The sequence below is a fragment of the Scomber scombrus genome, chromosome 18 (genome assembly GCF_963691925.1).
Source record: "Scomber scombrus chromosome 18, fScoSco1.1, whole genome shotgun sequence".
Classification (NCBI taxonomy): Eukaryota; Metazoa; Chordata; class Actinopteri; order Scombriformes; family Scombridae; genus Scomber; species Scomber scombrus.
Genome location: NC_084987.1, coordinates 26,876,839 through 26,936,746, shown reverse-complemented (window position 1 = coordinate 26,936,746; position 59,908 = coordinate 26,876,839). Strand labels below are relative to the sequence as shown.

The 59,908-nt window shown below is 38.8% G+C and overlaps 5 protein-coding genes across 9 annotated transcripts in view; 3 read left to right on the top strand and 2 right to left on the bottom strand.

The window, feature by feature from the left end:
- Positions 1-549: 549 nt before the first annotated feature.
- rogdi (rogdi atypical leucine zipper) lies at positions 550-12,789 on the top strand. Its single transcript, XM_062438912.1, has 11 exons — positions 550-675; positions 4,079-4,150; positions 5,837-5,919; positions 6,103-6,157; positions 6,243-6,323; positions 7,053-7,148; positions 7,255-7,353; positions 8,427-8,540; positions 8,640-8,689; positions 9,489-9,615; positions 11,263-12,789. The coding sequence occupies exons 1-11, from the start codon at positions 601-603 to the stop codon at positions 11,302-11,304; spliced, it is 894 nt and encodes a 297-aa protein (XP_062294896.1). The 5' UTR covers positions 550-600; the 3' UTR covers positions 11,305-12,789.
- A 1,375-nt stretch (positions 12,790-14,164) lies between these two features.
- Positions 14,165-18,366, bottom strand: smim22 (small integral membrane protein 22). Of its 2 annotated transcripts, none has more exons than XM_062437987.1 (4): positions 18,261-18,366; positions 16,576-16,713; positions 15,736-15,806; positions 14,165-14,545 (listed from the first exon to the last, which is right to left on the bottom strand). In XM_062437987.1, the coding sequence occupies exons 2-4, from the start codon at positions 16,703-16,705 to the stop codon at positions 14,498-14,500; spliced, it is 249 nt and encodes an 82-aa protein (XP_062293971.1). In that variant the 5' UTR covers positions 16,706-16,713; positions 18,261-18,366; the 3' UTR covers positions 14,165-14,497. The 2 variants fall into 2 exon arrangements, with proteins under 2 accessions (XP_062293971.1, XP_062293973.1); XM_062437989.1 differs by lacking the exon at positions 18,261-18,366 and adding an exon at positions 17,132-17,206.
- A 1,520-nt stretch (positions 18,367-19,886) lies between these two features.
- Positions 19,887-34,382, top strand: cog1 (component of oligomeric golgi complex 1). 4 transcript variants are annotated; one of them, XM_062439463.1, is made up of 16 exons: positions 19,887-20,222; positions 20,839-21,092; positions 21,206-21,387; positions 21,563-21,739; positions 22,510-22,669; positions 23,795-24,005; positions 24,172-24,535; positions 25,682-26,136; positions 26,643-26,789; positions 26,879-27,040; positions 27,487-27,611; positions 28,184-28,292; positions 28,434-28,543; positions 32,524-32,605; positions 32,745-32,768; positions 34,165-34,218. In XM_062439463.1, exons 1-15 carry the CDS (start codon positions 19,917-19,919, stop codon positions 32,751-32,753), a joined length of 2,853 nt encoding a protein of 950 aa, XP_062295447.1. In that variant the 5' UTR covers positions 19,887-19,916; the 3' UTR covers positions 32,754-32,768; positions 34,165-34,218. The 4 variants fall into 4 exon arrangements, with proteins under 4 accessions (XP_062295447.1, XP_062295446.1, XP_062295445.1 ...); XM_062439462.1 differs by lacking the exon at positions 32,745-32,768 and having other exon boundaries at positions 20,845-21,092; positions 34,165-34,382; XM_062439461.1 differs by lacking the exon at positions 32,745-32,768 and having other exon boundaries at positions 34,168-34,382.
- Positions 34,383-36,561: 2,179 nt separating this feature from the next.
- On the bottom strand, positions 36,562-53,406 carry rgs9a (regulator of G protein signaling 9a). The gene is made up of 17 exons (XM_062437986.1): positions 53,338-53,406; positions 50,325-50,421; positions 47,730-47,780; positions 47,523-47,629; positions 46,742-46,793; positions 45,951-46,009; positions 44,901-44,977; positions 43,463-43,544; positions 43,296-43,358; positions 40,246-40,275; positions 40,087-40,148; positions 39,770-39,883; positions 38,901-39,016; positions 38,538-38,625; positions 38,179-38,317; positions 37,558-37,640; positions 36,562-36,718 (listed from the first exon to the last, which is right to left on the bottom strand). Exons 1-17 carry the CDS (start codon positions 53,404-53,406, stop codon positions 36,562-36,564), a joined length of 1,446 nt encoding a protein of 481 aa, XP_062293970.1.
- A 2,563-nt stretch (positions 53,407-55,969) lies between these two features.
- gna13b (guanine nucleotide binding protein (G protein), alpha 13b) overlaps positions 55,970-59,908 on the top strand; it is an 18,769-nt gene continuing 14,830 nt past the window's right edge. Inside the window, exon 1 of the mRNA XM_062438267.1 lies at positions 55,970-56,252. Within this exon, the coding sequence (XP_062294251.1) occupies positions 55,970-56,252 (283 nt within the window). The remainder of the gene's footprint in view (positions 56,253-59,908) is intronic.

Here is a 59,908-nt window from a genome sequence, read left to right as displayed (position 1 = left end):
AGAACCAGGGGTAGAACCAGGGGTAGAGCTAGGGGTAGAACCAGGGGTAGAACCAGGGGTACAGCTAGGGGTAGAACCAGGGGTAGAAGTAGGGGTAGAGCTAGGAGTAGTGAAGGAGTCTGTGCTCTTGTCATCTCCTAACCCCGCCCCCTGGTCAAAGCTGAGAAATGATTGACTGTGCACGAGCTGCGCAGCACGTATGATTTAGTGACGCTGTGCGCAGGGCTAGTGGGCGGGGTCACTAATAGTGAACGTGTGACCAGTTTAATGCTGCGTTCAGGTGATTCTCGTAAAGACCAGAACACATACTGTCATTACGGTAGTTTGGTTGTAATTAAAAAAAAAACATATTGAACAATTAGCAAACGATACATTGTTCTGTTGTTGTGTATTATAAGATAACAGACCTGCGTTATGTCACAGCTTTAAACTCAATGATTATTTTTTTTATAGTGGGTTGGTTCATTCACCTGAGAGCTTCCGTTATTTACCACAGTCCCTGAAGGCATGGGATCCTCCGCTAAGCTACTGGGTAGTTAGACACCTCCATCACAGAGAGAGGACGGAGCTTTAACGGCTTTGCTTCAGTTTCTGCACACAATGCTGAACCCGCAGAGATCTCTGTCCGAGTTGCCCAAGATGTCTTCAGCTAGCCAGGTGGAGAGAGCCGTGCTGGTGAGCTGCTGCTGCTGATGCTCTGCTCTGCTCTGCTGTGTGTCTGCTGCTAACTTCATAACCCTCAGCTTTATATAACATGTTGACATGTAGAGAGTAGAGATTGATGTGTTGACATGTTTACACACGGGAGCAGAGAGGACGTCACTCATGTTGTGGATGTTTGTGACGCTCGTGCTGCTGCAGCGGGGCTCGCGCTGCTACAGGCTGTGTTATCATGTTGTCAATGGGCCCTGTGTGTGTGTGTGTGTGTGTGTGTGTGTGTGTGTGTGTGTGTGTGTGTGTGTGTGTGTGTGTGTGTGTGTGTGTGTGTGTGTGTGTGTGTGTGTGTGTGTGTGTGTGTGTGAGCTCATTTCGACCGGTAGTAGAGAACGTCGTGGTTAAGGTTAAAGATTAGGTTTATGCTTTAAGTGTCCATAATGAAAGGACGTCAATGCAATGTCATAACAATGATAGGTGTGTGTTTGTGTTAATCAGGGGGGACGGGTTGTCCAATGTCCAATTATAGACAATAGTCATGGAAGAAGCTGAATTGTGGGTGTTAGGTTAAGTCTATGTTAAGTCCCCATAAGTGACCATGGTCTGATTCAGACAGGTAGGGGTCTGAATGCTTGACCCCTACTCTGGTGGCTCTGTTAATCTGCGTGGCGGGTCATGTTTTTGGCATGGTTTGGGTCCAATTGTCCCCTTACAAGAGAGAGACACTGCAGATCAATACACAGTTTGAGTGATCACCTTTATCCTGTGATGACACATTACTATCCTGAGCCCATCCATAGGACACCAGGGGTTACTGAATGGTTTGATGACATTCACAGTCACCACATCTCAACCCAAATCAACATCACCGGGAGGTTAAGACAGTACTCTCCTCCATCATCATCAAAACATCACATGAGGGAATACATTTAGTGTTTCCCTGTTGAGCTGTGGTGGAAGTATAGTAACAAAAAGACTTTGGTACTAAAAACACTGTAACGTTGAAACATAGAAGATGAAGATTTGACTCATTTGGACGCTGAAGCTTCATATTAGCTTCACATCAACTTTTAAATACATGTTTACACAGAAGAAGGACTGTGGATTTAGTCCTCCATCACTTCCATTGTAAGAGCATTATGAAGAGATCTTCTAATGGTCAGTATGAACAGGAGGAATCATTACAGTAAGAAAAACAGGTTTACATGTACATTTGGGCTCCTGACTGTTTTTTTAACCTCCTGAGACCCAAGTTTGTGTTTGGTATGCATCTTTAATTTCTCCTAGATATTTGGGATCAGTAAGACCTAATAAATACAAGAACTAAGGATTATCTTTGAACAGGAAGTCGTTTTTGAAATGATGTCCTTATTTGGGGAGAATGTGTTTATTTTACTGTAACAAAAGTATTTATTTCCTTACATTTACACCTTCCCTAATAAAGTCCCAACGTCGTCAAGTCATAGCTTGTTACTGTTGCTAAAATGAGTCTAATGTGTACAGCATATCAAACTACACACATTATTAAACATAAATAAACAAGTTTCAACCATAACATTTGATACAGTTTTGTATCTGATCCACTTTTGTCTGGGGATCAGCTGTTGATTGACTTGGCCAAGATGCCTGCCGTCTGGTTTTTCGTACTGAATTGCCGAATTGCTTTTGCTAAAACCAGGTGGCACAAAAATGTGTGTATGAACCAGATCAACAGGTCAAAGTTTAGCAGAATAAAGTATAAGATCCAGCAAACCCAGAATGTAATGTCACACTTGGAAAAATTGTGAACCTGTCCTTTAAACTAAGCATACATGTGCTGACTGTGATTTTCATGAATACTCAACATGCTACTGACTACTAACTCAGTTCTCAGTAAGCCTTTATGTAAAAGATTAGCCAATATTTGCTTGTTATCAGTTCCATGCAACAGTAACTATATCTCAACTACACTGAAACTAAACAGGATGTTCACTGTTATGGATTCCAAGTTTCTACTAGCTGATATTTTTAGACTTCAAATGAAAACCAGTGTTTATCAGGAAGGACGGAAAATCCCATTAAGATATGAAAAACGTCATAACGTGCCTCGGATAAACACTTATTAGTGGTTAAAAGATCATATGACTCATCCATAGACTGGAAAATGATGTTTTCCAGTCATCTTTTTATATAATTTAGAATCATAAATTATAAATAATTGTAATACAGTAGAACAGTAAAAAAGAAAAAAAGAATAGTTGTGTTGTTATTATAATAAAGCTCAGTAATTCATCAGGAAAGACTTTATACATTCTGTATCATACAAATCTGTGAGAATATGCATATCTAAACATATTGATACTAATCCATCTTTCTGTATGTTCCTGTACACATTCATTTCATGCATAGTCTACATGATTTCCCTTCACGCAGCACAGTCATGTAGCCCATCTTGTGTCAGATAGTCCCTCAGATAGCATCAGATGGTCTTCTCCATACTTGCTATCTGTCCATACTCTGACTTCTCTTTTGCCTCCAATTCCTTGTAATTCATCTTGTAATTTATTCTTAATATTCCAAATAAATCTTTTTTATGCATTATTTGCATTATAAATGAAATCTGGGCCCACAGACATTTTTATAATACATTCTATGCAGTGTGATTGGAACATTTTATAGAACTATTCAAGCGCTCTTTTAGGGATCTCCACAATGTGCTGTGATGTCAGAGTAATGTTTCACTTTTCCCTTTTCAAATGATCTCAGTGGAAACCCAAAAAAATTAGTATTAAATCACATTTTTAAGACATTATGAAATAAATAATTCTGTGGACAAATGAAACAAATAAAATATAGAACTGTGGAATAATCTAATGGAGTGTAAAAAGGAGTTGGGAAAGCAGAGTTGAGATATGTTTCATTTTAAAATGTTGGCACACTGCAGCTCCCAGTGAAGGTAGACTGAAGAGGATAACACCAGTGTTTGAGCTCAATGCTTCTTCTTCAGACTTTTCTTGCTTTTTGTAATTTGGTCCAGCTCCTGATGTCTTACTCTGCATATGTGTGTGTCTATCACAAACTTTTTAACATTTTTAAATGTTAACATTTTCCACTGTCTGCTTTTATGTCAGTTTAACAGTTATGTGATCATTCAGAGTGAAGTGACATAACATAGCTGGATCTGCCCTTTGTCTCCACTGACAGATAAAGACTATAAAAATCATAAAGCATATTAAAAAATATGATAGAGTCAATGATTGTATTTCTATACTGTTCCTAGTTAGACAGCTCTGACTGTACTGTAGAATAGTTGCTTTGATCAGCTGTGTGAGCCACAGAAACCAGAGGAAGCCACACTGAACCTGTTGTTTATAGTAATCATGTATGTGTTAAACCTTTTCTTTTTATATATATTTCTCAATTTATTTATCTATTTATTTTTTAGGAGGAGGAATTCAACTGGCTGCTTAAAGAAGAAGTACATTCTGTCCTGAAGCAACTCCAGGATGTCCTCAAGGTAAATGTTAAGCTGAGGGAGTGGTACTTCTCTGCTCATCACATGACTGTTTCAGTCCAGACACCTTTGCTTTGGGGCGTGGCCAGATGCTGAGTACTGATCCAATACAGGTGTTGAATCAATCAATCAATCTTTATTTGTATAGCGCCAAATCACAACAAAAGTCATCTCAAGGCACTTTACACATAGAGCAGGTCTAGACTGTACTCTTTAATTTAATTTAAAGAGACCCAACATTCCTACATGAGCAGCACTTGATGACAGTAGCAAGGAAAAACTCCTTTTTAACAGGAAGAAACCTCAGAACCAGGCTCACAGTGGGAGAACATCTGCCTCGACCGGTTGGGGTTGAAAGGAGGAGGGGGGGGGATAAGAGAGAGAAGCACTTTGAAAAAACAATCAACATTGAAGTAAGTAGGTCCGGGACAGGAGGATAGCGGGTCCAGGACATGAATCTGTCATCCAGACATCTACAACACCAGGTTACATGTGAGACGAGAGAGCACAGAGAACTCCCGGGAAGAAGTTTAGGTTATTGAATGCATTAATAGTACATGAATGTTAATGGATATAGATGGATGGATAGAGAGAGAGAGAGAGAGGAGCTCAGTGCATCATGGAGGTAGGAGTCCCCCGGCAGTCTAAGCCTATAGCAGCATAAACTAGGAGCTGGTCCAGGACAAGCCTGGCCGGCTCTAACTATAAGCTTTATCAAAAGGAAAGTTTCTGGGGCATGGTTCCACAGGAGAGGAGCCTGATAACTGAAGGCTCTCCCTCCCATTCTACTTTTAGAGATACTAGGTACCACAAGTAGGCCTGCATGCTGGGAGCGCAGTGTTCTAGTAGGTTCATAAGGAACTATGAGCTCTTTAAGATATGATGGAGCTTAAGAGCTTTGAAAATGAGGAGAAGGACTTTAAATTCTATTCTAGATTTTACAGGAAGCCAATGCAGTGAAGCCAAAATGGGTTGTCATGGGTTTGGGTTAATAAATTTGGCCATATTCCTAGATATGAGAGCAGCTCCGTCCAAAGTGGGATGTATGCCATCTCTTTGATGAATACACTGTTTGCCTCACTGTGTGGAAGAGACTGGGATCATTCTTCCATCTGTAAGGCGAAAACTAACAAATAAATACATATTTACTGAATTTTCATGAATTAAAATAATGGTGTCCAATACCATCTCAAGCCATCACTGATCCAGCTATTTGAGTCAGTACCAGACCAGTAGCAGTATCAGTGCATCTCTAATAATAAGACCAGTAAAAATAAGAACATCCTACATAAGATTTAAACAAACTCTTATAACTGCCCGAGCGTATGAATGTTACCTGTTCATGTTCATGAGAAGAACAATACTAACTTTTAATAAGACCAGGATATAACAAATGCAAAATCACATGTAGAAATAAATTGAGATATAAAGTGAGATTCAGTGCAATGGCCCGTGACTTACTGTTAAAGCTCCACCAACTTATTAAAGACAATATTACATTATCAGCTGGCCTTAGGTATAATGGAATTTCAGCAGGTGGTTGAATTATAGACCACAATTAGATTTTTAGATCAAATATGTTAATCAGAAACTCTGTATAATAGCCGGTCTCTATCTGAAACCAAGGTGTCTATATTGTCGACTCATTGTTATTAATACTAAGTCAGCTTGTTCTGCTGTTATCAACAGGAGGCGTCCAGACGTTTCTCCATGCCGACACCAGGCCTGGAGAGTCAGCTCAAACAGGAAAACTTCATCCTCGGCAGCTCAACGTAATAATATTCCATCTTTCTGAAAGAAATGAGCTGTGCATGATGAACAATGTTTTAACACTCCCTTCCTGTGGAGGGAGTGGCTGCCAGGTGCTCTGTGGTAGAGGATTTGGAATATTGTGACATATGGATAGGCTCCTCTGCTATGATGGTGAAATAAAACCTCAATGTGTTGTTTTGCAGCATGGATCAAGTGAAAGGAGTGCTGACTCTGCAGGGAGAGGCTCTGACTCAGGCTGTGAGTTTGTCTGGCAGGAATCACTTTTTCATTTTCACATACGGAGAACACAAAGTCCATGTTTATGTTCTGCTTCTCTTAACAGGACATAAACCTGAAGGTTGCAAAGAGCAGCCAAGTGCTGCACTTTCAGTTCAGGGAGGACAAGCAGTGGAAACTGCAGCAGGTGTGTAAGTGTGTGTTTGTGTTTGTGTTTGTGTGCGTGTGCGGTGAGAGAGAGAAAGGGAGAGAGAGGGAGAGGGAGAGAGAGAGAGAGAGAGAGAGAGAGAGAGAGAGGAGAGGGAGAGAGGGAGAGAGGGAGAGAGAGAGAGAGAGAGAGAGAGAGAGGGAGAGAGGGAGAGAGGGAGAGGGAGAGAGAGAGAGAGAGAGAGAGAGAGAGAGAGGGAGAGAGGGAGAGAGAGAGAGAGAGAGAGAGAGAGAGAGAGGGAGAGAGAGAGAGGGAGAGAGAGGGAGAGAGAGAGAGAGAGAGAGAGAGAGAGAGAGAGAGAGAGAGAGAGGAGAGAGAGAGAGAGAGAGAGAGAGAGAGAGAGAGAGAGAGAGAGAGAGAGAGAGAGAGAGAGAAGAGAGAGAGAGAGAGAGAGAGAGAGAGAGAGAGAGGTTTGGTTGAAAGTTGTCTGTCACTAGCTTTAAAGGAGGAACAGTCTGACATACTTTGTAATATTGGCTTTAAATCTAAAAAAATATACATATATATATATAAAAATACATACAGTGACATTTGCTAAAACAAACTCTGAAAGGTCGAGAACACGAGTAGTCAGGTCAGACAGGTCAGACAGGTGAGACAGGTTGTAAGTTTGTAACAACCCATGACAAACATGTCAAAATAAGATCCAAGCTGTAATGAAGCAGGAAACTCCTTTAATGCTAACCTCTCACCCTCATCTTCCATCAGATCCAGGATGCCAGGAACCACGTGAACCAGGCTCTCCAGCTGCTGAGCAGCCATGATGACAGCTACCACTTCAAGACGGGAGCTGAGGTGAACAAGGTGTGTCTCTCCTCACAGCAACAACACACTGTCCCAGTCTGTACATGAGGTGGCAGTCGTGCACTGTGTCAGTGATATTAAAATCCTGTTTGTGTTGGTGCTGCAGCTGATGGATGCAGTGATGCTCCAGCTGACACGAGCACGGAACCGCCTCACCACCCCAGCCTCCATGACGCTGCCTGAGTTGGCTACCAGTGGACTGATGGTACAAGCTGATACATACACTAATGACTGGAACCCAACTGAGGCTGACATTGATATTAGTTCAAATACATCCAATAAGTATTTTTAATGGAAGAATTCATGCAGTTTTTACATTAATACAAGACATAAGGAAACATTTTTGATATTTTGCTTCTTGAAGAATTCTGACTATGGGTCAGTGATGTTTCTTTGTGTCCATGTGGTTTAGTCAAATTTAAAGGGGATAAAATGGTAAAATAAACGTATGAATAACTTGCACACATTCTTTTTTTGTGGACCCAGCATCAAATTTCTGCTTTTTATCCATTTTGAGAGAATATATTAGAGGATTATGGCAAAAATGTCTAAGTGGTGTAACCATAAAAACTTTGTACCAAATAATTCAACTTGCTTAAAAACAGTAAATTGTCAATAAAACACCATATCAACTAGTTTAACATGATCTTACATTATAACTTTATATTAAATAAAGGTAATGGAATACAATTGTTCTAAATATTACATTTACTCTGGGGAATCATGGAGATCAGGAAACATTTACATGTTTTAAATGAAGTCATTATTAGTATAAGTCCACTTAAATACACTGTAGGTGATAAAATATGTAATATGTATCATTCTTTTGTGGTTACACCATTTGACATTTTCAGGAGCATTCAGTCTTACTTTTGGTAAAAATGGTGCAAATATCATTTCAAATGATATAAAACCAACAAAAATACTAAATGTACATTCTAACAAACCTGATGCTGCTTTTAAATCTAGTTTTTAACATATTTTTGAATTGCTCATCTTGCCAAACCTTATATGTCACTCATATACACTTAATAGCCAAAAGTATCCTTTATTAGGAAATTGAAAGAAGAAAAAAAATAGTACAGTATGTTGAGAGGAATATCAATGTTACAATATTTGTGTGAACACCTTTCCTCTTTCCACACAACAAGGCTCAACATGCACAGTCATGAGAACTAAAAGGAAACATGCTCTCTTCCTCCATCTGTAGTGTTTGAACTAAGAGACATTTTTACAGTTTCTCACTAACTTTCCATCTCTGTGTTCTTCCATCATCAGAAAATGTTCACTCCTCCCATGCCCGGAGATGTAATGGTGAATTTTTACATCAATTTAAGCAAACTGTGTCTGACCGTCTACCAGCTTCATGTGCTGCCTCCCAACACTACAAAGGTTAGATCATGTGACCCTCTGCAGCACTGTAAGTATGAAGCTACAGGCAGCGTCATGTGACTGATGTTCTAATGTTCTCTCTCTCTGTCATCCTGTTAGAATTTCAAACCAGCTGGAAGCTCAGTATTGCACAACCCTGGAGCAATGTTGTAAGTTCATCTTTCCTACTTTCTCTCTTTCTTTGCATATGCATTAACAGATGAAACTAAATAATACATATAATAAGCATGTATGCAACAGTGAAAGCAACACCACATTGTAAAAAACAGTTCATTACTAGATTACATCATTGTTATTACATGCAGTAGCTACCATTTAAACAAACTGCAGCATCCACCCAGATGTGCAAACAGTATCAAGTGACTACATACAGGTAGATAAATAGGATCAACTAAACAGTGTGTGCAGTATAATGTGTCAGATATAAGATAAGTCAGTATAAAAGAGCCCTTACAAAGCCTGGAGGTGTGTTTATGGTCATTGTCCTGTTAAAAAACAAATGATGGTCTCACTAAGAGAAAACTAACATCTTGGTCTTTACACAAATAGAAGTAAAAAGTCTAGTAAAATAATTTAGCTTAAAGGTAAACTTCTTATGATTTCAGTCCCGGTGGATTCGGTGACACCTGTGGTCACTGGTGGTAACTGCGAGTGCGACTGGCGTATCTGTTTACAGTGCAGCCAAACAAACTCATACTGTAGGTAGGCAGGTATAATGAAAGGCAGAGTCCAGCACTAACAATGAAAACTACTGTAACAAAAGGTCATTACAGGAGAGTTCTGAAAAAAATGCCAAATATACCTCACATACCTCGCATATAATACTAATTGACAAACTCTGAATCAGGAAAAAAAGGAAATCCAGGACTCTTGAGACACAGAACTACATTCAGGAGCTTTATCTTAAAAGTCTCTTTAATCTCTCCGTGCTGTTTGCTCCCTCCACAGTGAGCTCAACAACAACCGCTTCGAGGTGAGCCACGTTCACAAGGTGGAGTGTGTGGTGCCCTGGCTCAATGACACGCTGGTGTTCTTCACCATCTCACTGCAGCTCTGTCAGCAGCTCAAGGACAAGGTGGGTGAATGTTAAATATATGTGATGTGACTTCTTCAGGCTATTTGTATCTTAAGAATAGAGCAGGGGGGGGGGAAACATTGAACATAAACATCAGAATTCTTATCTTCTGTGATTTGAATCCTTTCCCAGATTTCAAACAATGATTCTTGTATGTTGTAATGAGGTCATGTTGACAGGAAGTAAAGACAGAACTCACACAGCAACACATACACATACACACTAGTTCTAGTTGATAGTTTCATTCAGAACTCTGCAGCTTTGCTAAGAAGAGGGAACACATTAGTCCAGTTTTAGCTGCTCTGCATTGGCTTCCTGTAAGTTTCAGAACTGACTTTAATGTCCTCCTTCAAGAACACTGTGATCACCTGCTGCTGCTTTATTGAGGTTCACAGCAACAGCAGAAAGAAAATAAGGAATGCAGCCTTTATTAATTACACCTCAAAACTATGGAACGGTGGTTATGGTTCTGAGCTGGTGCTAGAGCCAGTGCTCAGTTGGTGCTAACCCGAGCACCTCTTACAAACCTGTTCCTTTTCCACCGGCAAGGTTACGTCTAACGTAGCCAGCGCGTGCCTTTAAAGCACTTCCATGATTCACCAGTGAGAGGCAGCAACATGCCGCAAGGCAATCTAGCCCGCCGGAAACGAAGAAGAAGAAGAAGCAGACAGCTCTGGCAAAAAATGATAAAAAATAGTGCTTTTAATCAACAAATGTTTAACCCTCTGTAAATGACAGTTAGCCACGCTAGTCAGCTAATTAACGTTAACCCCGCTAGTCTGCTTATAAACATTAGGCCCGCTAGCCGGCTAATAAACGTTAACCTCGCTAGCCGGCTAATAAACGTTAACCTCGCTAGCCGGCTAATAAACGTTAACCTCGCTAGCCGGCTAATAAGCGTTAACCCCTTAGCCGGCTAGTAAACGTTAGCCCCGCCCCCAGCCCCCAGACGTAATCGGTTCTTGCTTTAGACCAGCAAAGAGTTGGTGCTCGCTCTGGCTCCCGTTCTGAGGCTCAGGGCTGGAGCTTTGGCGGTGCTTAGTCAGGCTCTGACTCCGAACCAGCACCGGCTCCAGCTCGGTGGAAAAGGGGTATATCAGTGAAGCCAGCTTTCTAAATATGTTTAAAAGAAAGCTCAAAACATATCTGTTCACTTTAGGCCTTTAATTGCTTTTCTATCAGTCATCTCCACACTGATACACTACTGAACTTGTATTTTACTCGATTTTGTATATTGTGTTCATTCTATTTTTTCCCCCAATACTTTTACTATGTGCTATTTTGACTATTTAAAAATGATTGCTATTTTTATTTTCCATCCTATGTTACATTCATGTTTCTATTTCTTTCCTCTTTCTTTTCTGTTCTTTTTTAACATTGCTCTAAGTCCCATTTCATGTGTGGGACTTGCTGCGTGTCATTTATTTAGTTGTAAAGTACTTTGAGCTGCATTTCTTGTGTGAAAGGTGCTATACAAATAAAGTTATTATAGTTCATCTTCTCCTCATCTTTGGATCTAAGAACTATGAATAAAGTGAAGTGTCCTTGTCTCACATGGAAATGTCTGCTGATAAAGTGACTGCTTTAACTAACTAACATAACATAATCCCTCTGTCTTCCTGTCCTCTTGTCCTCTTGTCCCTGCAGATATCTGTCTTCTCCAGTTTCTGGAACTACAGACCTTTCTAATCCACCTCCAGAGACCTTCAGACACAAACAAACCACACAAGTGTAAGGGACTTCCTGGGAATGCTTTTATTTTTTTAATGTATTTATCATCCGGTCATACAGTCAAGTGTTTCATGATCAGCCGAAGGAGCCAATCAAAACCCCCCCGACAGGTATCCATGTTTGCCATTCCCACTTGTGTTAGCTCTGGTGTGTGTGTGTGTGTGTGTGTTGCATCTCACAGCACTGATTTGAACTTCTCCTTGAATGAATGTGACTTTTTGTTGATTTATTAGCATTACTTTTTTGTTATGTTCCAGCAATGTATTTTTTATTTGGTTTTTATACCAAAGTTATCAACTCATCTGAACTGTGTTATTGTGTGAAACACTAATTTGTGCACTCAGGGTTGGAAAACGATGCAGTCCCTAAGAGCTCAAAGTGGGAGATTTCTTTTCTGTCATATTATTTTAGTTCTCTCATGAAGTTCTTAAAGTTTTTTGCATTGCCTCTTTAGTCCTCCATGTTTTCTCAGCCAGCTTCTTACTATGACGAATGTAGCTTCAACACTTTTGGTTATTTCACTTGACACATTTTTGTGCCTGTGTCTTTTTTTTCTGTCTGTGGTTGGAAGTTGGCACGTCTCGTGCACCAGGATCAGGATTTGACAACATCTGAAAATATGATGACAGTGGAGGGCTTGTCTGCTGATGCACAACTTAAACTTTGACTATTGCACATTAACTGTTGAATATTTCATGTTATAAAGAAACACTTAGAAAGAAAAAGCACGTTTTCAAGAGCTGTAATCTGTTTGTTTATCTTCTATACACATTAATGAGATGGGTGCTGTCTCAGCTGGGGCTCAGCCATGTACAGGTGGAGTCACAGGTGTGCAGGTGGAGGTGGGATGCCAGTAGTTTCCCTCAGGTAGGGGGTTCCTAACAGTCAGATATTCCTTTAGTTTTACTAATTTCATATTCATGCTTATTAACAGTGGCAGGTCAGTATATTTTACGCTAAGTTGTAAATGGAATTAAGTAGTTTGAACAGTTCTTAGTGCTGAGTGTTGTACAGTGTAATGAATGGAAACATACAGTTAATAGAGAGCATTGTATGAGAGTGCAAAAAGCTTTATAAGGGAATACAAACATAAATGTATAACGATATCAATCCTGTGAGGAGATGCAGAAGTAGTGTGAAAATATTTCCCACTGGGTTAAAAACATGTCTGTGACTGTTTTTTTAGTTTTTGTTGGAAATGACTTGGAAACACACATTCCCTGTTTGTTACTATATGGAAAATGATGATAAATGATAAGCTACTAGTCGTGTCTGCTATATGTTTATATTTATTTACATGGCGTTGGTTTTTTAAAGTATGTCGCTGATTCCCTGTGAACCAAACCGTTATCCAATCAAGAACAAATGACTTCATTCCAGTAAGTGTTAATCTATTTTGCAGAGCTGCCTATCATATCAAATGTGGAAATTATTTATCTGATATCTGTGCAATAAAGAAATATTCTAAACAACAACCTGTCTGTGCATTCTGACTTCTGCTGCAGTGATGCCTCTAACACTGTAGTAGAGGTAACCATGACGACTGTCACTAGTTACAACTTTTATTAATTGTATATTATTGATTTTAGAGTTATTTTAAATGTCTGTAATAGTCAATGATGATAATGTCACAGTGGTAATAATGATGTCTGAAACAAAGCAGTTTTCATTTAATTGATAAATTGTTTGATATATAAAATTTTGGAAAATAAGTAGAGCCCGACCGATACTGATATTAGAGAGTAAAAATATTCTGATAGATCGATCGATAATCTCATATATACAGAATATACACATAAACATTTAAACACATTTTGTTACCAAACACTTGTGACAGATAATGGAATCAGTGACATTTTACAGTTTAAGAGTAAACTTTATAAAATGACATCAGTGCACTGAAAAATAAATAAATAAAATGTGGCCTATATATCTTAAAAATGTTATTAAAAAAAATATCTGCACATATTGGACGGCATAAACACAGATACTGATATAAATGTGATGGGCTGATACCAGCTGATAATATAGGTTGAGCAACATATCAGTCAGGTTCTAAAAATATTGAAAAAATGCCAAATTCTTCTGATTTTGTCTGACAAGCAAAGCAAACCCTAAATGTATTTAGTTTTTTATCATGCGAGATAAAGACAACAGATACATTCATACAGTTGAGATGCTGGAACCAATTACCTTTTTTTTCTTTCTTTTTTTAACTTGAAAATGGCTTTCACAATAAAGCAGTTACCAAAATTGATTCATTGTCTTTCAATCCACTGGATTCTGACCAAGCAGGGATGGACTAATGAAAAAATTGTTGCTTTGCATTTTGGGAAATGTAGTATTTAGAGTCCTTGGAGCATGAGCCACACCAGGCAGTAAAAGTCAGATAAGAGAAGCTGTGTTTCAGTGAGATTCAAAAATGTTGTAACTTCACATACACACATCATAACAAGATTAACAAAGATAAAAGTCACACACACTAATATTACACAATCCCTCATTTTAAATTCTAGTCTAATCATAGTGTTGTACATTACAGTACTGCAACAATCCCTTAGTTAAATACTAGTGTAACCAGTCTGGTCCAGTTAGACTGCAACAAGTCAGAATATCTCAGTCTCTAGTAAAAGTGCTTTAACTGTATTAAAGCACAATGTAAGTAGTTGCCAGGACAACACACACATTCACAGACAATTACCAACTCCAGCTTTATGATGATGCCCTCATAAGTGTTTGTGTACTTTGTCTGTTTGCTAGTTAAAAAAACACTTTCTAAATGAATGTGACACAGTGTGATAGAATAAACCAAAACACATTTTTATTACCTTTATATTTTTATTAATGAGTAAAAAATGATAATTAAAATGTAGTAAGTAAAAGGAAATTACATTCAAATCTAAAACCACAGTGTGATCATAACTGCTTTCCTACTCCTCTGTGGTATCCTAGCAACAAACCTCACACAGCGGTGACAGTCAACAAGATCACATGTTAAGATTTCCATAGCTGGGTAGAACTATTCATTCTATGTGCAAGTAGGCTATTTTATTAAAAGAGAGGTGACAGTAAAATAAGAAGTTTCTGCTTTGGCACAGGAGTGTGTCTTCATTAACCGCAGTAACAATACTTCATCACAGCAGATCAGCTGTCAGGGCTCCAGAGCCATGTTGTCTATTCCGACCTTCCGTCTTCGAGGCTGATGAGGAAACATGAAGAAGTCAGTTTATTTCAGTTACAGGAATATATTCAATTTGAAATGACACAATCCTCTTCTACTTATTGTGGGTTTAAATCCAGCTGATGGCTTATCCTTCAGGGTTTTCTATGTGTTTCCTTGATTGCACTTTATTTTATTTGGCACTGGTCCTTTTTTAACTGCTGCTGCCTTATTGTCTTCTAATTGTTCTTATGCGTCAATTGTTCCTTTCTTTTTTTCACTGCTTTCATCATTTTTGTACTCATGTGACACTCACATTACATACAGTACAGGCCCAACACACAGAACAACACCTTCCCATTGACTTGAATGTTAAACATTTTGTATATGATTGTGACTTATTTCATATTTTCTTTCCTCTTTCCAGAATCACTCCTATATATTTCACTCATCCACTATTCTCTATATAATAGCCTCTCACTTGCCTCTACAGTGAGCATTACATTTCCACATACAGTACATTGTTGGAATTTTTGAGGGCATTATGTATGGGACAGATTAACACACGCAGGGTTAATACAGTGCACTGTTTAGTTAATAAGGAGTGATTTCAGACAGTCTATTTCTATGTGTTTATGGATGTGTTCTGAGAGCTTTGGTTTGATGTAATATAAAGTCATTTAGACAGGCTGAGTGCACATTAAACCTTAACCTAGTAGAAAACAAGGAGAGATGCACTGTGCCAGGTTGTAAAAAAAATGGCTGTTTTCTGCCCCTAGGCCCTGCAGGCAGGTAGTGTAATAATACATTCAGTAATGACAGAATTCAGTATGACATCATCATCCCCATATCCCACCAACCCTAATCATGATCATTCCCTAAGTTGCAGCAATGAAATGATCAGGAAACAGTCATTCCCACATCTTAAAACCCACATTTCACAAATATGTATAAAGTATCAATGTAGTGTAATAAAATTAAATAGGTACAGTAATGTGCTGTGCATCCCAAATCCCACCACCACACACTACTTCACAAATGTGTAAACACTTGTCCTAGAAGTCATTTACTTAAGTGAAAAATAGCACGCCAATATAAAAATACTCCATTACAAGTAAAAGTGGATTGTGTGTGTGTGTGTGTGTGTGTGTGTGTGTGTGTGTGTGTGTGTGTGTGTGTGTGTGTGTGTGTGTGTGTGTGTGTGTGTGTGTGTGTGTGTGTGTCCTGACCTTGTCACCCTCACAGCAGCAGCAGCAGCAGCAGCGGATGAGGACCAGGATGACCAGCAGCAGAACCATACCTACCACAAAACACACACACACACGCACACACACACAGCGAATTTATGATTGACACCTTTTTTTTGTTTCTCATGTTCTATTCCTTTATTCATACTGTGATGTCTTTATCAGTTTACTGTCATTTTTTCTTTCTCACATGTAAATATTGATTGGATGTTTTGTACATATGGTTTTTGATCTCTTGCAATAAAGAAAAGTAAGTGACTTATACCCTGATCATAGAGCTTCATAGAGACTCATCTATTTCAGCTGACAGCTACTTTTATGAGCCTTCAAAAGGTTGAATAACATAGATAATAAAGTTTAAAGTTTAACTCAGCTCAGTGTTAATGTTTAGAGGATGTTGCTACAGTGGAAACTGACTGTGTGTGAAACGGCTGCTCAACCTGCCACTTACATTGGGTAAGTCTATCTTTGTCTGATGATTTATTTATACTTTTGTTTTTTTCCCTTTTGGCTTGTCACCAGTTGTGGTGGAGATGAAGGACAAGGAACAGGGAAGTATGATTGTTTGTACATGTGTGTTTGAGTTCAGTAACCAAATAAATAAAATAAAATAAACTATATTGTTGAATACTGTGAATTGCAGTTCAGGGATGGAGAATGAGAGATGATGGAGGGATGGCTGAAAGGATAGAGGGGAATATTACATTTAATGTATTGTTGCTTGTTGCTGTGTGTGTGTGTGTGTGTGTGTGTGTGTGTGTGTTAAATGAAAAAGAACATCTGTGTAGGCTTGTGCTCTCCATCTCCTTCAGCTTCACTCACCTATGAAGATGAAGAAGATGGCGAAAGAAGCGATGTCCCAGTCAGACTGGAAGAAATGTTTGGACTGCAGTCTGGAGACGACATCATCAAACTGATCCTGGAACTCCTGCTGGATGTTCCTCTGAGCCATCACGCTGTCTGCTCTCAGGAACACACACACACACACACACACACACACACACACACACACACAGAGGAGGATGAGTTACAGCTCACACTCTAATGCCATATGAGTGTGTATAGTTTCATTTCATTCACACAGCACAGCAGCACCACACACAGGAGGGAGAGTGTGAGACTGCACACTTTATGGCACATTATAAGGAAGAAGGAGGTAATTTACAGAATATATTATACTATGGACTTCTACATATTATAGTGATAGATCTTCAATGGTGCTAAAATGGTATTATTTTCTAAATAGAGAAAAGACTCTATAGTAGAAACATGAAATAACAGTGTGAGAGGATTATTATAAGTAACAATGTTAAATATATTTACTGATAAATAACTGCAATATAGACAGAATAAACCTAAAATTCACATTCACACTTACATTATAATCAGCTGTAGAAACAGGTTGACTGCTCTCCCAGAAGAAGAAAATACTGTGTTTGTGATGTGATTTAGATCAGATAAAAGATTAACATGTATGCTTGTATTGCTCTTTGTATGATGATTGAAGGGCTGAACCTTTTTAGTTAAATATACTTGTTTTCTGATGACTTCTTCTGGATGGTTGGTTATAATGATCATGGGAGAAGAAAAGTTCTTTGTATGCAATATAATATTTTATCCAAGTTCTTTTCAAATGTTTCACAACTTATATAACGTCATTTGTGTGTCTTATGCAGTAAGTTTATGTGGGAGCTGGCATGAGAAAATAAATAATACAACTAACTAATATCTAAACTTATAATGAGATCAGATTCTATGTCACCTTGATCAAACTAAATCATTCAAGATTGAAAAGTTTGACATTCCCATATTAAACTATTTTAATTGTGTATTTTAGGATTAAATGAGTTTTGTTTGCTGGTGTGTGAAATGATGTGGATATAAATATGAACATTTACATTTAGGAAATTAAAACTAAATCTTAAGGAAAAATAAATGACTATCATGTGGCTGAGAAAAAAAACATTCCACCTGTTACATCTTTCTATCCTCCTCCTCCTTTACCACCTGCTGCTACAGATCTCATCTCCATCAATAAGCTGCTTATTGTTGTTAAGTGAAGGTTTATCTACACAAACATTAATACTCATATCTGACATACACGTTTAGCATTATTTGAAATGACTTTGGAACTGGAAGCTTCATTTTCTCACCAGATTGTGAAACTTCAACTCATTTAGTATCTGTTACCGCGTTTCCTCACTATGATTAAACAGTATGTTGCTATAGCTGATATACAATACAACAGAATGCACACTTCTGTAGCTACTTCGCTTCTTAAAAACTAATTTAACCCAATATATCAAGTGTTGAGAGGTAACTGAGCGGAATCATTAGACATCATCAGTATATATAATCAGTATCAGCCTTCATTCGCTCTCAGGTTTTTAAACATGCACATTCCACAAAAAGAACAACATTTTAATGTATAATACATGTAAAGTGATTGGTTAAATAAACATTATAAAGTGTTATTCTGATGTTATTCGGAACAGCTGTTTGCTTACCTGGAAATGGAGTCGCTCGATTAAATCTGTTTCTTTCCGGGTACGAAGGTCTACCTGGCTCACCTGGTGACGCTCACTCACTGATTACTGTGTGTGTGTGTGTGTGTGTGTGTGTGTGTGTGTGTGTGTGTGTGTGTGTGTGTGTGTGTGTGTGTGTGTGTGTGTGTGTGTGTGTGTGTGTGTGTGTGCGCGCGCGCCTCGTTTCCTCCTTCCAAACAAGCAGTCCTCTGTTGTGTGTTTAATTGTAAATGAATGCAGACTGGTGGGAAGGACGCAGGACTGTATGTGTGTAATGATGTTTTTATGAAATGTGAGGTTCTGTTTTAACTTATCCAGGAAAAGACTCATAATAAAAATATTAATAGCTACTTTACACAATTAGATATGTTTGTACTGAAGATAAAATTGCATATAGTTGCCTATGTTGTCAAATTAATTAAGTCAATATTCAATTAGTCAACATGTAGACTTATATTATTTTTGGCATATTTTGAGCACTTTGAATCATGTTATTTAACTTATCTTATTACCAAAAACCAAATCTGACATCTATTCTTACTACTACTGCTGCTATGACTATTACTACTACTACTAATAGGCTGCTGCTGCTACTACTACTACTACTACTTGTATTGCACCTTTCAAAACAATAGTTACAAAGTGCTTCACAGGAAGATTTAAAAAAGGGGCGAGGAGTTCAGATATTTATTCTGCAGCAAGACCCTGTTTAGCCTTGAATGTAATTAGTAACATTTTTAAAACCATTGTTAGTGAACAGGTAACCAGTGAAGATGGAGGTATTCCAGTAGTCAGGAGAGGATGTTTTTGGTTTTTGTGAGCATTCGTTTACCTGACAGTATTTCAATAAGCTGAAGTTTGGCTCAAAAATAACTCAATAACTAAATTTTTTTTTACTTGCATCACTGCAATGAAATGCAGTAGAGAGCTGTCTTGTGATATGAAAAATGAAGATGTTATGGGATGTTATGTTAAGGGAGATGAGACTCTATTGGATATCCTCTGACCCCCAAGGTTAATGGACTCATGAGACACGAAGAGACATGAAGAGAGGAGATGTGTGAGGACTGAAAATATGAGTGGTTAGCGTTAAACTTGTCATATGGAAACAAGATACTATTTAACATTTTCAAAATGTTCAGTTTCACATTGAATATATTTTTACATATGCACTAAAATATTATTATTAATATTATTATTATTATTGTTAGTAGTAGTAGTAGTAGAAGAACCTTTTTATTTATTTATTTAAAATGTTAAAATTAATTTTATTTTATTTTATTTTATTTTATTTTATTTTATTTTATTTTATTTTATTTTATTTTATTTTATTTTATTTTATTTTATTTTATTTTATTTTATTTTATTTTATTTTATTTTATTTTATTTTATTTTATTTTATTTTATTTTATTTTATTTTATTTTATTACCGCTTTAGAATTAATTGATTGGCTCAGCAGCCGTGGTGGGCGGCACCAAACCTGCTCGGAAATGTTCCCTGACAGACAGCTATGAATACCAATAAACACATGTAATTCTGACGTCGTCGTATCTGTGCTTACGTGGAGACAGGAAGTGGTACTCCTGCCGGTCTTCCGGGTTGGAGATCCTGCAGCTGAAGTTGTTTTGGAAGCTGCGATGGCCGAGGATCCTGCGCTGTCTCTCCGGGTGTCGGAGATCAAGGACCCGGCGGTTCTCTTCGAGCGCTACAACACCGAGGAGATCCGCCGGATCGAACGCAAAGTCCGCGGGGAGATCGAGCAGAAGAAGGAGGAGCTGAGGCAGATGGTAGGGGAGCGTTACCGGGACCTGATCGACGCCGCAGACACCATCGGAGAGATGAGACAGTGCTCCGAGAGCGTCGTGCAGTCCATCCAGGACATGCACCAGTACTGCCACAGCCTGAAACAAGCCAGAGCCGCTGTGAGCAGCTGCGGACAGGAGGTGAACAGCTCAGCTATGTCTCACTGTAGTGTCTGCTGAAGTTCATTTAAAAATCAGGCAATTCATGATTATATGAAGGATATGCCAGATTACATACTGTCAGCACAATATTATTTGACACTTAATGCGACTCAAAGCGAATCAGTGATAAATTCGGTGTGGAAACATTGCTGCACAGATCATGTGTGTGTAACTAATCCCAACTTTTAGAATTGGTCCATCGTTTATTTTCCACGCCTCTTGCACATCTCAACACACAGAGGAGGGCGGCAGCGAGCAGCCCGACACACACATCTGAAATGTGAAACTTTACTCACACGAGTGGTGCAGGTGCATCAATTATGTGCCGAATTTACCAGAAGACCCGGTTGATGTAAAAATAGCCTGAACAATGTTTCCTGCTTGCTGTGTATATTTGCTGACATGCAAGGGAACACAAAATTATAATATTTTTGAATGAAATTTTTGTATGAAATTCAAGTCCTGTGTTTTTAATTCATCATTCTTATACCATTACACATCTCTCTCAAATAAGCAAACAAGCAACCCTTCTATCTAAAATCTAATCACCCTCCATTGTTTAAAGTTGTCATGTGCCTGTGTCGTCCCACTGTAGAGCCAGAGGCAGAGGCAGTGGCAGGAGAAGTTCTACACTATGGCTTCTCAGATCAAGCTACTCTTGGAGATTCCAGAGCGCATCTGGAGCGCAATGGAGGCATCACAGTACCTCCAGGCCACTCAGCTCTACCTGCTGTGCTGCAACCTGCACAGTTTGCTGCAGCTGGAAGCTGCTACAGGGGGACACTACAGCCCTGTCCTGGCCCGCTTCCCCATCCTGGTCCGGCAGGTAGCCACCACAGGACACTTCAGGTACTGGATGTTGTTTTTTTCCCACTGAAATAATTAGTGATGGGTCCACATGCAAACTAGATCCAGTTATTAAAACTAAACCATAGATCAGTAAGCATCCCATCCTCTCCCAGGTCCACCATTCTCCTGGACAGCAGGTCTCTGCTGCGGGGCCGGGCGGTGTCAGACCAGGCCATTGCAGAGGCCCTGGTGTCCACTATGCTGCTGGAGGGCAGCTCACCACGCCAGGCCCTGGCTGACTTCTTGTTGGCTCGCAAGGCCTCCATCCATCAGCTGCTCAACCAACCACAACACGGTATCATACTATTTGTAACATATGCTAACATTGCATTTTAATATCAGAGTGTGCTTTCCCTGAAGTCATTGAGGCAAGATGTGTAGCTTGAAGGCTTTTACTGTGACAATTTAGCAAATGTCTGTGTAAAGAAAAAACAGTGTATCAGTTCATAAACACGTGTATTTGTATCCAGGTGCTGGGATCAAGGCTCAGGTGTGCAGCCTGGTGGAGCTGCTGGTGACCACTCTGTTCCAGGCCTACGCTGTCTTCTACCTGCCCCCAGAGGGAGGCCCCAGGCCAGGAGAGGGAGTGCTGAGCTGTGGCATGCTCTTCTCTATCCTGGAGAACGTCACTTCCACCACACCTGCAGGTGAACAGCTGTGAAGTAGAACACATCAGGACACATTTGAGTTATTTCCTTAGAGATAAGAGCAATCAACAGGCCCCAGTGTTGTATTTAAGGTTTATTTGTCTGTAGCATGAACTACCATAGTACTTAAAACCTAATCTAATTAGCAAAGTCCATCCATCTATATATAAAACTCAACAGTAAAATACATAGCAGCAGCAGGATATGGTAAACAGTCTCTTATAAATATGTATAAGTTTGCTTTCGCAGCATTGCTCACTATTTTTAACATGCTTCTCAAACTGTAGATGAGAATCTAACATCAGGCTGAGATATTTTACTTCTGGAACCTGTTCAATACATTCATATTTTCCTTTTTGGAAATATAGGCTGTAGTTGCTCAGTCTCCACTTGCTTCATTTACAGGCTTTCAGCATTCAGGTTTTTGTTTGTTTTGCCTGTTTGTGCACTGGTTTTGACGCACCGCAAATATCAGCATTTACATTAAGTAGATAGGAGAAATATCAGTGTTCCTGGGATATTAGAACCATGTTGATGAGACATATCAACTATTAAAAAAGAATATTTGTCACATCTATTGTTTGTTATAACCATTTGGGATGAATCTGATCTGAGTTTTTGACTGAAGAAGAAGTGAATTTCTTTTTAATGCATATTGCCTCTGTTTGGTTTAAAGGGTTTAAATATAGTTATAGTTTAAAATGCATGAAGAGTAAAATAAGAAACACTTTACTGAATCTATTCACTAACGATCACGTTTCTCTCCTCAGCTAAAAGCAGCAGGAGAGTGTTGCAGGAAGAGACGAGTACAGGCAGCTGGTTTAAGTACCTGCCTTCCTCCATCACCGAGTTCCAGCCCGCCCTTCGCACCCTGGCTAAGCCAATCCAGAGCGAGCAGCTCCGTGACACCCTGCAGCAGTGGATCAATACGTAAGATACTTCTTTTTCATATTTGTCCTGATCACAGTTTGTTTTTTAAGAGCAGAAATCAGAATCAGACTCCCATCCTGCAGACACTGGTGATGTTCTTAAATACACTGATTAATGATGGAGTTGTGAATGGAATGTCACTTTTGCTATACATCCTGATTGTATGCAGGCTTATGCAACTCTGCTTTCTAATTAGCCTTCATTCTCATATAGTGGCCTTTATTTACATCACCAGCAGACAGAACCAGGCCTTTAGTCCTAATCCTTCCTGATCCTCTGTTAGACTGCCTTCATGTTTACACACTATACATTACTACAACACTCATTTTTATCACAACATGTCTTACTGAACACTTTTTCTGCCTTGAGCTGATTTGAATTACTGTTTTTATTCAGTGATGAATTCCAGTTTCTTCTTTGCCATTTTTATATCACTGTTGAGCAGCCACTAATGGGACTCAACACTCCATGCATAGAAGTTTCACATTAAATGCAGCTCATTGGGAATGATCCTTTGCTGTCTGACTTTTAATGTGTAAATCTGTAGGAAGCTTTAAGTTTGACTGATTGTAGATTAACATCGATTGAAAAAAAATGAGAAAGCAGCGAGTGAAGCAGAAGAGAAAGTAAAAAAATAGAAAGTGAGGGATTTAAAGTTTATATAACATGAATGTTGTTGAACTGATGGAGTTAGTGCTGTGCTTTCACCTGCAGTCGGCTTTTATTTGTTTGTTTGAATGAATGAATGAATGAATGAATGATTGAAGCATAATTCTAAAAATGTCTGTATGCTTTTGATTTTCAAAATATATTACTAAAGATGAGATAAGATATTCCTTTATTAGTCCCATGATGGGGAATTAATATTATATTATATTATATTGTTTTATATTATTCAAGGATTTTACTTTTTATTCAGCCATGTAGGTACATGAAAGAATGAAATACAGTACTCAGGTCCTGGTGAATTATATATACATCAATATATACACATACACATTAATATACTATTTTATATATATATACACACACACACACACACACACACACACACACACACACACAATCATCAAAACCATCACTGTTGAAGTTTCAGTACCTTCCTAACATCTCCTGTGCTTCCAGCTGTAAGGAGGACATCTGTCGTGGTGTTGGGAGCCTGCTGGTCTATGTGAAGAGCCTGAAGGGATTGGCTGCCATTAGAGACGCTGTGTGGGACCTCCTGTCCACAGACTCCATCAGTCAGCACTGGAACACTGTGTGCCAGCGCCTGCTGGAGCGCCCCCTGGCTGTGTGGGACGACTTCCTGCAGCAGCTTTTCCTTCAGCGCCTGCAGGTTAGTGCTCTGTAATCTACATGATCAGGTCTCTCCATTGGTGTTTGTGCCTCTTTGAAATTCTGTGTTGTGTTTAACCTCGCCGTACTCACAGGCCTGCCTGCTGATACGCTTAAAATTGTGCATATTGTAATATTTCAATTATTCCTTCCTTCCATTCCACAAGGCCATCACCAAAGATGAAACTGAAGCCATCTCGACGAGCTCTGTCCAGCTCCTCACCTCAGCTGTGAGGGATCTGGAGGTCCAGGCCACCCAGACTTCTTCAGGTACTAACACTGGCTCAGGCCGCAGCGCCCAGTACGAGGTAGATGTGGCTTCCTTCTTGTGGTCGGAGTCTCCAGGGGATCTGCTGAGCGATGCAGGGTGGGTTAACGTTACCCAACGGGCGCAGCAGCAGCAGAGGAGCGGTCTTGCCATGAAGACCCAGGCCCTGACACCCTGCGTTCAGAACTTCTGCTCCTCCATGGACGCAAAGCTAAAGGCCAGGCTTGATGACCTCCAACACTACCTTCCATCCCAGGACACAGGTAGGTGACGTGTGCTAAGTCTGCTGAAGCTAATGCAATGTTAAAATGCACTGCCTGATGGAAAGTGGGTTGTCATTCTCAACTCAGCTTTCTTGAAGTGGTTAAATCCCCCAATGTCCAACATTTGTCATTAAACGTACTGAGGTTATCAGCTGCCTCTATGGGTGTTGGCAAAGTTAAAGTATCTGATGGTAAGGGGCCTCAGAGTTTGACCTCAGGACCATGCCTTCAGTAAATGCCATTACAAAGTGGACATGGATCATATGGGGAAATTTAAATAGTGTGGTGCATTTGGTGTGAAAGCACAGATTTCATCATGAGGGTGGTGCTAGAGGAAAGGTCAGGGGGTTACTTCAATCAGCAGGGTTTACCAAGAATATCCACATCATCATTTATGGAGTCAAAACTTTCTGTGCAAAACTGACATTCTGACCTCGAGGTAGTGTTAGAGGAATGTTCATGGTGTTTTCTTCTGAGGATCATAAATGTGAGTGTAGTTAAAGTAAAGGTCAGTTCATCCTTTGGGAACCATGAGCCACCACCAAAAAAACAATTACGAATCCTCATTTTAGTTCAAGGGGCCACATAGAGGCCCAGTTTGATCTCCATCTATTAACTTAAGAAGAATGAGTTCAGTTTCAACAATATCACATCGTTTTTTCAGATTATTTGCAAAGAAGCTGCTGATTGGCAACATTTTATTTATGTTCAATATATGAATGTTTTAAATATGACCACAATATGTATTCATTGTTTTTTCAGAAGATTCTATTCTGGTCAGGGTGGGAAAATAAACTTTGAAATTACTCTTCTGCAATTTTCATACTTTGCAAAGTGGGCCGGATTGGACCCCTTGGCAGACCAGTCCTGGCCCGCGGGCCGTATGTTTGACACCCCTGTACTAGAAGGATTAAAATACATGTTTCTCACAGGATGAATTTCAATCATCTTGTTTACTCGTTGACATTTCCTCTGGCGCCATCATCTGGTCAAAATTTAAATTTGTCCAATACTGATGTTTCTGACTCAATAAGTAAAACATTAATGACATTCCCATCAAAGTTTACATAAATAGCTAAAACTGAATGATATCTCATGTTGAGAAGATGGTGCAAGTAGTGATAGATGTTTGTCCTTCTCTTTCAGGGTCTGACTCCATCTCTGTCACAGTATCATCCTCTGGACCCAGCGAGGGCTCACCAGCGTCCTCGTTCAACCGCTTCACAGACTCTCCGGCGGTGGAGGAGGCTTTACGTGAAGGCTGCCTGGCCTGCGTCCGCCACATCCTGTCCTCCATCCGCTCCGAACTGACCGCAGCATCTCCGGACCCCAGCCCCGCCTGCCTCAGTTCGGTCCTTTTCATGGCCAGACTGTGCCAGTCCATGGGTGAACTCTGTCCCAACCTGAAGCACTGCATCTTGGGAAAACAAACGGGGTCCGAAACCATGGCCAAGGGGACCCCCAGGCAGGGGAAGAAGCTGGGCAAAGCCAGGGCCGCCGCGGAGGTTAGCCCGGCTCAGGCCAAGTGGGCAGGTCTGAAGGAGGAGCTTCTCAACTGCAGCATGGAGGCCTACCGAATCTGGAGCTGCGCCCTCTCCAAAGTCAGACATTGTCAGAAATATAGACATATATTTGTGATGGCTTATTTTATTGGCTGCATGTAGTATGAAATCTGTGTTGTGGGGAAGAGTGTAGAATCCTGATTGGCAGAGATAATCAAAACTCCTTTCACTATTTAAGGATCTTCCAATGCCTAAGACCACTGGGATGGAGAATAAAAGAATAATTAGCATATGGAAGAATAAAAAATAAATAAATAGCAGCAATTCAATGGAAAACAAATCAGTGCAATGAGGTCGACGATACAGGAGCATAGCAGCAGAATAGCAGCATAAACATTTTTTAAAAAATTTAAAGTGTAATTTGTAGCATAATAACGCACAAGTCTGAGTTCTCAGGAACAGGTGGAGACCAAACCAGAGCTAAAGGAGAGTTCATGTTGGACTTACTTTCATCAGAATGTTACTGAAAAAAATCAATGACTGTAGCTTTAAATCGTTATGAGTTGTTTCTAGACCTGGCTAATAAAACTGTTATGTTGTGCCAGGTGCTGCTGGGTAAGTTTGGCACAGCTCTTCATGCTGAGTCAGCTGGTGCCATCCTAACAACAGCAACTAACTGGGAGGATCTGGAGATCCAAGAAGAAGCCGAGTCGGGGAACAGCGTCACATCTAAAATCCGTCTTCCGGTCCAGGTGAGCAGCTCACAGCGTTTAACAGAAAGCCGAGTGATGTGTGATGATACATTTAACAGATCTGACGTTAAGCTTTGTGTCTTCTGCAGCCGTCGTGGTTTGTCCAGTCGCTGCTGTTCCAGCTGTGTGTGGAGGTGAACAGGGTGGGGGGCCACGCTCTGCCCCGGCCCACCCTGCAGGAGCTGCTACAGACCTGCCTGAATCAGGCCCTGCAACACTACAACAGCCTCACACAGCAGGCCCGCAGCAAGGTAACACACACACACACACACACACACACACACACACACACACACACACACACACAAGGGACATTTTTTATGATTTTGTTAGTTCTTGATGTTGAAGTTACCCTTTAAGTTAACTGTTGCTGTTTGATAGTTCAGCTTGAGGGACAACTGCAGGTTAGAAGGAGATGGAAGAATAGTAAGAGAGACTAAAGCATTGAGAGATGGTGATGGGGTGAGGAGAAAGAAGCAGGAAAAGAAAGGAGGAGCAGAAGAAGAGGAGGCAGATCAGAAAAAGGGAGGGTAAAACAGGAGGAAGAACATGGAGCGGAAGGAGTAAAATTATTATTTAAATTTCTTAGGATCTCTATTAGCTTCATGAAATTCTCTGCTTTGTTGTGTGTGTGTGTGTCATCCTGCGTGTGTGTCATCCTGCGTGTGTGTCATCCTGCGTGTGTGTCATCCTGCAGGAAGGTGTATTCCCCATGACTCAGAACAGAGCTTTGCAGTTGTTGTTTGACCTTCGTTACCTCAGCACCACACTGAGCAGCAAACCAGAGGAGGGCAAGAGCTCCAGATCCCAACAAGACCCGAGGTAACACACCCCAACAACTGTCACATGCAGTCATTTTGGTGCAAAGACAGATTACAAAACAGGAAACTGCTGCTCCAAAATGATCTGATCTGAAAAGGGTGTGCAATCTTCTGCACTCAATGCTTCTCTTCACATTCTGCTTCATTCATGTGTTTGTTTGTTTTTTTTTTATTCAAAAAAAAAAATCATCTGAACCATGAAAAATAAGAGGAAGAAACATCAGCAGTTGAAAAGTTCACTCAGTCATATAACTGTAATAAAAGCATTTCAATGTCAGACATTGTGGTAGTTAATGAGCTTCAGAGAAGGCGTCTTTGTTCCAGTATTATGGTCTTCAGTACACAAATACACACACGGCTGTGTGGCTGGAATTCCCAGGAAATACTCACTTCCCAGTATTTAACCCAAACGCACACATGATTTCCTGAAGCAGTGTTGAGAAATAGAAGTTGAAGAAAGTTAGAGGACAAAAAGCATTGCATTAAAGAGCTGCAGCTGCTTTGACTGTGACTCCCAGCAGTGTTTAAAGGTATTTCTAAAAGCTTCTAAACATCGTGCTGTGTGTCTTTCAGGATCAGCGAGGTCTGTGATTGGCTGGAGAGCTTCATCGACCCCTTTGACCTGGACGTGTTCACAGCGCCGCTGAACGCCAACCTCAACCGCCTGTCCCAGAGGACCTCGGTACTTTCAAAGACAAATCTTAATGATTATGACATCATCATCACATCAGGCCTGAGATGTCGCCGTTGTCTGGTATCGTTCTGTATAGGGTCGCTCTGTTGCCTAACGTTGTTGAACGGTTGATGTAACGTTGTGTTTCAGGTGCTGCTGGGGCTGCTCGCAGGCTCAGAGAAGCAGTTTTCCTCACGGAGCAGCGGCGTGAACTCCCAGGAGCCTTACAACATCCTGCCACTGACCAGCAGTCAGATCAGGTCAGAGATCAATACGAGGTCATAGAAGTTCATACAAGTACTCACAATAAATGACTGACATTAATATAATGAATATAATGAGCATAAATGAACCACAGCATCACTGAGCAGATGTGTTATCTTTCACTCTCTGTGTGTTATCTCAAGTTCCTGGAGGTCAGTACTATTATGTTGATTAGTCTATATATATATATATATATATATATACTTAGTAAAGTTCATTAATTACATAATGATCATAATAAAAACAAAAATAATAATAGTGATAATATTTGTAATAATGATGATGATAATAATAATAATAATTGTAATAATACTAGTAATAAAAATAATAACAGTACACATAATTAAATAATAATAACATCAACAATAATTATAAAATGTATAATAACCATAATAATAATATCTTTGATAATAATAATAATAATAGTTGTAATAATATAATAATAGCTTTAATAATAATAATAATAAAAATAATAGTTGTAATAATATAATAATAGCTTTAATAATAATAATAATAATAGCTTTAATAATAATAATAATAATAATAGTTGTAATAATATAATAATAGCTTTAATAATAATAATAATAATAATAAAAATAATAGTTGTAATAATATAATAATAGCTTTAATAATAATAATAATAATAGCTTTAATAATAATAATAATAATAGTTGTAATAATATAATAATAGCTTTAATAATAAAAATAATAATAATAATAATAGCTGTAATAATCTTTAGCTAAATATAAGGGATAAACAGTTGGAATGGTTAGGTAATAGTATGTTGGTTATGTGAAAATATATTGTAACACTATCAACTTTTAGGTCATTAATAGTGTTAAATATTGTGGTTTGTAATCCATTCATAGTTGAGTGGTGATGATGAAGAGTGATGGTGCTGTGGGGGGGAACAGTCCCCACACACAGTCCACTCACAGCTGTAGAATGGTTTCATTGTGGAAATTCCCCATAAACACTCATGAAATAACACATAAAACATGGATGTAGTTGATAATTATACTGTAACAATATATGGAGGTATTACCTTCACAACACAGAGGTCAGGAGGAACTGTCTCAAAGGAGGGAGGGGTACGGGAGTTTTTTTATAGTTCTCAGCAGAACAAAGAAGTCTTAAATTCAGCCTATTATGTTCATTTCCAGCTCTGTATTTTATTGTGGGACTCCATTAGAGAAGCTTTGCATGATTCACACTTCATAACAAGTTCTCTCTTTGGAGAATAGAAAAGCTACCAACTGTCCCTGCAGTGTGCTTGAATAAGCCATCAGTGATTCCAAAAATCATTGTAGGGGCTCTATTCCAAGTGCATTTTTTTTATTTTTAACTTTTAAAGGTGAATACAAACCAGTATTGTGATGCTGGATCAACTGGAGTGCATTAGTAAGCTTAGACTAATGTCATTTTGTATTGTACGGCAGAGGAGACACAACTGTGGATTCTGAAACCCTTTTTTCTCCGTCTCATTTAAATCAACAAGCAAAGCAACCGAATCATCTGTGACCACAGTACCATCACCATGAAACCTTTCCTCATCTGTTCATCACTCCTGCTCTTTTTCAAACTATTCATCTATCCGTCATATCCTTTAAGTCTTATGTAACTGGAGATTGATCAATATTCCAATAATAGGTTTTAAACCTAATAAAAAGGTTTTCAAATAGGTCAGGCCCAGAATATATAACTAAGTGTATTCCTGCCAGATTGACTGATGGTGACAGTTGACCAGGCTGTGGCTGTGGCTCAGGAAGTAGATCAGGTCATCCACTCATAGGAAGATTGGTGTCTTGATTCCCGGCTGCTCTAGTTATAGATACTGAACCCCATATTCCTCCCAAAGGCTGTGAAAATATATATATGTGTGTGAATGGATAAATGTGGCTTGTTGTGTAAAAACACTGTGAGTGGTTAAAAAACTAGAAAGGTTCTATATATCTATTCTATACTCCAAAGTCTTTGCACTCAACTGGATATAACTTACCATAAAAACCAGTAAATAAGTTGCACTGGTGTATAAGTCACAGTCTATTTTTGGGGGGGTGACTGGTTTATTTGAATGCATCAGTAGCTGTTCTTTTATAAACACATATGTTTATTAAAACACATTAAAACACACATATTACATCTGAAACAGTGTGTCAGGTTAATGGTTAATGGTCCGGTAATGATTTGGTTAACTGAACTGGGCCGGTATATTAACTCAGACTGGGTTGGGGTTAGGCTGAGTTTCAATTCAACCTTTAAAAAAGAACACAGTCACTTTACATATTTGATACAGTGTGTAGCTGTGTGAGTCACTGTGCACAAATATTGCACCCAAGTCACGCTTCAACATCCGTTTGTTCTGTAAATACTGAAACATCACAGCTACTAGTGTCTTAAATACTTCTGATCAACACCCACATGTGAAACCTTCTGGGGTTTTTTTTTTTTAAATTTCTCTGTACAATGTACAGCAGTAACAGGTCTATTTTTATTAGCTGCCAACACAGCTGGAGCGTGCAGTGCATGCCTCATACCGCTGTATAGGACACACCCCAACTTTTAAATGAAATACATTTGTATCAAAGGTGCATCTGTGAGGCTCCAATGCAAGACATCCAAAAGACTTCTGTTGTTGATCGCAAAGATGATCCAGTAGCTCCAGTGTCAGACAAGATTTCATAGGCCGTGGAATTTAGGTGTCTTCAAGTTTTGATCCAGCAGTCCAGTATATGGTGGAAGAGAATGACCCATAGCAGCTCCTTTGTTGTCTGAAGCTATGGATGGAACGTACCTCCTGCAGCTCAGTTTTCACATGTGTTATTTCTCTCTCTCTCTTTCTCTTTCTCTCTCTCTCTCTCTCTCTCTCTCTCTCTCTCTCTCTCTCTCTCTCTCTCTCTCTCTCTCTCTCTCTCTCTCTCTCTCTCTCCCCCCCCCAACTTCAAATATTGAAACTTGCTGAGACCACTTGTCATCTTTCTTCCAGGCACTGTGTTTGCATGTTGGTAACCTGGAAAGGCTTACTGGGACACTTAATGTAACAGAGCCATTGTTCATCCATAAGGTCCATTGGTGAAGCATTATACTGCTGCCGTATTTGTTGGTCTCACTGTTGGGGTGGACCATATTTGGATCCGGTCTCATTATTCTTGGGATATTTTCTGGCTAGTTCCTCACATCACTTTCAGATTCATTTAAACCAGTTGGGTTTGGTCCTTTGCCCCCCCCTCCCCAAGGGACCAAATCCCAACTGGCTGTGGTTCAGGAGGTAGAGCGGGTCGTTCACTAATCAGAAGATCAGTTGCTCCTCCAGTCCTCATGTCGATGTGTCCTAGGGCAAGATACTTAACCCCAAATTGCTCCCAATGGCTGTGCCAACGGTGTATGAATGGTTAGTCTCCTCCTGGTGAGCAGGTAGGCACCTTGTGTGGTAGCTCCTGTCATCAGTGTATGAATGTGTGTGAATGGGTGAATGAGATGTAGTGTAAAAGCACTTTGAGTGATCATAAAGACTAGAAAAGTGCTATATAAGTACAGTCTATGTACCATTTTACCTGTGAAGCACTCTAACACTATGGCAACAATTCTAATTCTTAAAGTTTGTTACTTGTGTCTGATATCATTTTTCCACCAAAAAAAGTTGAATCCTCTTTTTAAAAAACCTTAAAATCATATCTATGCTTTCCTCATTGAAAAATCCAGGATGAATATACACATAAATCCATATTAGTTGGATATGTGATTGATTTTATGTTACATTTTTATATATATTTACTCATTCCACTCCCAGTTTCTTTTCATGTGTGTGCATGTGAGTGAACGGACAGATGAGTAGAGTGAATGGGGTACAGTTTTCCTTTTAAGAGAGACAGCAAAGTTCGTTCTATGTAAAAATGCAATGACAATAAAGGTATTCTATTGTATTCTATATGAAAACAGTATGCCTAACCACCACTATGATTCTGTCCTCTGCAGGTTCGGACTGCTTCCTCTCAGCATGTCGAATGTGCGGAAATCCAAGTCGATCAGCAGAGTCTCTGATGTTCCTCACCAGCCGGTCAGTAACTAAAGCTGCAGGACATTTTAGTGTTTTTTTCATATGTTAACAACCACATCTCTCTTCATTTCTCTGCTGCGTTCAATTGTTTTGTTCCATCTTGGGTAAATGTTGTCTGTTGCATCCTCTGCCTTCCCAGCGTTTTTGAGTGCGAGAAACCCAGGCAAGTTCATCAGTGTGGGTTTATATATATGTGTGTGTGTGTGTGTGTGTGTGTGTATTCGATGTATCGTCAGTAGTGCTGCAGTTTTGGTGCATTTACAGTGTGACAGCGCATTATTAATCAATGATATGATTCTTGAGTTTGGATGCTGTTCTGCTGTGCTCACTAATGTCCCACGCTCTGGTCGGGCTCGTGAAGTAGCTCAGGATCAGACTATTGGCTGGAGAGTTTAAGCATACAGCAGTGTACATTGACCACGAGGCATTCTTAACCGTATAAGAGGACTAATCCCATTTTGAGATTGACTCATTATTACAAAATTTCAGGTCAACAGGATTTTGCCGCTCAAATTGGGATTTGTCCAAAATTAGCATGTAGGCTTCTTTACAATTTAAAGGAATACACCAGATTTTAGTTAGAATGTCACATTTTAAGGAACACTCGAAATTTTGGAAAATAGTATGTTTTGCTGTCTTACCAACAGTCAGAAGTCACTCTGTGCTGAGTTAGCTTACCAAAGTGCTCCTGAAAGTTGGTAAGACTCTGGGTGAGATTGCAAGCTTCCAAATATTTCACTGTTTCCAAATTTGTCAGTGTTCAGAGATAAGTCTGTAGACCCCAGAATAATCCAGGTTTCCTGTGAATCATTGGCTCAGGTGATCCATATTAACACTCAGTAAGAAACTGTATAAAATCTGTTAGCTCCAATAAAATGAACGTAGCTCTCCAGCAAAACGGCTTTAGTTCTCTTTATCTTTACGATGACATAACGCTAAGGGTTAACTCTCACTATTCATTTTGCATGCTAACATGATATGCTTTAATTCAACAGTTAGCTTTAGAGCCGAACAGCTTGAGCTAATGCTATTTGACATAATGAAGTGTTAGCATGGAGCATCAGAGTCAGGGATCTACCTAGTCCTGATCCGGGACTGTCAAGCTACGTATCACTACTGATGGTCATCTCCTGGAACCTGAACTTCTTAATCACTCAAGAGCTCATAAAACATTTGGAAGAATGTTCTGGCGTTGAAGGTAGAAATCAATGACATTAGGCAGATGTAAATAACAAAAATCCCAATTTTTAGTCAAATGGTCTCTTCCATTAAAGTGAATGTTATTGAATAAACCACACACTGTGAAAAAGACCTTTCTTGTTCAGAGAAAATTACATTTTTGGGGATTTCTTTGTAACTTGGCACCTGCCTAATGTTGAACATTCGCTGCCATCTGTTGAGGTTCATTTTTGAGTGACTGAAATGTCCAGATTCCAGAAAATGGCCATCCAGGATACACAGTGTGATGGTCCTGTATCCACCATGGTGTTGTATTTTCTCATCATTTAACTATTGACGTGACCAATTGAACAATCTACCATGTTTTGTCCTTCCTCCAGCAGGCTCATCCATCCTCCACAGCACACAGTGACAGCTTCCGGCCAGGCAGCCTGTTCAGACAGCTCGCAGATCAGGATGAAGACACAGCAGCTCCATCTTTATTCAAACTCAGCTGGCTGTCTGGCATGGCCAAATAACCCTTTAATGCTCAACACTTTTTATTTGCCTTTGCAGAAACTTTGTAAAAAAAAATATGTATAGTAAATATAATTTTGTCTTTGGAGAAATGTCTCGTGTGATTTAATTCACTTCGCTTGAAATTTGAAGGATAGGTACACAGTTTTCAAGTTTTCCTCTCTGTAATCATTCCTCCTGTTCATACTGAATATTAAAAGATCTCCTTCAAATGTGCTTTCAATGGAAGTGATGGAGGACTAAATCCACAGTGTGTCCACACAGTCATTTCAAAGTAGATGTGAAGCTTATATGAGTCTTCAGCAGTGTGAGTTAGTCATATCAAGTGATATCTGACACATTTACAGTCTTTTTAGCATCAGATTCCCTCTTAGTGTTTCCCTGTTGAGCTGTGGTGGAAGTATAGTAACAAAAAGACTTTGGTACTAAAAACACTGTAACGTTGAAACATAGAAGATGAAGATTTGACTCATTTGGAACTTTTAAATATTTTTTTACACAGAAAGAGTCATAATGCACTTCCATTGTAAGAGCATTATGAAGAGATCTTCTAATGGTCAGTATGAACAGGAGGAATGATTACAGTAAGAAAAACAGGTTTTAGTGTTAATTTGGGCTCCTCACTGTTGATTTAAGACACATTTTTAAAAATGGTGAACCTGTCCTTTAAAGGTCACCTGGTGTCTTGCATGTTGTGGTTGATAGCTTCCTTTGTGGGGATAAAACATGTGGTATATAAATGAAAGACCACAACTCATAGAAGAACGAGCACAATCAACAAAGTATATGTAGATTACTTACAGATATACAGTATATTACTGTATGTATTGAATTTGAGTGGATTCTATATAAACAGGAGGAATGATTATAGCAAGAAAAAACGGTTAATTTGGGCTCCTGAGTGTTTTAAGACTTAACAGAAAAATTGAGGACCCCTCCTTTAATACAGCTGTTGAGAGAGATGGAACATTCTATCTTACCTATTTCTGATACAGATAAGTAGATGTGATGTCATTATCATGAGTTGTCTTGGAATCATCTCTGAAGTCATTGAGTGATCAGTGGTAAAACTATGGTATCCCTTCTCTCTTATTCAAATCATCTATGAGTGTACAAAGTGCATTTCAAAAGTTCATTCTCAGTGTTTGTGCACCCGGAGGCTTCAAGTTTTATCATCACGTGTGTAAATTGCATATTGGATCATGATTGGCTCCAAACTAGGTTGTAACGTCACAAACGATGTGGTTACTGTACTGAGATTTAAAGTGAGCACAGAGAAACTTTCTTCCTTCAGCAAATAAATGTTAAAACAAACTACATACAGTTCATCGTTCTGTACAGAGAAGCTCAAACATCACAGCGAATCACCAAGAAGCAAAACATTTTTTTTTTTTGAGTGAAAAGGGACGTTAACACCTGTAGAATTTCTCCATCTTGTTTGCGATGATTCATGATACTGATGATGTCATGTGAATCTAAGTCTAGTATTTGATAAACATCTGTAAAAAGCTCTGGTTGCTTGAAAAGTGCAAAAGCCCATAAAAAATGGAAACACACACACACACACACACACACACACAATAATCTGAACTTTGCTATATCTTTATCTCATTTATTAAATTTGGGCAAGTCACCAGATTTACATACTGTACAAATCATTCATAAAGAACTGTTCTTTCTCTAAATAAGTGCACTGACATACTGATGTGCATACGTGGCTATGACTGGCAGAGCAGAGCTACACACAGTAAAAATACAGCAGTATATACAGCCACAGTTATTCTATTTTCATACACACCATACATACTGCAGCGACAGAAGCTACAGAATCTCCACACACAATAAAACGAGATGCCATCTCTGTACTAATAGTATATACACTGGTAGTTGTATGAAGAAAAATACTATCAGAAGCTCAGCTAAAAATACAGTTTACATGTCATACTGTATATTCAAGTATTTAATATGAGATCAATTTGATTTGTTTGTTCACAGGTTGTCATTAATGTGACTTGTACAGAAACATTACATCATTATACTGATTCTTTGGAAATGCTGTATCACTTTCTAAGAAGAATAGGTTAGTTTATATAGTACATGTCACCTCAGATATGTTCCACCTAATACAACCTCCTTCAAACGATACAAAGAAAACTGGATTTCTCACATTTGTTTAACTGTGATCATTTACTAAAAGAGAGAATGTATTGGTATGACACTGAAGAGAAAAGCAACACACACTCAGACACACACTTGTATCTCTACTTCTTCCTGTCTATTTTGCTCATCATGGCCTTGACATCGACGGGGGCGGAGGCAGCGGCAGCCTTGGCATTTGCCTCCTCCTCCTGCTGCCAAAGGACGATGGGATGGATGCCTAGGCTTCGGTTTCTAGCGTTTTGCTCCAGCTGGTCCGGACTAGAGTGGAAACAGAAATATATCTGATTGATGGACAAGTCGAATTCCCTAGCAGCAGACAGTGTACAGTACATGTTTCAGTTGGTTTTATGAAGCAAACTACAGAGTGTCTGTGTAAGCATTCAGCTGTGAGGCACAGATGATATGATAATGGGGAAAAACAACAAGCACATGTAATTTTAAAGGGGTTAAAATATGAAAATAAACGTATGAATAACTTGCACACATTCTTTTTTTGTGGACCCAGCATCAAATTTCTGCTTTTAATCCATTTAGAGAGAATATATTAGAGGATTATGGCAAAAATGTCTAAGTGGTGTAACCATAAAAACTTTGTACCAAATAATTCAACTTGCTTAAAAACAGTAAATTCTCAATAAAACACCATATCAACTAGTTTGGCTTGATCTTACATTATAACTTTTATATTAAATAAAGGTAATGGAATACAATTGTTCTAAATATTACATTTAATCTGGGGAATCATGGAGATCAGGATCATTTACATGTTTTAAATGAAGTCATTATTAGTATAAGTCCACTTAAATACACTGTAGGTGATAAAATATGTAATATTTATCATTCTTTTGTGGTTACACCATTTGACATTTTCAGGAGCTTTCAGTCTTACTTTTGGTTTTAAAAAATGATGCAAATGTCATTTCAAATGATATAAAACTGATGCTGCTTTTAAATCGAGTTTTTAACATATTTTTGATTTGCTCAACTTGCCAACACTTATTGACTGACCCATTTATATTGGGGAACATATTGTACATCTGGGTCAACTTATATTCATGTGCAGTGACTTCAGGATAGACATCAGTTTAACCACCAACCTGAAGTTATGACCACCGGGGCTCTGCGCATTCTTCTGGATCTCTTTGTAAACCGGAGACTTGAGGTAACGGAAGAAAGTGTCCTGCACCAATGAAAGCACAGAGACTGCTGGTGAGCTCAGCTTCATTATAAACCTTCAATAATTAGTCTCATGGCCCCCCTCAGACACTTTTAAGAGTGTGTTTTGTGCCTATTAGTGTATATCTTACAGGTGAGTCACACTCTACACTGCTGCTGTTGATTAAAAGCTGCTGTATTTAGTTGGTTCTGTGGTTGATGTGTGTGTCTAAACTCTTTCCACACCTTCCTGCTCAGAAACATTCCTGCCTGTCAGAGTTCATACATCCTCACAGCAGTAAACCAGCTAAAGAGAGCAGAGAACTCACAGTAACACAGTGTGAAAAGGTGCTGTCTTCATCATAAGAAATACTGGAACTGCTTTGACTTTTGCTTGGGATTGACATTATAATAAAAGTGTTTAATCCAGAGATTTGACACTTGACATATTGATACTGACAACAAGCCCTAGCAAATGAATTATAGTGTTTATTTGCTTTGCTGAGTATCTACCAACAAGTATATAAGCAGTGTTCATCAGGGACTAAACATTTCCACATCACCTTTTTCATCAGCAAGAAGACGTGTGTCTGTGCAGCTTCCAGCACATAGCGGTGAGGATGATCCAGTCCTTTCACTGTCAGACCCATCGTCCTGCCATCAATGTTGATCCAGCGGGGAGCGCCAGGGGCCAGGAAGGTCCTTAACACAAAGAAGTAGTCTGCTTTGAAACAGAACTCAATATAACAAGCATAGATCCTGTCTACAGAATTGTTGTGTTTTCTTGGTCTGGTTATTTCAGACAAAAAGTCAGACAAAAACTTGTTCAACTTAGTCATATCAAGTGATATCTATAGAGTTCAAGTCTCACACACACACACACACACACACACAGTTCAACGGTCCAGTTTATTTGTCTTACTTGAAGATGGTCTCAGCTTTTGATGTCATGGAAGATGAAGAGCCCAACTTCAATTCCTCAGCTGCTTCCCAGAAAGCCAAGTTTTCCCCTGGAATACACACACAAAAACACACACACACACACACACACACACACACACACACACACACACACACACACACACACACACACACACAAAGCAGAGATGGAGAGACATACACACATACAATTAGATGCATACATTTATTGTCACACCAAGTCTGTGCCACCAGAATCAATCAAAGTATTTTATTACTGCCAGGAGCAACATAGTTTATTTCATTAACTCATGACACATGATCCAAACTACTGTGAAACCGCGTTAGAGCAAATGTGGCAACGTACCGCTGAACTCCTTCTTGAGGAAAACCTTGAAGTCGTCTCGTCCTCGCAGGTCTCTGAGCAGCTCGAACAGGCTGAAGGACCAGCGCTCCACTCTCATTTTAGTGGGAACGTCGACTCTGACACAAACACACACTCGCTGTTGTTACATGGATGTGGATTTTAAACTTGACTATGCAGACATATCATGTCTTAAAAACTCCCCCGTATCTTTTAGAGTAGATTTGAAGCTTCTTTTACTTGTTTTTAAAGCTCTAAATGGGTTTGGGACCATTCCTTTTACAATCCTTCATGGGATCTCAGATTAATGTACTGCTGGGTTTTTAAATACACACAATTACATCTGTAAGAAAATAGGAAGCGTAGCATTCTTTAATAAAGTCTAAGTCTAAATCTATAAGAGATGTGAGCTCTGTAAACATTTTTAAACAACAGCTGACAACACATTTGTTTTAATCTGGCTTTAAATTAGTGTCATTTTAACTTATTCTTACTAAATGTCTAATTTCATTATTTTATTGTTTATTTACTGTTGTTTTATTGTACTGTATTTTTCATTTTTCTCTGTAAAGCACTTTGAGCTACATCCCTTGTATAGAATGTGCTTTATAAATAAAGTTTATTATTATTATCCTCTACTTTTGGAAAAAATATAGACATGTATACGACAAATTAAAGGAAAAACCAACATGGGCCACCACATGCTGCCAGAACAGCTACAATGCATCTTGCCATTGATTCTCCAGTCTGTGAACTCAATACATTGAGCTAAGAGACATTAAACAATACCTTTTCAATAGTTAGATCATAGATCTATACTAGTGCTTCTCAAAGACTACAATTCCCATAAACCCACTCCATCCAGCCCTCACCTTCTCATGTTGAGCTTCCAGTATTCATCATTATCTGTTAGCCAGGGGTTGCTGGGTAGACAGGGAGCCAGGAACGGGTCGTGGTTTTTGTAGGTGGTGATGTACTTGACCAGTCTGCACAAACAGAACCATCATGAGAGCGAGAACTGTTCAGAGGACAAAGTCTCTGTGTTGATGACATGATTTACTTAGAATTCATCTCATCTGATTGTTATGAGGGAGTTTGGATGTAATTATAAAGAGATCACAAGAAAAACTTCAACATGAATTTGAAGTCCGGGTGAGATTCATATAGATAAGACAGCAGAGGAACTTACGCTCCAAGGGACACGCTGGACTTGACCCTTGACCTCATAATGGTTTGTTGAAAGAAAATGTTCTAGAATAAAAGAGGATTCAGTATATGCTTTAATAAAGACAGACATATACACACGTGATCATTTAAATATGACTGTTGAATACATACTATGACTTACCATGCGTCTGTGCTGGTCAAAAGTGATTTTCTAAAAGACAAGATGAACAATGTTTGTTTTCAGGAGAGCAGTTTGTGAGGTGCAAAGACTCACTGTAAGAACATCTACAATAACAGAAAGATACTACAGCTGGAACACAACACTCAATAACATCAGTGGTGGAAAGTAACTACATACATTCATTCTGTCATTCTGAGGTACTTGTGCTTTACTGGAGTATTTCCATTTGATTTGACCTTAAACTTCCATGCAGGAGTTTTGCTTGTAATGGAGTATGTTTCATTGTTATATTGGTACTTTTACTTAAAGGTATAATACACAGGATTTGTCGGTTTTAAAAACACAGCATTCAAAGTTTGCCCCTCTTCCCTGGAGAGGGGAGCAAGAGAGAGAGAGAGAGAGAGAGAGAGAGAGAGAGAGAGAGAGAGAGAGAGAGAGAGAGCAGCAGTGGTCGAGCAAGCTAGAGAGTGAATGAAGAGAGCTGGCAAAAAAAAAGGCTATGAATGAATCAGATAAATAAAATGTTATTTTCTGATTGTTTCACAGTGGTTTCGTTCTAAAACGCAAATATACACACCCACACCTCTGCACCACCCTGCAGGAAGGTATACACACCCACACCTCTGCACCACCCTGCAGGAAGGTATACACACCCACACCTCTGCACCACCCTGCAGGAAGGTATACACACCCACACCTCTGCACCACCCTGCAGGAAGGTATACACACCCACACCTCCGCACCACCCTGCAGGAAGGTGCAGCATTGCTGGATTTAGTGTGAATGCAGAGCTTCATCACGTCTGGCCTCTCTGAGTGTGTGCAGTTCAGTCGCACCCTCAGCCAAGCAGACACTCAGACCCGATGCTCTTCATACATCCATTATGAGACGCCAAACCGGACAAAGGCTGAGCGAAAAATTGCGGGAGGAAACAAAATGTGCGCTAGGATTGAAGGATGTTAAAATGTGCACGAGAGAGACTGAGTTATTATTGTGCATGAGAGAGGATGAGTGTGGTAAGGTTCACAAGAGAGACTTTGTTCCATGTGAGAGAAGTTGAAGGACTGTTAAGTTCCTGTGAAGGAACAGCTGAACCTTAGTTATTAAGTCTAATTCTATATCACATGATACAATGCAAGGATTTGCAGCACTGAAATTCAAATCTGTGAGCTTTATGCTGAAGAGTGTGCAAGCAAGTAATTATTATTAGTGGTAGTATTATCGTTATTATTGTTATTTTATTTATTTATTATTATTATTATTATTATTATTATTTATTTATTTATTTATTTATTTATTTATTTATTTATTTATTTATTTATTTATTTATTTATTTATTTATTTATTTATTATTATTTTATTTATTTATTATTATTTTATTTATTTATTATTGTTATTTTATTTATTTATTATTATTGTATTTATTATTATTATTATTTTATTTATTAATTAATTTATTATTATTATTTTATTTATTTATTATTATTATTTTATTTATTATTGTTATTTTATTTATTTATTATTATTATTTTATTTATTATTATTATTTTATTTATTTATTTATTATTATTATTTTTCATGCTTTATTTGTGAATCCAACACAAAAAACATAAATAATAGCTTCCTTTTGATACTCCCAATTTCACTCTGCTTTTGTCCAGCTCAGTATTTCTGTTATTGGCTGGGGGCTAAACATCCACTGCCCAAATATTGATGCCCAGAAGTGTTCCAAGTGTTCTAGTGTGCAAATAAATACACTACCACACACTTCTAGTGGGTTGTACGTGATGATTGAGATGAATTACTTTTCTATGAGTCTATATATTGTTTTTTTTTAGGAAAGTCCTGCATAGTATACCTTTAAATAAAGGATCCTAATACTTCTTCCACCACTGCTAACAACACACAACTTACTAAACAGCCCCCCAAGCATAGAGGATACTTCTTCTCACTGCTTGAAAATAAAGCAGGGTCTAGCTGATTTTACAACTGGAGGGACTGAATAGTAGTTTACACACACGAGTGTAGAAACAATACAGTATACTATATATTACACTCCCATCTTCATCAGTACAAGGAGATCTGTTTGAAAAGAAAATAGATGACAGGGGGAAAAAATGTGATTAATTAAATATATTCTCTTTCTGATTATCTCCATCTTGAAAAAAATGAGAAAAACATCAACATTTGTTCTTCAGTATCAAAGTATCTGAATATGATGTGTGATATGTGATCTGATTCAATTACGATAGGAGAGGAGAGGAGAGGAGAGGAGAGGAGAGGAGAGGAGAGGTGAGGTGAGGAGAGGAGAGGAGAGGAGAGGAGAGGAGAGGAGAGGAGAGGAGAGGAGAGGAGAGGAGAGGAGAGGAGAGGAGATGAGAGGAGAGGAGAGGTGAGGAGAGGAGAGGAGAGGAGAGGAGAGGAGAGGAGAGGAGAGGAGAGGAGAGGAGAGGAGAGGAGAGGTGAGGTGAGGAGAGGAGAGGAGAGGAGAGGTGAGGTGAGGTGAGGTGAGGTGAGGAGAGGAGAGGAGAGGAGAGGAGAGGAGAGGAGAGGAGAGGAGAGGAGAGGAGAGGAGAGGAGAGGAGAGGAGAGGTGAGGTGAGGAGAGGAGAGGAGAGGTGAGGAGAGGTGAGGAGAGGAGAGGAGAGGAGAGGAGAGGAGAGGGGAGGAGAGGTGAGGTGAGGAGAGGAGAGGAGAGGAAAGGAGAGGAGAGGAGAGGAGAGGAGAGGTGAGGAGATGAGAGGATAGGTGAGGAGAGGAGAGGAGAGGAGAGGAGAGGAGAGGAGAGGAGAGGAGAGGAGAGGAGAGGAGAGGAGAGGAGAGGAGATGAGAGGAGAGGTGAGGAGCGGAGAGGTGAGGAGAGGAGAGGAGAGGAGAGGAAATAGTTCTTAGCCTCTAAGTGGATATGTTTGTAGAGATCAGCCCTGCAGAACTACTCTCCCTGTTAAGCTGCAGTACATTGTAAGTTTCTTAAAAGACCAGCTGACCTCAATCTCTCCCCCACGTGTGTGTGTGTGTGTGTGTGTGTGTGTGTGTGTACAGACCTGTTACCTCCTCTGTGTTGGGATCAAGAAGACGTTCTGGACCACAGTCCATAGCGCTGTGAGTACGACGCTGGACACACGGGAGAAGTGGATGATATAAATATATAGTACGTTTTATAATAACCTGATGTGACTGTAGAGACACTCATCATTCATTTATTACAACATACTGACCGGTGGCCTGTTCACTATCCAGTAAGCTCTCTCCTGGCAGTCAAACACCACACGATCTGGCTTCTTCCTGTCTTTAACAGCCCTGACACACACACAGACACACACACACACACACACACACACACACACACACACACACACACACACACACACACACACACACACACACACACACACACACACACACACACACACACACACGCAGAGAGAGAAAACACACACATGCACATACACAAGTCATTAACAAAACCTAACTTTTCAAAATGCCTATTAAAATGATTTAATGATTTAAATAATTAATGCTGCCAGTATTAGACTACATTATCTTGGCAAAGCTCTATAATATACTAGTACCTTTGATATTGGTACCAATTGTATAATCACTAGGATGGAAAAAAATACAGACCTATTGAGATTTGATTTGGTCTGGGGTTTGGGCATAGTGGTCTGAAGCTGGGAAGTCTTTCACACATGCTCTATAATGAATCACTATTATCAATGAATGAATCAGTAACACTTTATAGCAGTAGCACTAAGACCACAGAAACAATAGTAATGTAATAACTCTACTTTAGCTGTTCATCTTATAAACAGTGCTTGTATAGGTGCTTTAGCCTAAACTGAACAAATCAATTAGAAACAGCAAAGTGTTAGTGTGTCATTTCCACCTTTAATCACTTATTCAGCAATGAGACTACTGTACATACATCTGTGGAATAATAATATCAAACTCTGGTATATTATCATTCAACACCAATATTACTCTATTATTATATTTCTTAGATTATTATTATTTTTTTTATTTTTTTTAGTACTATAGTTTTTTTTAATTACTTCTGTACTTATTATTTATTGTTCTTTATTCTTTTTTTTTTTTTTTTTTTTTTTTTTAAGATTTTTTTTCAGGCATAGACACCTTTATTTGATAGTTGCCAGACAGGAAACATGGGAGAGAGAGGGGGGTGTGACATGCAGTAAAGGTCCACCGGCTGGGATTCGAACCGGGGTCCACTGCGTACGTGGCATGCGCTCTAACCACTCAACCACCTGCGCGCCCTCTTTATTCATTTTATTGATGCTTTTCTATTTTTACCGTCCAGTTTTCTGCTGCAATAATGCAAATTTCCCCATGGTGGGACTAATAAAGGAATATCTGATCTTATCTTATATTACATGTTCAGTGTGTAGCTCTCTGTCACTCTGACTAAAACCCAATATGGGCTGATCATGTATATCAGTTTCGTGTTGTCGTGGTGATATCAGTGGGTGAAGTCTAAGCCTGCTGTTAACCTCATGGCTCTACCATGGAATTGTATTATTCCACTTCGTTGAATGTCACCCCTCCTCTGTCTTTTCCTACATTTCCTGTCTATATTCACTTTGAACTAACAAAAAAAAAGTTCAAGTTCATTACAATGCTGCAAAAGTTTTCACCTACTTGTACTGCTCAGTAGCCTGCATCACGATGAAGTCCCACTTGTGGTTCAGCCAATCATGGAGCTGGTTGTAATGTACCTGTTTAATACATAAATAGAGTGAGAGTATGAAGCACAACACAGACATTAGCCATTACATACTGTTCATATTCTGACTCATTAGTCATATTCAAAAATTCCCCCATTAGTTATGGGGAAAAACACATTAAAGGGGCACTCCAACACTTTTACACATCAAAATCAGAGATGTGAAGAAGCTTAGTCCAGTCTAAAAAAAAAACGACCCTGCTGATTTCATAGTGATGTCATCCTGGTTATCTCAGCTTGGAGATTGCACATTTTACAGAAGGCCAAACTGGAGATGTGGAGTTAGAATGACACATGCAGGCTCATCAGAGTCTACTGAGTTGCATTATGGGAAGTGTAGGAGCCAGTGTTTTTGGTGCTTGTACAAAAATGAAAAATAATAATAGTAATTTGTGCAGTTCAATCAAGATGAATAAAGTCATATGTTTTTATAAGTAAGTAAAACTTTATAACATAAATTACTGCATGAACATTATTTGTACTGATTCCACAAATCTCAAACAAGTCAATGTGTTCCTGTACTATAATTCCACCATCTATATACATTTGACATTTATCGCCACTCCTTCCATCAGACTTGGAATGAAACTGCTTTGCACCAATATAAAACCTTTTCTTTTCATAGTGTTTTTATAGCAGACAGTAATGTTGCCCAAGTTTCCTCCAACTTCACTACTGATGTTTTAGAACTATTAACAGATCAGCAGCAGGTAGAGAGGAATATTTGAGGATAAGGGGAGTATTATCGGCTGCTATAACAAATTCATTGACTTCATTTTATCAGATAAAGTCATGTGTCGATCACTTTTGGGGATTACCGCAACAGTTTATGAATCTTTTTCTACATACAGCTGTGTTGTTTGATCTCATTGGCATATTTAGAATCTGTTTTCGGCCAAATGCTCACTGCTACATTGTGTATGCTCTGTCAACTTTTTTTTTACTCTTTTCACTTCTATACGTACCTGTTCGTAGGGTTCCAGCATGCCTTTCTTGCGGATGTTCCTCTTTGCCAGATAAATGGCTACAACAGTAAAACAAAACCCTTAGTAATCATATAATCACACAATCACTTCACATATGCTACAAAATATATTTGCAAATCTTGATGTGGAAAAAAACTAGCCTACAGTAGCCCAACACCAAAAACTACACCTTCCTTCAACTCTAAAGCTGTCTGATTTACATGTTGTATCAGGAATTGTTTAAAGTTATAACCCAGTAAAAACCTGCAGGACTTTTGAGACGCTGAATGCAGTGACCTAAATAGTTCCACGTGATCTATTTACAAGGAACAGCATTCAAATGATGCTGATTTAAATGTTCTACTTCCAGCCTTTGTGCTACACTAGGTTAAACACATGTATGGATGTATTGTATGTTTGACAGCAACATTCTAATCTGACTCTGGATAAGACAGCAAACAAGAGGACTTCCCAAAATGTCAAACTGTTCTTTAATATGTAGCTTCTTATGCTTCCTGTCCAGATTAATCCATTTTTATGTTTTGTTTTTTTAATAACAGCAACAAAGGCAGTTGGGAGGGTCAGTGACTAAAGCCCAGCCATCACATTGATCACCACCCATAACATTTCCCACATATTTAACTAGTTTAAGAGTAGACAGAAGGGTTTTTTTTTGCATGTGTCGACATCTTTTAGTGTCGCTCATTTCCTTCAGAAAGGGACATTTGTCACATGACTCTATATTCCTCTTACAAGACTGTATGACATATGACCTACAGTACTGTACTCACCATAGTCACAGTCCTCTGCAAACCATTTCTGTGTAGGCCAGAAGTATGGAGTCTATAGAGGTGGAGATAGAGGAAACGGTATTAGTGATGACGAGGTTTTATCCACTCTATTCACAATCAATGAAAACAGATGAACATTTGATTAAATGTGCACAGTGAGTTTGTTGCACAGGGTCTTCTTACGGATCTAATATTATGTATATCACATCAAACCTTTCCCTGTTTGTTTTCACACCATCTCATACATCTACGTGGTTCAATAAATCAGATATAAACATTAGATGAGTTTTGTATGATTATTGTTGCAAACACAAGCTGATAATTCACATCACATAATTCATTATAATATAATGAATCACATCATTGAATGAAGTTGTATTTTAGTCCATAAATGAGCTTCTAAACCAGTGGTCACCAACCCTGCTGCTGGAGAGCTACTGCCCTGCATGTTTTAGGTATCTCTCCACTCTAACACATCTCATTCTAATAATGAACTCGTTATCAAGCCCTTTGATAAGCTTCAGCTGCATGATAACGAGTTCATTATTAGAATGAGTTGTGTTAGAGTGGGGGGATACCTAAAACATGCAGGGCAGTAGCTCTCCAGCAGCAGGGTTCTACACCAATGAAGCAAAGATCCATTACATTTCCTGCAATCAGAACACTTTAACACATTCCGTCTATGATCATGGAGTAAACTCATCTCTGAATTCTGTTACTCTGTGATGTCAAAGACACGACACTGATTCCACGTAGGTAGCAAAGAAGAAACAAGTGTTACCTGGAAGCGATAGAGGGTGTCGTCATTGCACATGACCAGCTTCCTGTGGTTTTGCAGGGGGTAGACGTAGCCATACGCCACTAACATGGTGCCAAATACCTCACCCTCTGTAACACACCAGCACGACAAAACATGTGGATATGTCTTTACATGTTTAGAATTGTCACCAGTCCTTAGATTTTTATAGTTTATAGTTATAGTTTTTACCCTCTGTAGTGGTCTTCATCTTGTTGACAATCCATGCGATGATGTCCTTACCTGTGTGGAAACACATGTAAGGGCTGAAATGTACACTGTTCACAGTCACAGAAATACATTCTAAAAAAGATGATTTTTTACCTATTTAATGAAACAAAAATACTTTCCAATCTTGTTCATTATTGAACCTTCTCAGGCTTAATGGACAGGTGTTCATATGAACAGTAAAGAGGTTTTCCTCTCTGTAATCATTCCTCCTGTTCATACTGACTATTAAAAGATCTCCTTCAAATGTGCTTTCAATGGAAGTGATGGAGGACTAAATCCACAGTGTGTCCACACAGTCATTTCAAAGTAGATGATCAGCTTATATGAGTCTTCATCAGTGTGAGTTAGTCATATCAAGTGATATCTGACACATTTACAGTCTTTTTAGTATCAAATTCCCTCTTAGTGTTTCCCTGTTGAGCTGTGGTGGAAGTATAGTAACAAAAAGACTTTGCTACTAAAAACACTATAACGTTGAAACATAGAAGATGAAGATTTGACTCATTTGGACGCTGAAGCTTCATATTAGCTTCACATCAACTTTTAAATACATGTTTACAGGAGGAATCATTACAGCAAGAAAAACAGGTTTCAATGTTCTGACTGTTGTACTACTGCTGCATAAAGTTGCGAGAATTGATGATGATCGATGCAGCAGAGGCCCAGATATTCTGACTTTTAGTTGTTTCTATGGGTCAAGCTCCAAACATGTTGGCTCCTATATTTCCATAATGCATCTATAGCATCATCCACTGAATCCTCCAAGTCTGCTTTATGTCTTTCAACACCCACAACAATACAGACTGGCTGTTATAAATTTGTAGTCTCCAAGCTGAGATAACTAAATGACATCATCATGAGTTATTTTGTCAGATATTTTGGCAATATTGCTTCAGCACAGTCTTGTGTTTCCTCTGAGATACTGTTCCCATTTGTTCCATCTCAGCTTTCATTTAATAGCGATCCCTGTGACATCACATCCACGGGGATTATGGAGGGATCAATAACAGCCGAGCAGTAGCCAGAAGACAGACGTGACAGCTGAATGACTAAAGGTAACAATCATGCTCTGTGATGCACACAGCTTGACTTCTGCTGTAGCTTATCATCTTGTAAATGGTTACTCACAGCAGCAGGTGTTTATAATCAGGCCGCCTTAGTTGACACGGTGGGTTGGGCACATGTGGCCATGCTGACCTTTACCTCGCTGGTCTTAGACCGGATTAAAAAGCCACTTTGGCTCCTAAAGTAGCGACCAGAACTCATCCAATTGAGGAATGCTTTATTTAGCCTTTGTTAGCTGCTTAGACTGCCAAGACAGCCTGTCACTGTCTACACTGTACTTTAAATAATGCAATGATCAAATGTGGCGCTGCTCCAGTCCTGAAATAACAATCAATACAATTACACAAAATTGGGATATTCATTCTCCTTATTCTACCTTAAAGTACTGCAGTGATGTAGTATTTTGTTTTAGCTGGAGACAAAAGCAAGATTGGGAGCAGCTTGGGCATGAAAACAAATAAATGCCATAATCAGAATGTGTGGAAATGAAAGTATAGGTGATGTACTTATAAATATATGAAATAAGAGGAGAAAGAACATTTTCTTGGATGTAACGCTGATGAAAACACAATTTGTGTGTAACTTCCCTAACTGAAAGCTGCATTACTTCAGTTCAAGCTGAAAATAAAGCAACACATAGACTATGATCACATAGAAATGTTGATCAGTTCAGCTTTACAGATTTTGCTATAACACCCAATTCTCAAAATATTCTCTGCTTCTAGGTTTTTTTTAATGATACACAGTTTGGCTTGGAGAAAATTTGGGGAGCTTAACTTTCAATTAGACTCAATCAAATGAGACTTTAAAAGAACTAAAGGTGAGGCTGCACTGAATACCCCTTCCCTCACTTTCCTCCTTTCAGTAGAACCTACGATGACCATGAAAAACACAAAAGGTCCTCTCTAAAGTCAGTGTTTGGTTTGTCTGTTCTGGGCTACTGTACAAACATGGCAGTGCAGATATAAAGGCTCGTTCTAATATAACGAAAACCCTTCTTATTTTCAGGTGGCTTTACACTAATTAATATCATATTCCATTTCTTCTATTCCACTACATGCCACTAAATTCTGCACACTGCACCTTTAAAACCAGTTTAAAAACTAAAATCATAAATAAAGTTAGAAAAATGTGTCACCAGATAGCATGCAGATTACATCACCCTCTTCTGGTTTCACCTAAGAAAGCTGTCAAATATGTTTTATACTTCCTTTAAAAATTAAATAGTTTTAGATCTTGAAGGAATAATTTTGAGAAATGGCCTCATTTGCTTTCATGCCAAGAGTAAGATTGGAAGATCGGTGCACTCTCTGTTTGACTGTTCAATATGAGGCTTGTCAGCCAGTCACACTTTGGTATAAATTAAACAAATGAGATATAGTGTATTAATAAGCGAGCTTTAGACGTGCTGGTAAGTTGATTTTGTTACCTTTAGCTTCCTCTTTAATGTGTGTGTGTGTGTGTGTGTGTGTGTGTGTGTGTGTGTCTCACCAGCAATGACATGAGGGATGGTGGTGACGTTGAGTTTCTGTTCTGAGCCTTTAACGCCGCTGCTCGGGTCTTGCATCTCCACCACAATGGCCTCCACCTAGAATGAAACAGCAACATTCACATGAACAAGAGAACACTGAGGATATTCAGACGCACTGTAATATCAAGCTTCAAGATATACAGTGACTAAATTTATATTTTAAACCTCCTACTTTGGTAATGAAAGAGTGCACAGTTGAGTTTTACAGCATCAGCAGAAAGCAGGGAGTATGATTTGGGGAATTCAACCAGAGAGTGCATATTCTAATTTAAAGATGATCTTGCCTGTTGCATCTATAAGGAAAAAGGTAAAATATGAAAGTATGTAGCCTATGTTCAATGCGTGATTTAATTATTAAGATGTCCATTATCCATCTGCCATGTCTAAGTCATTTTATGAATCTATGGCAGCATGCAACCCAGGCAACAATCAGTTAACCTGCTGTCCTGTGTCAGTTAGGGAAAAAGTGGCAGTTAAATGAAAAAGAATTCAACAGAAGCTGCTTGTGACAGACAGGAAGTGAATCCAGGACGTTGGTGTTGAGAGCAAACATTTATACTCCCATTCACCACCTCATCTGCCACACCTGTAAATTACAGTGCTGTAACACCACACTGCTTCCTGTACTGGCTCTAAATATTACCAGTCAATGTAATTCTTAATGTAGAATAAGTGCATAAGAGTGAAGTGGTTGCACCCATCAGCTTTCATAGTCTAGTCATTCTAGCATCTGATTAGGGTTATACGTACTGATTGAGGTACTGAAATATTTATATTCTATGCTACTTTATACATCAAATATCGCACTTTTTTAACTCCACTACATTTATCTGACAGCTGTAGTTACTTTGCCAATTAAAATGTTACACATAAAACTTCAAAATCATCACTTTCATAGGTTTACAACAATGCAGGAGTCTCTCTGCCTTCATCACAAGTGTATTTACTTTGATGATGAAATATATTTTGCTGAAAATACTTCCGTGCTTTTACTGAAGTAAAATTGTTCTGCCCCATGTCAATTTATCAGTGTTACTCATCACAGCTTCCTCTCAGGATGTCACAGATTCAATAATAGAACTTGTGTCTGTCCTTGATTTGGTTGGTCTTAGATCTTCCGCTAATACATGTGGTAGATGTATTAGATGTCGTAGATGTTCCTGATGTATTGGTCATAAAGGAAGGATTCACAATTTTTCAATTCAGTCTTAAAGCAACACTCAGGAGTCCAAATGAACTGTAATCATTCCTTAGCGACTGTAGCTAGGCATGACAGGCCTGTCAAGCTTTGGATTTCTCTACATGTTGAAACAGTGTGTATGGGGTTGTAATAGTATGATGTTTTATCATTTTCATCACCTTTACATCAAAAACAGAGAAGCAAGTTTAATAAATGGATTAAAACAATGTCTTTATCTTTTTCTTACATTAGCTGAAAATGTTAGCATAACTGGCTAACTATCAAGAATAATCTAGCCGTACTCCCACGTTGAAACGGTTAAGATGACCATGTTTTTATGTTGGGTTACAAGTTATAAATGAGAGTTTTGAGTTAGGTTAGCCGCTTTGTTCTGCTCTTTATTTGGTTCGAGGAGGTAATACACTCCACTAGACAAACTTGTGACACATAAATCTAACTACTGTTGTCTATGTTAGCTATAGTATACTTTCAAACAATTTAAGGGTTATGTTAGAATGAATGAACATTTAACATTATTAGGGCCCAAGCACTACAGTGCGAAGGCCCTATTGTATCTGTAGAAATTATTATTAGGGCCCGAGCACTGACCAGTGCGATGTATCATGTAAAGACGCACAAAAAAGTATCTTGGACCCATACCCTCACTTCAACAGGAAGTCGGCCATTTTGAATTGTATTTGCGATTTTGGCATTTTCCACACATCGTATTTGAACGAACTCCTCCTAGAGATTTAATCTGACCGACTTCTGATTCACTCAGAAACATCTTGAGACATTGGAGATGAAAAGTTATCAAAAACTTTCTGATTAGGGATTTTGTTGCTTTGTGGCGATGTGAGGAATTTTGCCTTTTCGCCATTTAACAGGAACTGCTGGCCAAATGGGGGTACTGCACCCCGTAGAACATTAAGGAAATCGAGCCCCTCCCTCCATATTGACGTAGACAAACGAAATGTGGCACACATATGTATCGTGTAAAGACGCACTGAAAAGTCTCTTGGACCCATACCCTCACTCCAACAGGAAGTCGGCCATTTTGAATCGAATTTGTTATTTTGGCGCTGTTTGTTTCCATTTGAATTGGAAGATGCGTCACGGCAAGTCTCGCTCATTAGTGGCGTGTGAGACATGTAGCTTTTGCCTCAGTCTTTCAGAATAAGTCAGCAGAAATTGTTGCTGATTGTGTCAGTTTGTCCTGTCCTTTTCCTCAAAGTGTCAGTGAGTTTAAAGTGAACATGTTCATGTGAGGAGCATACCAGGTGACGTCAGGGTTATGCTTCTAAACTGTACACTACATTAAGACTGTAATGACCCTTGAGAGGAGAGCAGCAAAGCTAATTGGCTTTAGTTTGGAATTAGGGATTATTTTTAACAAGCTTTTTCTTTCATGCTGGTAAATAAAACACACTTTACTTTATAAAATCTTTCATGTAACTGGAAAATTATAAAAAAAATAAATAGATTTCTGTGAATACTCAGTAGGGAAAACGTGAAATGTTAATCTTTATTTATTTATTTTTTTCACTGCTCTCATCCTCCATACTTTTGCATGTGGAAAAAAAGCAAAGGCCAGTATAATGCAGAAATGGAAAGTCGCTTTAACTTTAGTCATTAAAATATCTGTAATGTTTAAAATATGTCCACATTTCTGGTTAAATTTAGAATTATTGAAATAATACCAGCAGTTTATATGGTTGGGATTAAAGTACAAAGTTAGAACACTAAATAATGAATATTCCTGATAAATAATAATAATGATAATGATCACTCACCTTTTTGACGCAATGTATACGGGGCCGGAAGTGTTGCCCCCGGTTTGGACGAGCTGTTCTTATTGTCATATTTGCAGATGAATGAAAACCAAATCAGATGTTTCAAAAAAAAAAAAAAAAATTCCTGGTGTGAAGTATTCCAGTTATTATTTGTACAGTTGTTGATAGAGGAGTGTATGCACACGGTAGATGTGGACACACTCCTCCTGTGAGGACACTGTAAGACAGGATGGGAAGGATGAATTTATCCACCAATCTGCTGTGAGAAGCCTGTCCTCTCATCCCCCAGCAATTACAGAGAAAAGCCGGTCTGGGCGGTTCCTAAATCAACTTCTGTGAAGAGACAGACACTCATGACCAACCAAGTGTTAGACCTGGACCAACTACCTGTTTGGTAGCTGTGCATAGAAGTTTAAGTGTGACACAATCACTGCAGATGTAATAATCATCATCATCATCATCATAATTATAAAAATATTTATTTGTGGTGATCAGTGGTGGTGTTAAAAAAATATTTATTTGCATTTATTAGCCCTTAACATCGTGAAATGTAAAAAGATGGTTAGGTTAGAAATGATGATTTACCATTAATTGTGCCATTTAAAGGAATAGTTTGACATTTTTGTAAAAAGCATTTATGAGCTTTCTTGCTGAGAGTTAGATGAGAATATCATCTTCATGTATATATATGGAAAGCAAATATGTGTATTATCCAAAATGTTTAACTATTCCTTAAATTTTGAAAAATTTGAGACAAACACGTTAAAATAAACTATGATTATAAAATAGACTATAGTGGCAAAATCTGTTTTAGTAAAAAAATATTATATTCAAAAGTCATACTTCTTTCTTTCTAACTCATAATAATTATGACAAAGTATCATAACAGTTTAATTATAGCTTATGTCATTATTTTTGAGATACCAAGTCATAATTCTAACCTGCTCTAAACAGATTACAAATAGCACTGCAGATAAGTGCACACAAACACCAAAATCAATCAATTTGTGAAGATGGTTTAACTGATTTTTAATTGATTTAATATATTGCATAAGTTATGAACTCCATAACCAAACAGCAAACTCGGGACCAGTTAACACACTGCACACAACAGGGCAATATGTACAGGGTTAATAGGGATCATGCTCTGTGCCCTCCTGACAAGTTAATCTGGCCCGGAAGTCATAATTAAATACAGAATCAATAGTTAACATTTATTTTACCCATATCGTTTCATCTATTTATCTCTTTACACTCACACAGTAGATTGTAGAATCAGTACTTAGTACTTACTCATACAGTAAGTAATGTGACAGATGATGCTACAGGAATCTGTACGACCCGCCCAAACAGTGAAGCACGGGCTCGCTCACGTTATACCGTGCGCGTGCCTCGCGTACCTCACACTTGTGCTGCGTTCAGGTACATTACAAACTGTCATATGTTGGAGTTCAAAAGCAAGGCTTTGTAATAACACATGTGACAGATAGAGAGAGGCTTGTTTGAACCAATCAACTGAAGCTTTCTGAGGACTTCTGGTCTGTTAAACACACAGATGTTCATGTTTTACAGCCTAGAAATTATATTACTTATGAAATAAGGGGCACACTGAATCTTTTCATTTTTATTATACTGCATGTGAAATGACTCTCACTTTACTATAATCTGTGTTTAGTCAAGTGGCATCCTGAGATAAAAACGTAATTATGACAAGCTGTATATTCTGAAAACCAATCAGAAGAGAGTGGCATTGAATAAAGTAGCCTACAAAAAATCCCATTCTTGGTAGAGATCCAGAGAGAAGCTTGTTACATAGATGTAAAACTATTGAGAGATGCTTTTTGGTACTTTAGCCACAAAAATATCTTCTTATAGACATTGAGACTTAAAATATGGGACCTTTAAAGAGGGATTTACAGCCTGGATTTCAACAGTTAAACTGCACTGATGAACATTGAGATGACTGCTATATGTATATAAAACAGCCTAACTTCATTTTTTTAACCATTTATTATTTTTTCTTAGCACACGTTTCAGTCTTCACTTCTTTGCATTGTCTTTTTATCCTGTTTGCAGTTCACATGTTTCATTTGTATATAGTCATTCCTTGTGTATATTTCTGAGGATTGTTACGTTTGTATTCTGTGAAATAAAAAGAACATCATCTGACATCTGAGGACTGACTCCACCAGTCACCAATCTAAAGAATCAGTCCAGTTTGGAGACGTACGTCCAACTGTACCTGCAACGACACTTAATTCCTGAGTCAGTGGGCTTCTACATACCACCTATATAACTTGTACACAAAATAAAAACATGAACATATTGGAATTATAAAACTGATTAAACATATATTATTAGACATGTTACTGTCTTCTAAGTTGTATAAAAAAAATGTCTGAAAGAGAACTTCAGTTTTAGAAACAAGATTCAAGGAATGTTGAAGTAAGCACATTGAGAGCCACTAAACCTAAAGTCACATTCCTTGCGTGGGTTAACATACTCAGCTTATAAAGCGGGTTGTGATTGTGAAAGGGGCATTTGGACATTCCTACGACACGTGAAGGCGGCCTGGCAGCGGGCTGTGAGCTCAGCCCTCCTCACTGTCTGTATCGATGAAGTTGTTTCAAAGATGGCGGATTTCCTGCCGTCCCGCTCCGTTTTATCTGTATGTTTTCCTAACTGTCTCCTCACAAGCGGCGAGGCAGAACAGATGAGGAAGTCTAAAGAGATAGATAAATGTATTAACCGGGATAAGACGTATGTAAAAAGGTTAGTAAAGATACTGTTGCTCGGAGCAGGCGAGAGCGGCAAGTCCACTTTCCTCAAGCAGATGCGCATTATCCATGGGCAGGACTTCGATCAGAAGGCCAAAGAAGACTTCAGAGCCACGATTTATAGTAATGTTATAAAAGGTAAGGCTTCACTCTACACACTGTGTTTAACGTGTTGGCGCTGGTGTGTTTTTAAAGCTATTTTCTGGTCTCTTTTTGTCGGCTGTTGGAAGTATAGAGAGGGAAGTTGGTAGCCATGCTAGCCGCAGCTGAAGCACTTTTCTGTGTTCAACAAAGCTGCTCTGCTTAGCGGCTGAACACACCAAGAAACGCCCATGTTGTTTGTGTTTGTCCGAAGGGAAACGGAGAAGCTGTGTGTTCATTGTGTTTGTTCAGAACTTCTCAAATATTCTTCTTTTTCTCTTTTTCTTTATGTGAACGTACACAGCAGGTTTGACATTGTCTCAGTGTTTCCTCACGGCCGCTGTTAGCACCCAAACCTGCCACTCTACTTATATATACTTTATTCTTTATACTTGTCTTATGATTGTGTTATGTATTCTTGTCTTGTTTAGTGTGTGTGTGTTTGTGTGTTTGTGTGTGTGTGTGTGTGTGTGTGTGTGTTTGACCTGCCAGGGGACAACAGATGCAAATGATCAGTTGTGTTCACTCTGGTGCATTTACATGTGTATTGATCGATACCTGTGTCCATTAATGTGCAATGTCCCTTTTTATATAAATAAATGTATGGAAAGAACGGGACACACAAAGCCTTAGAAAAATGTGTGTGTTTACTGTAAACTTGGCTCTCATCAGATGAGAAGAAGGACAAGTCCTCTCCAACTGAACCACAGCATGACTGAACACTGTGGGGCTTCTCTGAGAGCTGACACATTGATAAATGAAATGTCAACCTGCTCTGTTCACATTATGTTAACTGTGTGATCGGTGGTTATTAGCTTTATAGTGCTTCATTATTAAATGTGAGTAAAGAATCCACATATCTCGGGTGGAGTTTCTTTAGTGTGTGTGACATTGTGTGACTACAGGTGGAGGTTTGTCGCTGTTTCCAGCTGTCAGCCTTAAAAATCACTTCACTCACTAACTCGTGGGCTCACTTCAACTTCCCACTTTACATCCACATGTGTTAGTCCGCTCTGTCAACTTCTTATGACTTCATCAATGAGCCTGTTGTGAAGTGTGTAATTGAAATGCAACATTATAGCCCACACATTGCTTTATGTGACAGTTGACCTTTGGTGTTAACTGTGGTGGAGGGAAAAAAACACAAACACTGAAGCGGATGCATCAAAGTGAGTCAGAGTAACCTAAGAATATTCAAGTGAGGTGACGTAGTGAATCATATCATTAGAAGTAAGGGTGGCTCAGATCACTTTGCTCTGCCTGGAAAGCTTGGTGATTTTGTGTTGGACTCTGCAGCCTGTTCAACTTTTGCAATGCATGTTATGTGTTTTTGTTTTCTTTATAATTTGACTCATGAGATTATGAGTTGGTGTCCATCACTATGTTTACATGCACACTAATATCCTACCATTAATCTGATTATTACAATATGTCAAATTTGACAGGTTTCATGTAAACAGCATATTCTGTTTGAATGTTCTGAATTCGAATTATTTTGAATGCAACATTTCCTAATTAAGACATGTGGAATATGTTCATATTATTTCTTGTTTTACTAGCATTTATTGGACATGTATACAGAGCATCGGTTGGAGTTTCTACCTCAGTTTGCCTGTTTACACTCAGTTCCGTGTGTTGTAAACAAACCAGCTACAGTAGCAAAGCCCACATTTCTGGTTAAAGGAAAGACACACCTACTTTTAAACATTTTTTCAAAGATTTGGATATCAACAGGTTTTTGGACATGCAACCTTTTTCATGAAGCTGGCTGAACGAATGAAAGCTGGAGGCTGTGTGTTCACATAGTCAAACATGTCCACCACCTGTGGAAAACTTAAAAAAGAACTTATTTTGATGCAGAAAAGCTAAATGGCACGAGCGGCTCCAGCTGTTCCATTTCTATGTGATACACACAGTATTCACAGCTGCATGTGTACGAGAATACTCACTTTCATCAGCCATGCAAACAGCTTAAAAAGAATATTGTCTTTTTTCCCCAGAGTAATGCAAAAAAAGGGAACATCTTGTGCATGTAAACGTAGTCTCTGTCTCCTACTGCCAGCATTGTTTATCCTTTTGCTATATATGCAGGAAGTATTCACCTATCCTCCTCTTCATCGTAGTGTAATAACTGATAAGAGTGGTTAAAAGTGTCCATGTTGCAGACTGTTACTCGTAGCTTCCTGTAGTTGCCTGTTAGTAAAAGACACGCTTCTCGTTGCTGGAAGGCTTTTTCTGAAAAGAATCAATTACAGGAAATGTTGAGTTTGCATTAACAACACATTGCTCACATGGCTCCTGTGCTCTGTTGCTTCTGTGCTTCAACTTCATTTGAAATAGTTTGTAGCACGTTAGTTTCCAACCTCATGTCAAATCCTCATTTAATGAGGATTCATATGAAAATAGCTGTCAAACATGGTTCCATCTACATTTTCATCACGTTTAATTATAGATAAAACTGTTTTATATCCTGCACCATCTCTATGGTGTGCATCAATACACCCACTGACACAATACACCCAAACCCTTCCAATATCATCAGTATAGAGTAGTTTTTTTTATGTTAGAATGTGATAATACTGTCTTTTAATAAGGTAGGACCTAATTTCAGGGCTTTTGCATTGAGATGCTCAATCACATCACTGTTATGTTCTTGTTTGAATATAAAGATTTCTCAGCCAGAGCTCTAATCTCTAATCTTACTGACTCTTCAATGGGTTTGATTCATGGTGCGTTCCGTTTGTACTTTGGAAGTTCCCGAAATCCCAGTCGGAAATTTCAAGTCGAGGATGGCTGCCCCATGCATTACAGTATGAAAGAACACCCGAGTAGCTGTAGAGGGTTGGAGCTGTCATTCATAAAATAAAATAAAAAGCTCAGTCAATAGAAGCTTGCATTAATGGGACATGATCTAATAGGTTGTAGCAGAATTATTGTAGATATAGTGGCAGATCTTTGTGATGATAACAGATGAATCTCTGCATTTCTTTGGCTCAGTGATCTTTATCTCGCCCTTTTGATTTATTTCTAGATGTATGCTTTGAGTCAGCTGGAACTTTTGGTGGTGGAACATATTGAATCATCACAAAGTGTTTGTGGCGAATGTGAAAATCATCAATCACATGATTATCTTCATCGCAGTGTATTGACGACTACCCAAACAAAAAGGGGACATAAATATGTGCACAGCTGTCATAGTCACGATCACCTGGGCTTCCCCCAAAACTTTGATGATGTGAATCATCAATGCAGAAGCATTGATGTATAAAAATGGAAAAAAGAAAGAAAGATAAGACAAGTGCAACTTTTGATATTGGCTCACTTCACAGTAGAGAGCATCTTTCTTATCCTTCCTAGATCAATATCAGCACCGTGTGAAACAATTACACACCCCTCACTTGTTTCAGTCCGTGTGTTCAGCAGTAATCTGATTTCTTAAACTTTGTGTTTCTGTAATCGGGGGCGGATTACAGAAATCTGATTTCCGTTCTAGATTCCACCTGTTTCCACTTTCTCTGCCACATGTAAGCAGGCTTCAGATTGTCTTTCCCCCACATGTGAGCCTGTGCGTGACGTGTTAAGACTTAATACGGGAGAAAGTATCAGTGTGACCGCGGGAGGAGCTGTGATGAAAGGACGGACCGTTCCACGTC

What these genes read in the sequence shown, in the direction of transcription:
- rgs9a (XM_062437986.1), bottom strand. Translation starts at nt 53,406, where the DNA reads ATGACAATAAGAACAGCTCGTCCAAACCGGGGGCAACACTTCCGGCCC. An exon ending in ACACCCTCTATCGCTTCCAG is followed by an intron (nt 46,794 to 47,522) that starts GTAACACTTGTT and finishes CCACCTCTATAG; the next exon opens with ACTCCATACTTCTGGCCTAC. An exon ending in GGATAGTGAACAGGCCACCG is followed by an intron (nt 43,359 to 43,462) that starts GTCAGTATGTTG and finishes CCGTGTGTCCAG; the next exon opens with CGTCGTACTCACAGCGCTAT.
- smim22 (XM_062437987.1), bottom strand. Translation starts at nt 16,705, where the DNA reads ATGGCTCAGAGGAACATCCAGCAGGAGTTCCAGGATCAGTTTGATGAT. An exon ending in CATCTTCTTCATCTTCATAG is followed by an intron (nt 15,807 to 16,575) that starts GTGAGTGAAGCT and finishes GTTTTGTGGTAG; the next exon opens with GTATGGTTCTGCTGCTGGTC. An exon ending in GCTGCTGTGAGGGTGACAAG is followed by an intron (nt 14,546 to 15,735) that starts GTCAGGACACAC and finishes TTTCCTCATCAG; the next exon opens with CCTCGAAGACGGAAGGTCGG.
- cog1 (XM_062439460.1), top strand. Translation starts at nt 19,917, where the DNA reads ATGGCCGAGGATCCTGCGCTGTCTCTCCGGGTGTCGGAGATCAAGGAC. An exon ending in AGATCCCAACAAGACCCGAG is followed by an intron (nt 27,612 to 28,183) that starts GTAACACACCCC and finishes TGTGTCTTTCAG; the next exon opens with GATCAGCGAGGTCTGTGATT. An exon ending in CTGATGTTCCTCACCAGCCG is followed by an intron (nt 32,606 to 34,164) that starts GTCAGTAACTAA and finishes TCCTTCCTCCAG; the next exon opens with CAGGCTCATCCATCCTCCAC.
- rogdi (XM_062438912.1), top strand. Translation starts at nt 601, where the DNA reads ATGCTGAACCCGCAGAGATCTCTGTCCGAGTTGCCCAAGATGTCTTCA. An exon ending in AGGTGGAGAGAGCCGTGCTG is followed by an intron (nt 676 to 4,078) that starts GTGAGCTGCTGC and finishes TTTATTTTTTAG; the next exon opens with GAGGAGGAATTCAACTGGCT. An exon ending in TGCCTCCCAACACTACAAAG is followed by an intron (nt 8,541 to 8,639) that starts GTTAGATCATGT and finishes TCATCCTGTTAG; the next exon opens with AATTTCAAACCAGCTGGAAG.